The sequence below is a fragment of the Dryas octopetala genome, chromosome 8 (genome assembly GCF_963921425.1).
Source record: "Dryas octopetala chromosome 8, drDryOcto1.1, whole genome shotgun sequence".
In the NCBI taxonomy this organism is placed as follows: Eukaryota; Viridiplantae; Streptophyta; class Magnoliopsida; order Rosales; family Rosaceae; genus Dryas; species Dryas octopetala.
In genome coordinates this window covers 18,980,260-19,052,348 of record NC_141373.1, presented here as the reverse complement: position 1 = coordinate 19,052,348, position 72,089 = coordinate 18,980,260, and the positions used below count along the sequence as shown (strand labels likewise).

The 72,089-nt window shown below is 36.1% G+C and overlaps 5 protein-coding genes across 7 annotated transcripts; 4 read left to right on the top strand and 1 right to left on the bottom strand.

Annotated features, from left to right (window-relative positions):
* Positions 1-27,290: 27,290 nt before the first annotated feature.
* Positions 27,291-30,350, top strand: LOC147277799 (uncharacterized; the record flags this gene model as incomplete). Its single annotated transcript, XM_086255721.1, has 4 exons — positions 27,291-27,424; positions 28,598-28,917; positions 29,296-29,378; positions 29,885-30,350. Coding segments are annotated over 3 exons (537 nt in total), but the record flags the coding sequence as incomplete, so codon positions are not given.
* A 7,668-nt stretch (positions 30,351-38,018) lies between these two features.
* Positions 38,019-40,139, bottom strand: LOC147277798 (Concanavalin A-like lectin protein kinase family protein). The gene has a single exon (XM_086255267.1). It carries the CDS (start codon positions 40,128-40,130, stop codon positions 38,019-38,021), a length of 2,112 nt encoding a protein of 703 aa, XP_086111393.1. The 5' UTR covers positions 40,131-40,139.
* A 7,227-nt stretch (positions 40,140-47,366) lies between these two features.
* On the top strand, positions 47,367-48,926 carry LOC147277797 (uncharacterized). Its single transcript, XM_086255720.1, has 3 exons — positions 47,367-47,735; positions 47,903-48,131; positions 48,619-48,926. The coding sequence occupies exons 1-3, from the start codon at positions 47,367-47,369 to the stop codon at positions 48,924-48,926; spliced, it is 906 nt and encodes a 301-aa protein (XP_086111846.1).
* A 6,842-nt stretch (positions 48,927-55,768) lies between these two features.
* Positions 55,769-57,123, top strand: LOC147277796 (uncharacterized). Its single transcript, XM_086255719.1, has 2 exons — positions 55,769-55,781; positions 56,603-57,123. The coding sequence occupies exons 1-2, from the start codon at positions 55,769-55,771 to the stop codon at positions 57,121-57,123; spliced, it is 534 nt and encodes a 177-aa protein (XP_086111845.1).
* Positions 57,124-67,251: 10,128 nt separating this feature from the next.
* Positions 67,252-70,706, top strand: LOC147277795 (PHD finger-containing protein 1-like). Of its 3 annotated transcripts, none has more exons than XM_086255000.1 (6): positions 67,252-67,506; positions 68,641-68,726; positions 69,235-69,693; positions 69,798-70,019; positions 70,121-70,245; positions 70,322-70,706. In XM_086255000.1, the coding sequence occupies exons 1-6, from the start codon at positions 67,504-67,506 to the stop codon at positions 70,513-70,515; spliced, it is 1,089 nt and encodes a 362-aa protein (XP_086111126.1). In that variant the 5' UTR covers positions 67,252-67,503; the 3' UTR covers positions 70,516-70,706. The 3 variants fall into 3 exon arrangements, with proteins under 3 accessions (XP_086111126.1, XP_086111125.1, XP_086111127.1); XM_086254999.1 differs by having other exon boundaries at positions 70,316-70,706; XM_086255001.1 differs by having other exon boundaries at positions 70,330-70,502.
* Positions 70,707-72,089: the final 1,383 nt, after the last annotated feature.

Below are 72,089 nucleotides of genomic sequence, written 5' to 3'. Positions count from 1 at the left end.
ACTGATCCATGTAAATGGATGTGTAAGTGTCTATGGATTAAAAAAAAAAATGTTTGGCCTAATTAGAAATCAACTTAGCTCATCCAATGTGTGACTAGCTAATGGTTAAATACTTTCCTTAAGTTTTTGGCCAAAAAAAAAAAAAAAAAATACTTTCCTTAATTTACGTGAGATCGGTCTTTTATGTGGTCATACGACTCATACACGCGCACAAATAGTATGTCTGTACTCTCTTGGGTGAATGGAAGTCTTTATGTGGTGTCCTAGCCTTGTTAAAGATAACCCTCACTTGGTGACTCTACAACAATATCAATCAATTAAATAAATATCTTAAAAAGAAATTAAACTATTAGGTGAAGAGAATAATGAATATTTATAGTCTCTAATAGGACTATGTATTTTACCAAGAAATTAACTCACAATGTTATCTTATTAAATAGTTCGACATGTACATATTATACCAGAAACTTTTGATCAAAAAGATATACTACATCCGAATGTTTAGGTTAGATTAATAATTTAACATATAGAATATATCAAGTTTTTACGAGGAAACCAAAATATTAACTTGTCAGATAATCTCACATGTATGTTGTCATATTATATATTATTATGAATTTTTGATAGAGAAATTTTTTATTTAATTAATGTTTAGTTAAGATCAACATATGTACATTTCAACAACATAAATATAACATAAAATAGTTAGCCAGAAGAATATATTACCCACACAATTTAAACATATATTGTTGAAATTTCATATATTTTCTTTTCATATATAGCTTTTCATAGGTATCATTCTAGCTACAGTTGTTGAGAGTAATGTGAAGTAATGTCACACATTGAAAAACTAGAGCTTAGCATATGCGCTTATAAGTCTTGGGCCTCTCTACTTATTGCCATTTGGTTTTGGGTTGGATGCTCTAATTCTATCATGGTATCAAAGTCAGATTATTCGCGTGTAAGGCTCAACGGCCACACGTGCTCCCACGTCACCCAATACAATTTATTCATGTGTAAGGCTCAAAATCTCGCCACACATGAGGGAGCGTGTTAAGAGTAATGTAGAGCAATGTCCCACATCGGAAAACTAGAGCTTAACATATGCGCTTATAAGTCTTGGTCCTCTTCACTCATTGTCAATTAATTTTGGGTTGGATGCTCTAATTCTATCAATAGTAACTATCAAGAAGCTGATTAATACAAAGGCATCAATAACTTACGTCATTTGGCATCATATGCATGCAAAATATATGTTCACATATAAGAGCATACATAATAACTTCATGGCCCGCTTTAATTTTCCATATTTGAAACTCTACCCAATACTATGTCTAATTTGAGTTGTCCTTTTCCGATGGAGGGCTGTACATAACAACCACATTCATTTCTTAGCTCATAAAATGTGGATTGTCATTTGCGGGACGATTTACAATCTCTTACAATCGTTGATGCATGTATGAGTTGATGATGAAATACTACGAACATCAAAATAAGAGTCCTTTTATAAAACGTTATATTCTATACAACCATATTTAGTACGTAGTGGTTATTATTCTATACCTTACTCTTTAACGTTTAGATCTAAACGTTAAAAAAGTGGTTGAATGTCTACATATAAGGTTATATTGTAGAATTTTCCTCAAATTAAATCTTAGAATTTTGAGTTTTTCAACTAATGTAACAATGTTTTACTTAAATCAATTTTTATTTTTTTTTTATGGTCTCTCAGGCAGAACTTCATTACTTATTCACATATATCATTCATTAATTAGTGGAAAAATTACATATTTTTAAGATTTGGGTGTAATTAATAGTAAACCCTCAAGTGCAACTATAGATTAATTCACAAAATCTTAGAAGATCAAAGTCAATTCAGATGACGTCCAGGTGATTCTTTCTTCCATTTCCTTTTAATTCTTGATTTATTTTTTCCACCGAAACCAATGAGGTCGAAGACTCGAATGTCATTATTGCATGTAGGATTTGATCAATTAAAATTTGTGTTTGGGGGGCAATAACTATCAATCTCATCATGAGTTGAAATAATATGATTCAATTTGATCCACAGTATTGAATCCTGCATCCAAATCACGTGGGGGTTTGGCGTCGCTGTCACGAAAGATGCATGCGAAGTAGAGGATCCATAGCTTCCACGTCTCAACCTCCTTTGTTTTTCAGATACCACAAATCAATTAAGATCATGTTCAATATGCATTAAGTAGCTAGTGGGTGAAATAGCACATGCGAAATATAATATTGCATGCATGCATGCGTGACTCATATAGTCATATTCATATATATATATATATATATATGCTACCATTTCAGTAATCTTGATGATTCAATATCTTCTACAATAATTAGTAAAAAATATCTTCTACAAGAATAAGATAATGAATCATGAGGTGTTTTGTGGGGCCCTTTTTCTATAACAAGGACGCACCACACCTCCTGAAGTGAGTGGTCATGTGTTTCAATGACACTACTGCGCTTGATGGTTGCCTAAACAATAAGCTTGTGGTGCATGCAAGGTCTTTTTCAAGAGCTTAGTGGTGTAATTGTGCGACTTAACATACACAAGTGAAAAAACCAAGACCACTGCACCTACTTGGTGGTTTGCCTATATAACCAATATATCACTTTAATGAATATCACCTTGAGTTATATAAGTAGAAAGATACTAAACATAAGTAATGCTAGCAAGAGGGATCAAAATTGATAAACCATATTATTTGTGCTCAAAACTAAGCTAGTAGAAAACAACTGAGAGTTGTTTGGAACGATTCGGAGAAAATTCAGATTGATTTGACAGAAAAATGAGAAATGGATATACAGAATTTCACATGGATGCTTGAGCTTCACCATTGGACGATCGAGTGTTATGCACTCACTAGGTTGGAAGCTCGAGCCACTACAACATTATCTAGCAAAGGCAACCAATTTTTTTGGTAGAAATAGATGCAATTGCCACTGTTGTTAGTTTGTATTGCCCATTGCCACCCTGCAGTCACCATAGAGCATGTTGGAGGTTGGTGTTGGGGTAGCAAGGGAGCTAAGGCCACCCATTTGTAAGAATAGTGGAAGTTTCTACCAAAACCTGCCATGACAGTCTGACAAGGCAGCTGCTCACTAATGCTGCAGTTAGTTGGTTTTTTCCCTTCACCATTAAATGTAAGGTTGCTGTATTGGTGTTAGAACATAAGCAATAAACAATGTCTCCATGAATTTTGGTGACTAACTAATTAGAATTCAAAATTCATTTTCCCACCAAACATATCCTGCAGTGGGATTGAATCTTACATTAAAACTCATTCCATGCAGCAAAAGCTGGAAGGGGGCTAGCTATTGTGCTAGGGATAGACCTTCTTTGAATCACAAAGAAGAAGAGTAAAAACGTACTCAGAAGTTGGAACCAATTTTCTTCAATATTCATTAATTCTAACAAATACAACCAAACATCCTTTTACAGGAAGAATACAAGACAACAATTCAAATAAACAAAACAATACTAAACATATGGGGTTTGTGGGATAAAGAACAAAAAAGAAATGAAGAGGATGAGGTTGTTGATTAAAAGAGTGAAGGATGTAAAGGAAGAAAGAAGAAAAGTGCAAATGAAAATGGAGGTTTCGAACTTTCAAACTACTGGAGGTCCGGTCCTCAATCTTCTTCTCAGCTTCTGGAGGTCCGGTCATCTCCCATGAGGTTCGGTCCTCAAGTCTTCTTCTTGGTCTTCTTGTCCTACATCACAACCAAGCAAAACCACAAAGTATAAACTCACAAGGGAAAAAGGAACATAAGTTAAAAAGGAATTTTGTTTGGTCAAAGTTGAACATAAGCAAAACCATATTTTGGAGTTATAAACATGCCATAATCGAAGTTATAATTAATAGAAGTGAAAACATATCTTTTGATCATTACCATAAATCTGCAGCAATAAAGGAGAAACTAATTGAACCCAAAAACCTAAAAAATCCAGAAAATAAACTAATTATACAAGAGTTTTGAACCCAATTTAACTAAAAGTCTAGAACACAAATAACCCAAAATCCAGAAATTAACTAGAAGGCTAGAACACAAATAAACCCAAATTCAAAATCAATTCAATAATTGATCAAATCGGAGCCAACAAACAGCAAGAGCAAGTTGAGAGGATCGATTTCTATACTTGAGTCGACTCAAATCGACTGTTGGATTCGCCAGAAAAGCAGCCGGAGCAGCCGCGACTTCTCTGGCTTCGATTGGCCAGTTAGGGTGGTCCGATGAAGAATCCGAACAAACCACCATGCTCGCCTTGGCAAGAAGGAGAGGACCCAAGTGGTCTGACCATCTAATTCCGCCGGAAACTGAGATCGCCGGCGAGTGCTAGGATCAGATTTGGGTTGGGTTTTCTTTTCTGGGGTTTTTCTGGGCTAACGGGTCATTGGGGAAGACAAAAGGGGAGGTGTCGCTTCTTTGGGTGGTGGCCTCGCCGGCATCCTTCGCTAGACGCGCCGACGCCGGCTGCAGGGGAGAGAAGACAGGGAGAGAGAACAGAGAGAAAGAGAGAGTGAGGGTGACGGTTGGGAGAGAAAAATGAGGGAAAAGGTCTGAAGATGAAGCTTTTATACTCATTAAACCCTAGGTCACAAAATTACAAAACTGCCCTTCACTTCAAACGTCCATAACTCTCAATCCATAACTCTGATGAATGTACGGTTCGAGTCTATGGACTCGTGAGTTCGAGACCTTTCCAACGAGTCCAAGTTCGAAACCAAAAGCCCAATATAACAAAAAGTCAATTTTGGGTCAAACTTAATTTAAAACAAAAATTAAAATTAATCCAAAACCTTTTTATTTTTCAAATAAATTCCCCAATATTTTGGAATAACCTCCAAATAAAATATTGTAAAAATACGGGGTCTCACATTTTACTATTTTGTTTAATGGGGTTTTGATTGGGGTTTGGTTGGGGTTTGGGTGATTAGGGTTTGGTTTGGCAAATTGGGGTTTGGGGAAAAAAAAAAAAAAACTAGTTTATATTAATTATACATACATAAATAATGATAGGTGTTAAGATATTAACATAAATAATAGGGTTTAGATTGGGGTTTGGGAAAAAAAAAAAACATTAGGATTAGGATTAGGGTATTAACAATTTAAGCTTATAAGTTATAACTTTATATAACTACTATAACTTTATATAACTACTAACTAGTTGAATGGATAAAAAAAACTACTAACTAGTTTATAACTTTATATAAATTTATATATAATTATATATACATAAACAATGATAGGTATATAACATTATAGAGTAATTAATAATAGACTTATATTTAGAAGCTCACATCTCGATCGTATTTCCAACGATCTGGACCGTTCATTTTACAAAATTGCCCTTTGACTAGCTTAAAATATCCGAAACTTGATGGTCGTAGCTCCATTTCACGTCTTCTTTGTGTCTACGCTCTCGTAGTCCCGAGCCCTATCCAACTAAACCAAAAACTCATTTAAAATCTAAACATTTAATTTTTTCAAATTAAAACCTTAAACCAATTTAATTATAAAAGCATTTCTTTTTAAAACAAACAATTTTATAAATTCATAGAAAAATAATTTTAATGAAATATTTTATAAATTCATCCCTAAACCCAAAATGTCAATTGTCACTTTTTCAACTTTAGTTTCAAAGAAAAGAGGTCTTGTGCACAACCACTATTATAAATTTAGTTTGGGTTAGGGGTGGGAAAAGAAAAATTATCCCACTAATTTTCCAATTTGGTTACTATGTTTATGGAGCTACCAAAAAATCAACTATTTTACAAATTAGTGGGTTCTAAGGCAACTATTATCTCCACCATAAACATAGTAATCACTAACAATAAGTATTAGTGACCACTTCATTTGTCAATAGGCACCCTCTCATCTATGGGTGCAAAAAATAGAGGCATTTGGCCATATTTGTTGTAGTGAGCTTCAAAATGGACCCTCGAGCCACATAGGCAATTTTAACTTTTTTCGTTTTTCCTTTTGACGTGTTTTGAAGCCCAAAATTGTTATATTTGGGATCTTTGTTACAATAGCACTAGGGTAACTTTTGTTAGTGGTATATGCCCTGTAGCCAATTGTAATTTATATCTAATATATATTTGGGTAACACTATTTTGCATGTGATCATTTTGATACTTAAATAATGAGCAAAACGTGATTTATATCTGTGACTACTATGATTAAATTTATGTCTATGTACGAAAAAGTCCATGGATTTAAATCAAGAGAAGGTGTTAGTTTCTAGGATTTGTTATATTGGCTATTTTCCTTGTCAAAACAATTGTATTTATTTTTATTTAATCACTCACAAGCTCTAGGCTAGATTAAGAACAAGTTCAGCTGTATTGAAGAAGTCAAGAATGAACAAAGACTCAAGGTATACTGCACTTCATTCATTTCATGAAATTAACAGTTTTTTGTCTATTTGACTAGTCATTCACTGATCATAAAGAACAATATTTTTCACGTACAGTGGTTGATACTTAAGTCACTGTCACTACAGTGGGTCCATTTCGGGTTTTACTTTTTAAGCCCATTTCATTAAAAGCCCATGTTCTGTTTTTTACTAAACATGCATGTGCATTGCACATGGCTTGGTTCCCCTACTGTAGCAATCAGATCTGATTGCATCTTTGCCATTCACGCCACACACCTTCACACATCAGCACTATTCATCATCTTCCCCATTTCTGATTTTTGCAAAATAAAGAAAAATTCCTTTTTACAGCTCCTCATTCCTATCCTTAGTAATACTAGGATACCCCTCTAGGACAAAGAGAATATGCCCCTCATTCGTCTCTTGTGGACAGCCATTGATTGGCTTCCACATGGCTTGGGCAAACATGAAAGTTGCGTGGGTGTGTACGGGTATATGATGTATTCTGTTCAGATCTTTTGGTGTGGGCGTATGAGCATTTTAAGGGTGTATTTTTCGGGTTTTATGCCTGGGTATTTTTGAGGTTATGTGCTCATCTTTAACATTTTCAGAATATGGTCTTTTAATTCTTGAAAAATCAAAAAGATTTTCTGAACTTGTTTTGTTTCATCTAAAATTATAAATGGGTTCGAGTGCTTAAATCTTTTCATATATTCTTCAAACACATTCATTTTAGATTTTAGTTGAAGGATTCAATATCAACCTTTTCATGCCTATAGCTTGAGAAAGTTGATCTTTGTTTTTTGAATCCTACATTGGCATATCATGTTCATGCATTGATGAATCTACTGGGCTTGGTGCGAATTGGTGCCATGGGTTGATGAGCTTGGAGTGGAGCTGCCTTCTTCATGAATGACCGATTGCCTTGCTTATGGAAGTTGCACAAAGGGGTAAGAAAGCTGCCACTTAGTCTAGGACTTAGTGATTGAGCTTGTGTGCTGTGTGCTCCCTTTGTATTGAACTTCTGATTTAGTGGATTGCTTGGTCAGCTGGATAGACCCCCAGTTTTTACCCTTTGTGGTTTTTCTGGGTGAACATCTTGTGTGCATTTGTCTTCCTTGTTTGTGTTGTTATGATTACTGACTCACTCAACTTTTAAACACAAATCGGTACTGTAGCTATATGCTTGAAATTGATATATGCCTTATATAACTGTCTAGCTAATCACACACCACTGTAGTTGTGGATAACACTGGGATGCCTACTGTGATGGGTCCTCTGAGTGTATAGGATGTCACTTGATCCTTGGTGTGTTTGATTTGTGTTGTTTACAGAAGTGATTTTTTGTTTTTAGAAGTCAATCTGGAGTTTCATACTTTCGTTACTGAACCGTCTGAGTTGTGTTTGTTTGACCAGTCCCTGAGTGATCACATAAACCAAAAATTGGGGTCCGATCACTGAAAGTGAAATTAATCAAGTTTATTAAGTGAACAGATCACCTAAATTAAACTTTCAATTGGTATCAGAGCGCTACTCTAAAAGCAAATAGAGAGATCCTAGGGTGTTGTTTGTTTTCTAGGTGTGTCTAGATGGAAAGAGATTGCGTTGCAGGATCTGGCAACTCTCCTCCATTCTTTGATGGCAGCAACTACGCTGCTTGGAGAGAAAAATTTGAAATTTTTCTTGATGCCTATGACGAGTTGGCATATGAGTATCTCACTGTTGAGTGGATTCCTCCCACACGAACTGTTGATGGGATTGAAACTCCTAAGCCTAGGTCCGAATGGTCTTTTGCCGAAGTCACGGCCTCTAGCTCCAACAAGAAGGCTAGAAATGCTATTGTCACTGCACTGTCTTCCTCACAATTTGCACACATACAACATTGTGTCACGGCTAGGCAAGCTTGGAACAAACTTAGGGTTGTTCATGAGGGGGACAAACAAGTTAGGTCACTTAAGCTTCAAATGGTACATGCCAAATTTGAAGAAATTAGGATGAAAGAGTCCGAGTCATTTTTCGAGTTCTATGAAAGGTTGGAAGCCCTCACAAATGAAGCCATGTCCCTAGGTAAACCTTATGAGGAGTCTACCATTGTCCAAAAGATTCTTAGATCTCTACCTAAGAGATTTCAATCTAAGAAGCATGCAATACAAGAAGTCCAAAATTTGGATGAACTCAAAATTGGTAAATTGGTAGGAAAACTTAAAACCTTTGAGATGGAACTTGAGATGGATGAAAGGGACAGCAAGAAGTCAAAGGATATTACTTTGCAAAGTGTCAAAGAGATGAGTGAAAACTTGAGTGAAAAATCATCCATGTCCGATGATGAGGTTGCCCTTTTTGTCAAAAGATTTAGACGAATTCTTAGAAATAAAGGGAGAGAAGCTAGAACTAGTGGTAACAACTTTAAGGAGTTCAAATTCAAACCTCAAGGAGAGAATTCATTTGAGAGAAAACAAGAGAGGAAGTCTAACTTTAAAGAAGGAAGAACAACCAAGAGAGATGTGAAATGTTACACTTGTGGTGGAATAGGTCACATAGCAATTGAATGTGCAAATAATAGAAAGAATAATTCTTCAAGTAAGAATAAAGCCATGAAAATCACTTGGAGTGATAGTGAGAGTGATGACTCAAATGATTGTGAGTCTTCTTCCGATGTTGAGGGTGATGAAGTTGCATTTGTTGCATCAATCAAGGAGATTGAACAAGTTGATGGTGGGTCTGACTCAGAATCTGCTCCTGATGATGAGTCTTATACTGCACTTTGTGATAAGTATGACTTACTTTTCATCGAAACTCTTAGCATAAAGGAAGAAAATCAGAAACTAAAGAATGCTAAATTGAAATTGTGTGAGAAGATTGAGTCATTAGAGAGTGAATTAGAAAGTGTGGCTATCTTGAAACAAAATTTTGAGAGTCAAGTCAAAGTGCTCAAGGAGAGCAACATCTACTTTAAATCTTTGAATGAGAAACTTGAAAAAGAAGTACATGAAGCAAATGAGAGCATTGTTGAGCTCACCATTGGGGCTGAAAAGGTTGATAGGATGCTTAGGATTGGAAAGCATCATGGTGACAAAACCGGTTTGGGTTTTAGTGAAAATAGTCCTAGTGTATCCAACGCAAAGACCATTTTTGTCAAGTCAGAATCTGATCATAGTGTCAAAAAGGGTCTAGGTTTCATTGACATTGGTCAAAATGCATCTCATTCTAAGTCAAGTCAAGCTACATCAAGTGTCACACAAATTGATTGTTCTACTTCACTTAGAAAAACAAAGTTTGTCCCGGTTTGTCATCATTGTCATGTCAAGGGTCACATTAGACCAAATTGCAACAAACTTAGAGGAAAGAAATCAAGTGAACCAAAGAGAAATATTTCTCTACAAGAGCAAGTGAACAATCTACTCAAAGAGGTAACAAAAATTGCCTTACTTATCACCCCACTTCCCAAAAATAAGCCAAGTCCACATCAAAGATGGGTTGTGAAGAGCTCCACTAAATGTCTAGTAACCTTGAATGCTTTTTCAGCCACTAAGAGGAACATTTGGTACCTAGATAGTGGGTGTTCCAAACATATGACGGGAGATAAGGAGGTCTTTACCTCTCTTGCTCCTTATGATGGTGGTAGTGTGACTTTTGGAGGAGGAGAGAAGTCCTATGTGAGTGGAAAGGGGGTTGTACACATACCCGGTATACCCGAATTGAAAAATGTAAGATTTGTTGATGGGCTGAATTCTAATTTGCTTAGTATTAGCCAACTTTGTGATGAATGGGGTGGTGAAGTGTGTATGTCCAAGAGTGGATGTAGAATTGTTGACTCCCAAGGAAGGGAGATCTTGAATGCCCCTAGGTCTAGGGATGATTGCTATGTGTTTGATGGCAATGTTGGAAAAATTGAGAATACTTGCAATAGAGCTATTGATGACACTAGCTCTCTTTGGCATCAAAGACTTGGTCACATTAATGTTCATGACCTTTACAAGTTGTCTAAGCATGAGGTTGTTAGAGGTCTACCAAAGATAGGAAAGCCTGAAACCTTTATTTGTGGTCCATGTCAAATGGGGAAACAAACCAAAGAACCACACAAAAGAGTCAAAGACATAGGCACCTCTAGGACACTTGAACTAATTCACTTGGATTTAGTTGGTCATGTCCAAACCTTGTCAATAGGTGGAAAGAAATACATTCTAGTCATGGTAGATGATTTTTCTAGGTACACTTGGGTGTCATTTCTTAAGGACAAGTCGGAGACCTTTAATCATTTTGTCAAGATTGTGAAACTGCTGAAAAGTGAAGGTATGTCAAGTCTGTCAACCCTGTCCAGAATTAGATCAGACCATGGAACTGAGTTTGAAAACTCTTAATTCGATGAGTTTTGTTGTCAAATGGGTATTAAACATGAATTCTCAGCTCCAATAACACCCCAACAAAATGGAATCGTTGAGAGAAAGAATAGGGTTTTGATTGAGATGGCTAGAGTGATGTTGAATAGCAAAAATCTTGCTAAACATTTCTGGGCTGAGGCGGTAAACACAGCATGTTACATCAAAAATAGAGTCTACCTTAGGCCGGGAACCAAAAAGACTCCCTATGAACTGTGGAAGGGTAGGAAACCTAAGGTTACACACTTTAGAGTGTTTGGGAGTGCATGTTACATCCTTAGGGATAGAGAACATTTGGGGAAATTTGATTCTAAGAGTGATGAGGGTCTGTTTTTAGGCTATTCATCCAACAGTAGAGCTTTTAGAGTCTTCAATTTGCGAACAAATTCTATGTTGGAATCCATAAATGTGAAAATAGATGATCATGATGCATCTATTGAAATGGCTGCACATAAGGATGGATTGTTCCCACAATCTGATCCTAAAGAGGATAATTTGGTTAAAGAAGAGTCCAAGTCAGGCAGTGATGAACCTACTGATGACTCAAAAATTGTTGAGTTTGATAAGTCAGAGAGCGAACAAAATGACAAAACCTTGAGTGACAGATCTGAAAAACCAAGATGGGTGAGGTGTAACCATGGTGAAGATGTAATTCTAGGTTCTTTAGACCAGCCAGTTAGGACTAGAAAACAAATGGCAAATGAACTTGCTCATGTGTGCTATGTGTCCATTGTTGAACCTAAAAATGTCAAAGAAGCACTCAATCATGAGGAATGGGTGAGTGCAATGCATGAGGAATTGAACCAATTTGAGAGAAACCAAGTGTGGACTCTTGTAGAGAGACCAGCCAACACAAATGTCATTGGAACCAAATGGATCTTCAAAAATAAATCTGATGAATTTGGGAATGTAGTTAGAAACAAGGCTAGGCTTGTTGCTCAAGGGTACTCTCAATTAGAGGGTATTGATTTTGATGAGACTTTTGCACCCGTTGCTAGACTTGAGTCCGTTAGGTTGCTTTGTGCCATTGCATGTCATCTTAGGTTCAAATTGTATCAAATGGATGTTAAAACAGCGTTTTTAAATGGTTACTTGAATGAGGAAGTTTTTGTAGAACAACCAAAAGGTTTTGAGGATCCTCACATGAGAAATGGTGTTTATAAATTGAGGAAAGCCTTGTATGGGCTGAAGCAAGCTCCAAGAGCTTGGTATGAGAGACTCTCTCATCACTTGTTGTCCAATGGGTATCAAAGAGGGTCGGTTGACAAGACCCTATTTGTAAAAAGGTTGAAAAATGATGTCTTGATTGCTCAAGTTTATGTGGACGATATTGTCTTTGGTTCAACTTCAGATTTTCATGTTAAGAGATTCATTGATGTAATGTCTAGTGAATTTGAAATGAGTCTAGTTGGTGAAATGAATTTCTTTTTAGGGCTGCAAGTTAAGCAAGTAGATAGTGGGATATTTATCTCCCAATCTAAGTATGCTAGAAACTTGGTCAAAAAGTTTGGGCTTGAGTCTTCCAAAGTGGCTACTACTCCAATGAGTAAAAGCTCCAAACTTCATAGGGATCCAAGTGGTAAGCAAGTGGACCAAACCTTGTATAAAAGCATGATAGGCAGTCTCCTCTACCTCACAGCTAGTAGACCGGACATATCGTTTGCGGTAGGAGTGTGTGCTAGGTTCCAAAGTGATCCCAAAGAATCTCATTTGTTTGCAACAAAAAGAATCATCAAATATGTAAGTGGGACTCTTGACTATGGGTTGTGGTATACCCATGATACCAACACTAAATTGGTTGGATTTAGTGACTCCGATTGGGCTGGGTGTAGTGATGATTTGAAGAGCACCTCGGGTGGTGCTTTCTATGTTGGGAATAACTTAGTGTCTTGGCATAGCAAGAAGCAGAATTCTGTCTCTTTGTCGACTGCTGAAGCTGAATACATAGCAGCAGGGAGTTGTTGTACACAACTCATTTGGATGAGACAAATGTTAGCCGATTATGGAATTGATGAGAAAACTTTTCTCATCTATTGTGATAACATGAGTGCTATAGATATCTCCAAGAACCCGGTGCAACATACTAGAACCAAGCATATTGACATAAGACATCATTTCATTCGAGATCTTGTGGAGAGTGGAACTCTTACTTTGACTTTTGTTCCTTCCGAACAACAACTTGCAGACATCTTTACAAAAGCTCTAGAGAATCCAAAGCACATTAGTCTTCGGAAGTCAATTGGCATTTGTACACATGCATAATTCCTTGTAGTTAAATGTGCTTCATTGTTTAAGTTTCTTTTATTTGGTTAAGTAGTTTTTCTTTTAAAGAAAATAACCACCTTGAAAGGTCTTAACATTATTTGTCACACTTTCTTTGATATTCAAAAAAGGTTCTTGCATAACATGAGTCATGTCAATAAGCATAATCCCTCCTTGTCAAATGTTAGCCTTGAGATTTTTTTTAACACTTTGTCATAATCAATCAAACTTGTTAAATGCTTTTCAAAGACAATTTGTTTGAGGATGCAATTTAGCCCTTCAATATAATTCCTCATTTGTGACCCATCTTCAGCTAAACTTTTCTCATTTGAACAAATGTGCACCATTCAAAATAACAAAAAAAAAGAGGAAGTGTGACCAAAGAAGTCACGGCCCTAGGGAGACATAAGGTGTTTTTATGGTGTTCTAGGGTAAAGAGTCGCAAAATTGGACCAAATCATTGCACTTAACTTGGGATGTGCCTAAACAAAACAAATGAAAATAATTTTCTCATAGCCATTGTCATGAGTTGCAAAACTTTGCTTTCAAGATTTGTTCTCAAATTAGAAATTCTCTTGAGTGGTTAAATTCTAATCTCTTGTTGTGGATGAAACGTATTTAACCTCTTTGGTTGTCATTGACATTGTTTTACCATCTTGAACAAGTCTTGCATGCTAGCATTGACCTCCCTATATCCCAAATATGCTTATTTTCTTGCACAAAATTTGCAATCTTCATTTTCCATATCTATGAGAGTGTTGACATTGGTGGTTAATTCTTTTCAATTGTGTTTGTTGTTTTTGTCACATTTGTTTTGTCAAAAATAAAAATCCCTGAAGCACATCTAACTCATAGATTTTCTTTGTGTGTCATTGCTTCCAACTCTTCTAGGATTCCTCTATCTTTTCGTCAAATTCCATGACTGCTTTATGTCCCAGTTCTGTTCAGTACGAACTTTGTCCATTTTGACTGGTCTGCAGTCGTCACATACAGTCATTTTAACACGACCATTCAGCTCTTTGGGTTACTGTTCATTGAAGGGCATTTCAATCTTTTTTGCATGCCTATTTTCTTCTCTAGCTGCCCCTCATATTATATGTCTATATTCTGCAAGCCCGGTACAGAGACGCTGCTACTGCTGCTGCCGGTTATCAGTCCTAGGGAGAGTTCGAATTTAGGGGGAGTTAGAACTTAGGGGGAGTTAGTCTTTAGGGGGAGTTCAAATTTTAGGGAAGTTATGACATTTACTTCAGTTCCTTTTTTATCATTTTGCCATTGATTTTTCTTGCACATTTTCCAACTCTATGCTCTCTTGCACTTCACTCTTCTTTTTTATGTATGTCCTTTTGTCTTTCCATGACAAAAAGGGGGAGAATGTATTTGTTTAATCTACCTTGCTTGCTGTGTTTAAACTGCATACTATCATATTTTGTGTTGTGCAAGTACTTCTTCTTGCAGGTACATTATAACATAGTGTTGGGCTGAGTGTTGAGAGTCTTGTGAGGTGAATGGGTTGATGTTTTGTCAAGGAAAGCCAAAGGAGGAGATTTTTAGTTTCTAGGATTTGTTATATTGGCTATTTTCCTTGTCAAAACAATTGTATTTATTTTTATTTAATCACTCACAAGCTCTAGGCTAGGTTAAGAACAAGTTCAGCTGTATTGAAGAAGTCAAGAATGAACAAAGACTCAAGGTATACTGCACTTCATTCATTTCATGAAATTAACAGTTTTTTGTCTATTTGACTAGTCATTCACTGATCATAAAGAACAATGTTTTTCACGTACAGTGGTTGATACTTAAGTCACTGTCACTACAGTGGGTCCATTTCGGGTTTTACTTTTTAAGCCTATTTCATTAAAAGCCCATGTTCGGTTTTTTACTAAACATGCATGTGCATTGCACATGGCTTGGTTCCCCTACTGTAGCAATCAGATCTGATTGCATCTTTGCCATTCACGCCACACACCTTCACACATCAGCACTTTTCATCATCTTCCCCATTTCTGATTTTTGCAAAATAAAGCAAAATTCCTTTTTACAGCTCCTCATTCCTATCCTTAGTAATACTAGGATACCCCTCTAGGACAAAGAGAATATGCCCCTCATTCGTCTCTTGTGGACAGCCATTGATTGGCTTCCACATGGCTTGGGCAAACATGAAAGTTGCGTGGGTGTGTACGGGTATATGGTGTATTCTGTTCAGATCTTTTGGTGTGGGCGTATGAGCATTTTGAGGGTGTATTTTTCGGGTTTTATGCCTGGGTATTTTTGAGGTTATGTGCTCATCTTTAACATTTTCAGAATATGGTCTTTTAATTCTTGAAAAATCAAAAAGATTTTCTGAACTTGTTTTGTTTCATCTAAAATTCTAAATGGGTTTGAGTGCTTAAATCTTTTCATATATTCTTCAAACACATTCATTTTAGATTTTAGTTGACGGATTCAATATCAACCTTTTCATACCTATAGCTTGAGAAAGTTGATCTTTGTTTTTTGAATCCTACATTGGCATATCATGTTCATGCATTGATGAATCTACTAGGCTTGGTGCGAATTGGTGCCATGGGTTGATGAGCTTGGAGTGGAGCTGCCTTCTTCATGAATGACCGATTGCCTTGCTTATGGAAGTTGCACAAAGGGGTAAGAAAGCTGCCACTTAGTCTAGGACTTAATGATTGAGCTTGTGTGCTGTGTGCTCCCTTTGTATTGAACTTCTGATTTAGTGGATTGCTTGGTCAGCTGGATAGACTCCCAGTTTTTACCCTTTGTGGTTTTTCTGGGTGAACATCTTGTGTGCATTTGTCTTCCTTGTTTGTGTTGTTATGATTACTGACTCACTCAACTTTTAAACACAAATCGGTACTGTAGCTATATGCTTGAAATTGATATATGCCTTATATAACTGTCTAGCTAATCACACACCACTGTAGTTGTGGATAACACTGGGATGCCTACTGTGATGGGTCCTCTGAGTGTATAGGATGTCACTTGATCCTTGGTGTGTTTGATTTGTGTTGTTTACAGAAGTGATTTTTGGTTTTTAGAAGTCAATCTGGAGTTTCATACTTTCGTTACTGAACCGTCTGAGTTGTGTTTGTTTGACTAGTCCCTAAGTGATCACATAAACCAAAAATTGGGGTCCGATCACTGAAAGTGAAATTAATCAAGTTTATTAAGTGAACAGATCACCTAAATTAAACTTTCAGAAGGTTAAACTAAACAAATTAGAATTTCGAGACTTACTTCTCTTAAGATCCTAAATGCTAGACGTTGGTTTCTAAATTTGCATTGATAAATCCGTAAAAAGTCTAGCACGTACACTATGTAACCAGTTCTATAATTAAGGATAATGAGCATGATGTGCTTTGTGTTTATGGATAAATCCATACGGATTCAACGGCCAATCATAGACCAACACGTGACTGATCAGGTCTTATTTCAACTCTAACTTTTCAACGGTCAACTTGGTCAAACTCAAGCCGGCCTCCATGTCACTCTGCCAGCTCAGCAACACAGATTAATCAAATCGGATTGACTCATCCTTGTGGGTTACCCGAATCCGATCCGATCCGAACCGATCATGGTTTTCTAAGGATTTGAGTGTTCATTTTTTCTTAGATAACTCAGATCGGCTCGGCATTTGTTGATCATCTCCTCAAAAGTCCAGTCACAACTGGTTACTGCTAGAGACAATCGTTGCACTATTCATTGGATTTGTCCCGACCGGTTAACCCATGTTTAATCCGATCATATATGGATTTCATACTTACGTATGTTAAGTGTATGTGATCAGCTCGGCTCAGGCTCCACTGCCATCCTAGAAGATCACAGTTGGGATGAACCGCCATACCCGAATATCCCTGACATGATTCTCTGACAGATAGGACATCTCAGCTCATAGCCATGACTATTAGGGCATACCAGTTGATCTTCCATACTTGCATTCAATACACCATTGAATGCAAAGGAGGTGGGTAGCTGTGCCTGCTACTATTCATGACTGAATGTGTGGCCTCCTCTCAACCATCCCTCTTCATGCAGGTAACTTAACACTAACAACTTCCTTTGCCTATATATATATTCAGCCATATGCACAAAGGAAGGGGTACACATTTTACATACAAAAGAGCACTCAAAAAGAATACATAACCAGCTGAGAATATCTCAGAAGATCTTACCTTGTTCTTCATATTTTCCCAAGTTCATCATTTGTTCTTCCTTGTTCTTACACAAACATCTTCAAATACACTTCACTGACTTCATCATCGGAGCGTATTTAGCTGGTACCATACCAATCCTTCTCCTTTGATCTTGTGTTCGTGCAGGAAGATCTCACAAGCTTCAACCAGCAATTCAACAAATCTTCATCAACATCCAACTCATCATCCAACAAGGCTTCCAATCAGCCAGATCATCCACTCTTAAGTTGTTCCATCTCTCTTACGGATTTTTGCATCAACACCTTGAAACATTGGTGTAGTGGCATTAAGGAAGGAGTGTTAATGCTCATCCACATGAGTTCACCTAACATATATGACCAATATTAGATTCCTTTAATGAAGTACGAATGTATGACAAGGAGATCTATGTTACAGTAGTAAGATCGATTAAACCTCATGTTGGAAAAATGGGTTTAATATATTGTTGTATTTATACGAAAATTCATAAATAAATTATGCTATTAAACATATAATTTAATGCATACCACATAGCAAATGAAATGCTAAATAACTATAAAATGGAGTTTAGAAAACTTAACCATAGTATTAGATTGAGGCTAGTATTTGATACTATGTCTTTAAGACAAGATATCACTACAAAAAAAAATATGTTAGGCGACTTAAGTTTTAGGCGACGAAACTAAATTCGTCATGTAAAGTTAATTTAGGCGACAAATTAGCATATATGTCGCCTAAACCTATACATATTTAAGCGACAAACTTTTTCGTCGCCTAAGATGACTTTAGGCGACAAACAATTATCTTCTTCGCCTAAAGTAGCTTTGAGCGACGATTTTGTTTCGTCGCCTAACCTAACCCTTCAAACTAATTCATGTGCCATACTTTAGGCCACGCATATACAGATTCGTCGCCTAACTGGAGTTTGAGTGACAAATCTAATTTGTCGCCTAAGTGGACTTTCGGTGACGATCTATCAGATTTCGTCGCCTAAAGAGTTTTGATTTGGCCAATTTTTTGCATGGATGATCTTCGAGTAAAAACTTAAAAAATGAATAGCTTCGATCGTTGAAATCACATTGTGGTATTCAAGATTGTTGAAACAATAAGGTTTCTACGAAATAGTTAATACAATTATACTCTTCAAGTTTATTTATATGTAGAAGCTCATATTTCTATCGTTTTTTTAACGATCCGAACCGTTCAGTTTTTAGTCCCCCACTGAAGATCATACATAAAAAAATTATCTTAATCGGAGATGTAGAAGTTAGGTTTAAGGTTTAGGATGTATGAACGATCGTGACTTTCATAATGATAATCAAACGGCTAGATGAATTCTGATTAGGCTGATTTTTGGCAAGGATGATGTTTGAGTATGAACATAGAACATGAATGGCTCCGATCGTTAAAATCAAGTTATGGTCTTCACAATTATCGAAACAACAAGGTTTGAACAAAAGAGTAAATAGAATTTTAATCTTCAAGTGTCGAAACCATTCATTTACATGTAAAAGCTCACTTCTCAATAGTGTTTTCAATGATTCGAACCATTCATTTTCTAGTTCCCTACTTAGAGATCATCCATACAAAAAATGACCATAATCGGAGATATAGAAGTAAGCTATCAGAGCTCAAAGCAATAGAAGGTATATATTTTAAGGACTTTAATTAGGCGACGAAAACAGCAATTTCCTCGCCTAAAGAGTCTTTAGGTGACGAAGCCCTCATTCCATCGGCCAAAGAGGCTTTAGGCAACAAAATTGTCCATCGCCTAAAGTGTAAAATATTGGCGGGTCTTCATAGTGCCCTTTCACACTTTAGGCGACCAAGAAATTTCATCACCTAAAACCTCTTTGGCCGACGGAATGAGGGCTTCGTCGCCTAAAGTTATCGGAATTTATCCTTTTTTCTTCTTTTTTTCTGGTTCCGCAACACACTCCTCACTCTCTCTCCAGCACACCTATCTCCTCTCGATCTTCTAGCTCTCGATCTCCGGCCACCCCTTCTCCGAGCAGCCCCACTCCCTTTCTCTCTCATCGGAACCTACCCCACCCCGATCTCCCCCCTCTATTTTCTCTCACCGGTCTAAACCCCGGCCTTCTCTGCTCTTTCTCTCACGAAACCCACCCCACCTCGGCCGGCCTCCTCCCGATCTCTTCCTCCCTTTCGAGAAACCCACCTCGGCAACCCCAAAACCCAGTAATCCCACACAGAAATCCCACCCCAAATCCCACCCAAACAACCCACCAAGATTTCCCACCCGATCAAACCCATATTATTAATTTATTGGTAAATTTTTTTTTTTTTTTTGTGGTTTTTTTTTGTTTTTATTTTTTATTTGTGCAAATTTATGTTTTGCTTTTTTTTTTTTTCTCATTTATGGGTTTTGCAATTTTTGAGTAATTTTATGATTTTTTGCATTTTGATCATGTTTTTAAATAGGAATTGAGGAATTGCGTAGTTTGGATTTGCAAAATTTCGGAGTTTTTTGAAGAATTCAGGAGTTTTGAGGTAAATTTTTTAATGTTTCCTAATTGTTAAAATATATTAGTTTGTATGCTTGTTAGTAGTTAGTAATTAGTTTGTATGCTTGTTAGTAATTAGTAAATTTATTATAACGATTGTATGTAATTGTATAAGTTATTAGTTAGTTTGTATGTTTTTAATTGTAAAATTTATTAATTAGTTTGTATGTTAAATTTAGTTTAGTTGTAAAAATTGGTTGTATATTTTTGAAATTTATTTTACTTATGAAATTTATTGTACTTGGGGTAGAAATATATATATTTATTGGGATGGTGAGGAATTGAGGAATTGCGAAGTTATCTAGATAAATGGATATTTATCTAGATATCTATATTGAACTAGTTGTGTGAAGTTATCAGTGGATAACTTTGTCCAATGCGATCAACTTGAATACACCTTAGACCTGTTTGAGAGTCTGTTGGAGTGTGCGTGAACGCAATGCGTGACTGTTCTCCAATATTGATTCTTGAATTGTCCAATTTATCCATGAACAGTTTGGAAGTGCACAATTATGTGTTGTGGTTAGCTAGCGGTTCACGTGACGTGGTTTCGATCAAGGGAATTTTGGTGGCATCTCATAATGTTTTTCGAGTGCATATTAGATATTGATTTTTAATATCTACGTCATGCACTTAAAGAACCATAGGGAGATGCTGCTAAAATTTTTTCTGATCGAATCCAAGTCACGCGAACCACTAACCACAACACATAATTGTGCATTTTCAAATGGGATAGGGCCCTTACCAAAGGCATAAGGAGACAAAGAAGACCGACACATCTTTTGTCTAATTGTCGTATAATATGGAAACAAGCATTATGGATCGGCAGTGGATACATAATTCGAATCATGTTAGTGACAAATATTTAGATGAGATCAAGTTGTTTATTGAAGTTGCAAAGAAATATGTCAATGCTCGGGGTCTTGTAAGGTGCCGTGCCAGAAATGTAACAACGGTTACTTGAAGACATTATACGAAGTACAATGTCATTTGTTAGACAATGGGATGTCAGACAATTATACGATATGGTATCATCATGGTGATACCAATGGTGCATGGCTGCTTTGACTTCCTCGGATGCCCGGAAAAGGAAGCAACCTACGAAATCTGTTGATGATGATAATGATCAGGTGATGGGTATAATAAACGATGCTTATCCATATGCATCGCTTGATCATAAAGTCAATGATGATGATACAGTGACCGATAATATGAATTCAGATGATGAGTTGCCCAAAGTTCAAAGAGAAGATTTTGATAAGTATGAGAGATTGTTGAATCCAGCCCAGCAAGAATTGTACCCTGGTTGTGAAGAGTTTTTGGTGCTAACTGCCGTTGTGGAGTTCATGCATTGGAAAGTCCTGAATCAATATTCGAATCGAAGTTTTGATCAGTTGATGGGCATTTTTGAAACAAATGCTTCCAAAGAACAATCATATACCTGAAACCCATTATCAGGCGAATATAAGTGTTGAAAGATCTTAGGTTGGGGTATGAAAAAATTCATGTCTGCAAGAATAATTGTGTATTGTTTTACAAAAAAAAAAAATGAAGGGTGGATAAATGCCCTGCGTGCAATGAGTCAAGATATCAGAAGAAGTCTAGACATGGAAAGAAAAAAATTCCAAGAAAAGTGTTGCAAGTTAAAAAGAGAAAGAAAAAAAAAATTGGGTTTTATATGAAGGGTATTATGAGTATTTCAAGTTAAAAAGGGTTAGAAAAATAAGTTTTGAAGCTAGAGGGTCAAAAAAGTTTAAGGGATATTAAAAGGAGTTATTGATTAAAATTTATCAATAAAGAAAGAGGGGGGGTCATGGAAGGGAAAAAAATATTTTTTCATAATTTTCTTTCTTTAGTATTATTTTTTTTTATAAATATTTTAATTAAGAAAAAAAATTTGGTCATTATGTCCATTTTTGTCATTTTATATAGTCACAGCACTTATACATCAAAATTTACCAAACACTCTGATGCTACTCTTAACACTCACAGCACTTTTAAAAACACAGTTTATCAAACACACAGCTGCTTTACTTCACAACAGTTTTTTTTCACCACACAGCAAAAATCAGCTTTTTCTCACCACATAACAATCTCAATTGGCCCTCAATCCAGCATTCCATTTTGAGACAATAAAGGTATGATCCACGCAAAGAGGAAAATTTCATTTTTTGGGGAGGGGGAGATTTTATCACAATACCAAAACATTTTTTATTAAGATTTCAGAAATTTCGGCGAAAATATCGGCTTGAGGGTGGGATTCGGCAGCATGGGTAAGATGAAGAAACGAAATCGCCGAGGAAAGAGGAACAACGAGAGAGAGAGAGAGAGAGAGAGAGAGAGAGAGAGAGAGAGAGATGAGGTTGGGCAGAGAGAGAGAGAGAAGAGATTTGGGAGAGAGAAGAGGAAGAGCCCAAATCGGGGAAGGAGGAAGGAGGAAAGGAGAGGGAGAGGGAGGATAGAGAAAGATGTGTCTACGTGCTTGGGCTGGGAGCTTGGGAGAGAGAAATGAGATGGAAGAGGAAGAAAAAGTCACAGGAGGAAGGAAGGAAAGAAAAAAAAAAGGTTTAATTTCGTTTAGGGTTTGATTTGGCTCTTTTGGGGTTTCGTTTAGTTGTTTTTAAACCCTAAACCCTAATACATTTCTATATAAAAAATAATTAAAAATACCCTAAAGGGCCTAAACCCTAATATCTTATATCATATCCTAAAAAATATAGAGTATAAATTATAAAGTATATAGAGTTTAATGTATAAATTATAGAGTATAAAGAATATACTAATTTCATTTATTTATTATACTAATTTTATTTAACAATATTTACCTTCAACGCGCATTATATTTATCTTATATCATATGAAACCTACTATATAATTTGGTTTCTTCAATGTTTTTTATCAATATAGTAGATAATACGCTAAATAAACATATGATCAAGTTTCATTCAAAATTTTTGTATTTTGATAGCAATTTCCGTCATTTTTGTCTAATTTTATCGAAATTGAAATTTTAATCGAAATTTCCGGAAAAATTTTCGTCGAAATTTTACTCCTTTTTTTTTTTGGCCAAGAAGATATTTCATTAAAGAAACGAAACAGCCCAAAGGGCAAACAAAGCAATACAACAGAAAAAGGAACATTACATCAGACAAAAGAGAAAAACAAAACAAGATAACAAAAGCTTCAAACAAGAAAAAACAACACTCAGGACCTTAACAACATTAAGCTCTAAACACCTCTAATCTGCAGGAAGCCCATCCGTAGAGAGAATACCCAGGAGAGGCAGCCCACCCCGCCGAGCACATCCCCTGTCTCGCTAGCCGAGCAACAGCATTTGCTGCGCCATTGGCTTCACGCCTGACCAAATTCCACCTCAAAGAATCAATGCCAGATGCAAGATTTCTAATTTCTTGAAGAAGAGGGCCAATTTCCCAAGGGGCCATCTTTGAGACACCCTTTACAGAGTCAATCACCACTTTCGAATCAGATTCCACAACAATCTTCATAAAGCCTTCATCTATAGCACATTTCAAGCCTTCCCTGATCGCTAAAGCTTCAACAATTAAAGGAGAAGAAGCAAACAGTGATTTTGCAGTACCACCCAAAAGCCGACCATCAGAGCCTCGAAGTACAACTCCAATCCCAGCTTTGTGATCCTTTTTGTCCCAGGAGCCGTCAGTGTTAACTTTAACTTCAAGGGGCAAGGGAGGAGCCCAATAGCAGGGGGAAGAAGAAGGGCGATGAGAGAGGAAACTGCAGAGGCCTGGAATTTTGAGGTGTTGAAGATACTCCCCACAAGAAAACCGAGCCGAGTGACAAGCCAATACAGGGTCAGGCCAAGAATCTTGAAACACTGATTTACATCTGAACTTCCAAAGAGTCCAGCAGATGAAGCAGATAAGCGAGAGTAATTTTGATGACTTAGGATCCTCCTTATCCACCACACGCAGTAACCATTCATCAAAGGAGGTTATGGTTCCTCGATCAATTTTATAACCCAAGCACTCAAACCACACTCCCTCCACCCATGGACATAACAATAAAATATGCTCTGTAGTTTCAACGTGTGATGTACAAATCTTACACATAGGATGAACTGCTACTTTCCTCTTGAACAGATTATCTCCCAATGCAATAGCATTGGAGATTGCCTTCCACATGAATTGTTTGATCTTAGGCAGGGTACGAGCTTCCCAAACTAACTTCCAAACTCTAGAGTTAATTTGATGAGAATTGTTGCTAGGAACCAAGTTTGGAACTAGTCTGCTAGCATGCTTCACCTGATAACCTGTCTTTACAGTATAAGTACCATTTTTAACTATAGGCCAGATAAGTGTATCTGGGGTAGCTTGATTAGTAATAGGAACCTCAGGTATGAGCTTCGAGATAGAGTCAGGTATATAGAAAGAAGCTTTAAGTAAGTCCCAGGTCCTAGAATCCCATTGAATAAGCTCTGAAACCTTAGAAGGGATATCAGAAGCCCCAAAAATCTTTCCAGGTAAAATAGGAGACTTAACACCAGGAATCCAGAAGTCGTTCCAGATATTAACTCTTGTGCCACTTTGAACTTGCCAAAAAGCATTAGCAAACAAGAAATCTCTTCCTTCCAACAAGCTAGACCAAGCCCAAGAAGATCGCCCTCCCTTTTTTGCATGCCAAAATTCACAATCAGGGAAGTATAACCCTTTAAGAGTCTTGGCCCATAACGATTCAGGATGTTGAACCAACCTCCAAGCTTGCCTTGCAAGAAGTGCAATATTATAATCTTCCAAATTTCTAAAGCCAAGACCACCAACTTTCTTAGGTCTGCTTAACTTATCCCAATTTATCCAATGGATCTTATTTTCATCTTCCTTCTGCCCCCACCAAAATGCAGATAAGGTAGAGTTGATTTCTGAGCAAGTAGTCTTAGGAAATTTAAAGATGGACATTGGATAAGTGGGGACTGAGCAAGCAACAGATTTTATAAGAACCTCCTTACCTGCCTGAGACAAGAAAGAGCTTTTCCAGCCCTTCACTTTCTTGTATATAGCGTCCCTAACATAAGCCACTGCTTCTCTTTTAGATTTCCCCCACACAGTGGGAAGACCAAGATACTTACCAGGGCTGATAGCTACTTCCATTTCCAAAAGAGACACTACTACAATAATGTAAATAGACAACACTTAATAGATAACGGTTTTGTTAAAACTGTTGTGTAGTTTCAAAGCATAACGGTTTTTTAAAAAACTGTTGTCTTAATACATGAAATCTCATGATTTTTGGGCCGTTGACTGTTTATGTTTTGTCTAAACAACGTTTTTAATTTTTAAGCATTGTGTAAGCGAGAGATTTATAAAAAATCGGTGTACAGTGATTTCATTAAAAAAATTACTGTAGCTTAGGCCGGTTGTGTAATGTCCCATTCCTTATATTTTCACATTACCTCTGTCACTCAGTCAAAATCCCTCTCCTTCTCAAACCTCTCGATCTGCTCTCTCTCTCTCCCTCTACTACTATCAAACTCTCTCTGTCCTGTCGCACCCCCTCCTCCTAGTCCAGCCAAACTCTCTATGTCTCTGTCTCTGTCTCTGTCTCATTTCTCTTCTTCATTTTAGCCACCATGATTACAATTAAACAGATTTCATTCCCACTTCCAGAAAACCCCAAAAAAATTAGGGATTTTGATACCCACTTCAAGATTAAGGTAAGATTCGCAATCGGATACACGAAAAGCTCACGGAGTGGAAGGTCAATCCTCTGGCAGGTTTCAATGTTCTAGTCTTGGCCCCGACGGTAAGTTTTGAGCTTCGCTTGTTGGTAATTCCATCTGGGTTTGTGTGTTTTTGCGCGAATCAAGCTGGAGCAGCAGTGTTGTTTCCTCTACTACAGTTGTTCTTCCACCGTGTTGAAGTTTCATTGAGTTTTACTTATCTTTCTGTCTATTTCCTGATTAGGTTCTTCTTCAAAGTTAGGGTTTTCTTCTCCTTTTTTTGTTTAAATTTCGGTTTAGATGTTTTAATTTTGGGGGTTTTGTATTTTTGTTTGCTGGGTTTTTTTTTTTCTTTGGTGTGATGGTTATCTTGTGAATTTTTTTAATTTTTTTTGGGCTAAGTTGTGATTTAGTTTTCTGGGTTTTTTCCCCTCTAATTTCTGTTTGTGTATCTGTTTCCTCTGTCCCAAATGCTCACGGATTATTTTTGCATTTTTTTTTTTCAGGAGAGAGTAATTGATACTTCAGCAAAGCCTTCTCACTTTGCTGCCCGGTCCAATGTTGCTCCCTATGCTCCCCCAATGATAACTATGGACAATGATGATGGCATCTCATACAAAGTCTTCAAGTTTACTGTTGATGTCCATTTTAACGTCTAGATGACGAGATGCTGATTAGAACAGGGTGGACTTTGTAATGGCTGCAGATTTTCACAATGGCGAGATGCTGCCAGCTCACTGGCTGTCCTTGTGGTTCTCTTCAATAAGAGGCCCTTCTAAATTCCCTGGAGTTACAATTTGGTTTACTCCTATAGTTGTGGGAGAGTGTCTTTCCTATTCCAACCTGCAGCTTAAAACATTCCTATTTGTCCAATGAGGAACCAGTCACACTTGTTTCTTCTAACTTTCCTGTTTTACTACTTTAGGCTGCTTTCAAATGATTTCATCTGTTTAGATGGTTTCAAGAAGTTGGAGTTTATGTAGAGTCTGTCTGTTTATGTAGGCTTGAGTTAATGGAATGCCTGATTGTTTGCAATAGATGCTTGACTTTCTTTTGAAGGAAGAGGCTGAGAAACAGGGTATTTAGTAACTGGGCTCTGAGTGTGGTGGTATTTTATTCTTATGGGATGGATTGCTTGTTGAAATTGATTGTTTAACTACATACTTTAGTGTAAATAATCTTGGTTGTAGAGGTAACTTTGTCTATGTTAGTGGTGCATAAAAGTTGTATGGATATTAACTTTTGCATTTTCAATTGTTTTTAGCTCAGTACATGTGTTAACTCCTAACTACTTGTGCAACTCATTGGGAATTTTTTCTAAACTTTCAGTGTGCATGGTATATTTACTTTCATGTTTTGAACTTTTGGCTGTGCATGTTTCTTTTGGGTGAGAAAGGGTGATTGTGCATGTTTCTTTATGTGACTATGGCTCTGGTTCTTCTTGATGAGATAATGTAGGACATTTAACCATTTTTCTTCCCCCAGTTTGTTTTGACTGGGATAATTGTTTTTTTTGTTTTTTATAAATAATTTGACACAGAAAAGGTCTGCTTTTATGGATATCTTATCTGTATTTGAAGTATTTAATAGCATGCCTCCCCCCCCCCTTTTTTTTGGTGGGAGAAAGGGGGTGCCTTGTTTTGCTTTCTCTTTCTCTGAGTTCCACCAGGTTTTCTAGTGTTTTGTTTATGTTTTGGCTTCCATTGATGGATTACAATGTTATCCTCCAAATAATATTCTACTTTTTTATGACCTTTTCTTTTTAATTTGCATGATTAATAAGTGATAGCCATGAGAAGTTTACAATTTAAGTTGTGAAATTGCAATGCCATTATTTTCTTCTTGGAACTTAATGTATTATTATTATTATTTTTTGCCAGCCGAGACAATTTGTGCAAGAACTGCAAACGACCGGGCCATTATGCTAGAGAATGCCCTAATGTTGCAATTTGTCACAATTGTGGTCTTCCTGGGTATGGAAACTCATTCTGCCATTCATTATAATCTTTTTATTATTTTTTTATTAGCCATTCATTATATTCTGGTGTTTATTTCTTTTCTGGGGGTCCAGACTTCCTAGATAGTTGAAATCCATGAAAATCAAATTTTGACTAGTTAATAGCCCAAACATCCATTTCCTGAATATGTGAATTTGAGCGTATGGCATTTAACACTGCCTCTTCTGTCTCTACCAGGACAGATGCCTCTGCTTCTGCTACCAAGTGTTCTATTTCTATCATAATTTTACCAATAATTCCTAAACTTCTGTTTATACCCCCATTTTTCTGTCTAGAAATTATTGTCACTTCCAAAATCAAGATCCACTCAAGTTCTTTACCAACTCCTCCCTCCTTTTCTATCTTCAACAGTTAAACAACTATTGCCACCATTCAGTAGTGTCAGTAAATTTTAACACCACAGGCTTGCCCCCATTAATGCCACTATTGTCATAACCTTTTTGACATTACCACAGCTACTACTTTATGCCTCACAACCACCCTAGTTACTGTCTTTCTTGGTTAACTTATTCTTCTCTGTTTCCACCTCAGTGTCACCTCTGCCTCTACTACTGGTGTATCCATGTTTTCCCTTGTACCACATTAGACAATAACAAGTAGCAGCCAGCAATAACACTTTTAAATCCCTCCTCCTTTAATTGTAATTCAAGAGTATGACCAAAATAAATTCAAAAGAAAAAACCGAAAATTCAAGAAAAATATGTATGGTCCCCACCAATAACAAGGCATCAATACGTGACAATGTGTCAATTTTTTGGTATTTTGTGAGGCCAGTCTCCATATTGTTAGGAGTGAGGATTGCTTTAATATTTAAGCATTATCTCTCTCTCTTGAGATTGGTGATGGAAAGAAGTTAAAATTTTAGAGACTTGCACGATTTAGACCTATTTAGACAATTTAGAATGTTATATTTTCCATTTTAAGCAAAGTAGCAGTACCTTGTGGTGAAAATGGTGGGTAAATTATTTGTGTCATTGCTTCAATAAGGTTGCATGGTTTCTTATCTCATGATGACCTGCCTCATCCAGATGTTTCTTTCTTTCATTCTTTCCTTTAAAAAAGAAAAAAGAAAGATGCTTATATGTTTCATGACATAGTTGTAATTGTGCCATTCAAATATTTCACCAGGCACATTGCTTCGGAGTGTACCACAAAGTCACTATGTTGGAACTGCCGGGAACCTGGTCACATGGCCAGTAACTGCCCAAACGAAGGCATCTGCCACACTTGTGGTAAGGCTGGACATCGCGCTAGAGACTGTACAGCTCCCACAATGCCACCTGGGGACTTGAGGTTGTGCAACAACTGCTACAAGCAGGGTCATATTGCAGCTGACTGCACAAATGAGAAGGCATGTAACAACTGTAGGAAGACGGGTCACCTAGCACGTGATTGCCCGAATGACCCCTTTTCATTTCACCCCTCAAATTTTAAATATTTGCGAGAAGGTAAAACTTAGGCTTAGATATTTGGACAATATTTGATGTAGTTGTCTGGGGGTGGATTCTACATGCCCTCCATCCATATGTTTCTAATGAGGAAATGGAGGATTTTTTAAGATATTGACCTTCTTGGTATGTGTATATATAACCTAAAGGTTTGTCATGATAGTATTAGTTGAATAGAAGTTGCAATGACATGTTCATGTTAAGATAAGTACATATATTAATTTTATGTATTGCCACTGTGTGCTGCTGATCTTATGCATTCGGACTGGAAGTGGCTTGCTTTGCAATTAAAATGCTCTGGAGTTCTAAATTCTAGAGCTTCCTTTTCGAGAGGAATTGTTGTAATGGTTTTTTAAAATTTGCTTGTTCTGTCTGCAGCAATTGGTGGTATTACAGGAGAGCTTCTGGAGCAAAACGCGCAAGCCTTGAATCAAATTTCTGCAAATCTTGCAGCTTTCTAGGTATAGAGCTATCATTATATTATTTGTTTCGCATCATTGTGGCTATTAATTTAATATGAAAGCCAGGTGGTGTTAGGAAACTCAAAACCAAAGTTCTGCTCTTGTACATGCTGTGTATGCATTGGTAATGAATATTGACATCCATTTCTTGATGATTTATGTCGATAATAAACAGAACACCGAGTAGTTGTATATGTTTATCACTATTAAGTTACTCAAAGCATTTTAGTTTTTTTAAAACTAGATTGAATCCCTTGATATACAACATTTTTATTAATAAACATCCGGGGCCTTGTAATTAGGAGAGAATCTCTAGGTGTGTTTTTTCATAGTTGGCTGAACTAATTGGAAGCAGCAAGAACCCTTTAAACAAAAATGCTGAACTCCTTTTTTTTATTGATTCATTCAATTACTTAAAAAAAAAGGTTATTTAAACAAAAATGTTGAATTTCTTATTGGTGTATTCCCTTATGTTAATCCCTTTGTTACTCCATGGTTAATTTCAGTGGGAAAGGAGAAAGGACAACACCTACTCACAGGACCAGATTGATGAAGTACGCGCTGAATGGGCAGGTTTTCTGGTGCGCTATATGTAGATCCAATACGTACTCCTCACTTCCCTAAATCTGCTGGCTGGGTTTAACAAGCATTTTTTGGTAAATATTTTGTGTAGCTAACTGGCTAGGCTGTGTAGACATGCAATTTTATGATGGGAGCAGTTCATTGACTAGCTAATCTTGCAAAGTCAGATATTTTGGTATTTATATGGCTGACTTTGCACGATTACTTAGGTTAGACCATGTCATCCCTAGCTTTATAGTTTTTGTAATCAACAAGTACTTTTTGTAGTTATCAAGTTACTTATAATTTTTTGGGCTGTACATTAATTGGCAAGGAATGTGTGAATGGGTTTGTTATCATGATCGACTTTGTAAACTCCAATTCCAATTTAATGAATTCATGGATCTTTTTGAGTTACCAATATTTGTGGATTACTTTGGATGCAACAAGCAGGGATTTAGTGGGATTTAATTCCAATTGGATATGCAAGCAGGGAATTAATGGGGATTCAATTGGATGTAAGCAGGGATATTAAAATGTGAATCAAACAAACAATAGTTTTAAATTTTAAAAAATTATGTTAATTAATCATAGACAACGGTTTTAGTTAAATAACCATTGTATAAAACACCTACTAACAACAGTTAAAACGATTAACCAAAAAATTGATGTGTATCATCTATCTATACAACATTTTTGAAAAAAAATTACTTATCAAACACATAACTTAACATCACATATAGTTAAAAAAAGTTGTGGAAAAAATGATTACCCAACGGTTTTAAGATATAAAATGATATGTATAAGTAATTAAAATAACATGTTTTAGTAAAAACTGTTGTTGAGTTTCTTATGTACAATCATCATGCCGGTTTTATACTTAATTATGCAACGGTGTTTCTTAAAACGGATGTTTAATAATACTTTGGACAACATTTATATCATATAAGTATTGTCTAATCTTTACTAATACAATTGTTTTGTATCTGTAAACGTTGTGTATTGGGTTTCAACACAACTGTTTAAGATGAATATTGGGCATTTTGGTGGATACTAGACAACAGTTTTAAATTATAACTGTTGTATTAATCCATTTAGACAACCGGTTTTTACCGTTGTCTAAATATACTATAGTCGTCACTCGCCTAGACGACGGAATTTTGGGTGAATAGACAACGGTTTTTCACCGTTGTCTATTTACATTATTGTAGTAGTGAGAACAAATACTCTCAATTTCAGACTCCAAAGTATTAGGACTAAAATAGAGGGAAGACTTTTGGTAATTAATTCGTTGCCCAGTAGCTACACAGTAATCATCAAGAATAGACTTTAACACCTGGCAATTCCTTGTTGTATCCTCCAAGAAAAATAACGAGTCATCAGCAAAGAATAAATGAGAGAGCAAAGGTCCTTCCCTACTAAGCTGAATACCATGTAAATTTCCAGAATCACAAGCCTTCTTTATCATATTAGACAACACATCTCCAATGAACAGGAAAAGATATGGAGACAAGGGATCTCCCTGTCTTATCCCTCTAGTAGGCTGAAAAAGAGGACCCGACTTGCCATTAATATTAATTGACAAGGACACTGACCTCACACATTCCATAATAAGAAAGACCCACTTAGGATCAAAACCCATTTTTAGCATGACCACCTCCAAGAAATCCCATTCTACTCTGTCATAGGCCTTATTCATGTCCAATTTAAGGCCTAGCTTCCCAAACTTACCCTTCCTTCTAAGCCTTATGTGGTGAAATGCTTCATGAGCCACAAGAATATTATCTTGAATTTGCCTATTAGAGACAAAAGCACCTTGAAAAGGGGAAATAATCTCTGGCAGCAAAACTCTGAGACTATTTGCAAGGATTTTAGAAAGAACTTTGTAGGAGAAATTACAACAGCCAATGGGACGAAATTGGGAGAACTCCTCAGGAGCTTTAACCTTAGGAATCACTACCAACCTTGTTTGATTCATCTCATTAAGAATATTCCCATCTGCCATAAACCTCTCCGCTGAACGAAACACAATATCCTTAACAATATCCCAAAATTTTTGATAGAATACTCCAGAAAAGCCATCAGGACCTGAAGCCTTCAACGCTCCCAGGTCAAAAACTGCTTGTTTTACCTCGTCAAGAGAAATGGGAGCTAATAGTAACTCATTCATTGTTGAAGTAATAACAGGGTCTACACAAGATATAGCAGCAGACCAGTCTCTTGGACCATCACTCGTGAAAAGGGACTTAAAATACCCAAGAAAGCCCTCACGAATATCCTCCTCGTCATCTAGCCATTTGCCACTAGCATCCTTAATACTCAACACTTTATTATACTGTCTTCTTTGAACTGAAGAAAGGTGAAAAAACTTAGTGTTTTTATCACCCTGTTGAAGCCACTGAATTCTTGATCTTTGCATCCAATACACCTCCTCATTATCCCAACACTGTTTAATTTGGGCTGTGAGGGACACAATTTTGGATTTGTCCATACTCACAACATTCTTCCCCTGTTCAACTTCTAAATCTTTCATAAGCTGATTGACTTGAGATATATTATTCTGAAAATGCTGTTTACTCCACTTATAAGATTAAAAGCACAACTCTTGAGATTTTTCCTCCATTGATTAGCCCACAGACCCCCAATGCTGGCATGCCAAGAATCTGACACCACCTTATGACAATCATCGCTGGAAAGCCACATAGCTTCAAATCTGAAAGCCTTAGGAGTTTTTATTTCCTCAAAATCTGAATCCAAGAGAATAGGAGTGTGATCAGACCCCAAGTAAGGTAAATGAAACACCTGGGAGCTAGGATTAGAGCATAGCCAGCCAGGACTAGCTAGAACTCTATCCAATCTTTCCTTAACCCAACTCCCATTTCTATTATTTACCCAAGTAAAACTAAGGCCACTATAACCCAAATCCATAAGGTTGGTCTCCCTTAAAAAGGATTGAAGATATCTCAATTCCCTAGTTGAAAGGAAATTCCCTCCTTTTTTCTCATGAGCCCAAGCCATAGTATTAAGATCACCAATACACAACCAGTCACCATGGTTAGAATCAGCCAAAGTAATAAGATGATTCCAAAAATCTGGTTTATCCACATCAACTGGAGGACCATAGATGCAAGAAACATTCCAAACCGTTTGTTTTCCCACAATCCTCACTTTCATATGAATAAGATTCTTAGAAAATTCTAAGATGTCAAGATCAATGTCATCCAACCACCAGAGAGCTAAGCCACCAGATAACCCAACAGGGTCCACATAAAAGCTGTGATGAAAATTCATAGAGCATTTTAGTTTTTCCAGTTTATCTGAGTTTCCCCTAGTTTCCATGAGGAAAACTAGAGAGGGACAATACTTCCTCCTGATTTTCTTCAGGTTTTGGACTGTCAGGTCTGTCCCAATACCCTGACAGTTCCAACTAAGGATCCGCATTGGGGACTTGTGGCTGATTCTGGCCAGCCACCACAACCATCTAGTAGAGAAAATTCACCAACCTTTAGCAAAGACACCGGAACATTAACAAGATCACCACAATTCTCCTGATCAGGCAGATTTTTAACCTCCCTCTTGAAACTTTTCCTAGGTCGACCCCTCTTTTTTACTAGGACCCCAACCTTTTGTTTAGCACTCACCGCTGAAGGGGCAGGAAGAAAGAGTAAATCAGTTTCCAATCTTGATTTCTTGTACGGAGGTTCAGGGAGATGAGCCTCCCCTATTCTTTTCAAATCCAGTGTTTTAAAAACACGAGCAAGACTAATCACTGGTTCTGCAATATCACCCATGTCAGAATCAAATTTTGGAGGAGGTTCCAAAATCACATTAGATTCCCTAACATCAGGAGGTAACTCAACAGTGTGTGGAACAAGCAAAGACCCTTTTTGTGAAGTTACACACGACACCTCCAAATGATTTTCTTGGACATCACATTCTTGAGAAATAGAGGCATCAATATGAGAGAGCTTTGACTGGAAAGAAGCAAAACTAAGAGTTTGAGTAGTCTGAACCATAGTACTCTTAGTTTGCACACAAGTCATATTACTAACCCCCTCAGCAGTGTCAACCATCTTAGAAATATGTGGGACAGACTGCTGTGAATTCTTACTAGATTTCGATTTGAGCTGCTGAATCTCCACACTTAAATCAATGAAATTATCACCCCTAGCCGATTCCACAGTGGACTTCATAGGGCCCAAAGTACTCCACAAATCAGAGTTAGCCCTGCTAGGATTCTTCTTCCGAAAATTCAGTTTAGGTGCAGCAAACGTCCTCAACTTATCATCAAACTTCAAATGACCATATTCATCCCTCCCAATTTCCTCTTTACAATCTGAAAGACAATGCCCTAATCTTCCACAATTGTAGCAGAAGTCAGAAAGACGTTCATACTTAATAGGGACCCAAGTTAGCCCACCATCCACATCAGGGATATGCAACCCAGCTAAGAGAGGTTGTGAGATGTCCACAACAACCTTAAAACGCAAAACGCCTCTAGGAATTAGCTTGGGATCTTCCACTTCAAGTACCTGGCCAATTCTAGCTCCCAATTTCAGAGCTACCTCCTTGGTCATCAAACCTCTAGGTAGTTCAGTCAACTGGACCCAGAAAGGCACCTCCGAGAAACTAATATCACTGATAGCACATAGATCTGGCCATGGAGAAATACTAACACAAAAACCCTTAACTGACCAGGGCCCATTATCAAGGATTTTCCGGGCTACAAGTTCATTTTCACAGGTAATTGAGAATAAACGATCACGCAAACCTACCATAGTAACTTCACCATAATTTTTCCAAGCATTCAACAAAATACCAATAATAGTACCTCTGTTTGGCATTTTGTCAGCAATTATAGCAGCAGCTAGGTTGACTGACTCTGAATCATCGTGAATTCCAGGATCTGAATGAGGCTTAATCCCAGAAGCAAATAAGGACTCCATCTATGCTGAAATCAAACCCAAGGATCTTAATCCAAACAACTCCAAACACCAAATAAACTCAGAGAACTGAAAGGAACGACCGAGACGAAACAGAAGAAAAGATCATCGATGAAAATAAACGCTGGAAGAAAAACTAATAAACAACATGGATTTTGCATAAGAATCAGAATCCATGGGTGAAGAGGAAGAGATCAAAGAAAGAGTATGAGACGAGCTCACGAGCCAAACACCACAAAGGCGCGAAAGAATCTCATTTCTAGAGAGAGAGGCTCTGCCTAGAGAGAGACGACCTTATATCAATAAGATTCTCTTTCGAAATTTTACTCCTTAGATACACATGCTTGCAGTACTCATCTAAGTTTCCGAAAATGTAAGTACAATTGCATTTACAGAAACTATCAATATCATATTGATAATATACTGACATAGCGCATTCATTAACAATATCATATTGTATGTTTCCAGCATTTTGCCAAAGTTGTGGCGAGATGATTATTGAATGGGAAAGGTTGGTCTCCAAACAGGGTTCATGTGAGTTAGATGTGTGGCCTTGTCTTCGAAATTTGGCGACTGATGTGATTTTTTAAACAGCATTTGAAAGTAATTATTAAAAAGAAAAGAAAATATTTCAATTCCAGAAAACAACGAGAACAACTTACTATAGAAGCTCTACAAAGTTTTTACATTTCTGGATGGAGGTAAATTAAAATATAATTCTTTTGGTGTTCATTTGTCAAATTTATTCTTTTGGTAATTAAATTAGGCTCTCATCAACCATATGAAAGATTATTATTCAAAAAAAAAAAAATGAAACCGGAAAGCTAGCTTTCTTTGGCACATTTGTACAGAGACGGCAAGATTACTAGAGAACTTCAGTTGTAAAAGCATATACTAGTATAGATCAACGTCTTAATTTGTACTTATAGTTAGACTCAAAACATGTTCAAGCTCATGTCAAGTAGTAATTGAAGAAAAACAAATTCACTCTATATATGCATGCCAAATGATTTTGAGTACTTAATATTTATATTAAGGCTCAAATATTTATATCCACCAACTATAGGGACATTTCAAGTTGGTCCACGAACTATAAAATATTTCAAATTTCCCCATTAACTATAGGGTTCATTTCAAGTTGGTTCACGAATTATAAAACCGGGTTGACAAAAAAACTGAACAACCGAACCGGATTATTTATATATTTATTTATTTATTAAATAAAAGTTATATATTTTGAATGAAAAAGGTATAAGGTGTTTTTGGAAAATGATGGGTTCAAACCCATGACCACTTGAGGAGAGTGAAAGTGTGAATTCCCACTACACCATTTAGTCACTTATGATATTTAAGTATATACAATATATTTATAAGCATACTGATACTTGAAATATAATAATTTATAAAATTATAATTGGTATTCTACACCATAACCTTATACACTAAACCATAAAGTCTGAAACCTTATACCTTAAAAATTAACCCTATACTCTAATAATTTTAGTACATAAATTATAAATTATAGTTTTGGACTTTTAGTAATATGTTTACAATATAGAAACTATAAATTATATAAAATATAAACTAGTAAAATTTTTAGACTTTTTGAAATTATAATATTTAAATAGAGACCTAAAATAATATCTTAAAAAAAAGGAATGATATATAAACTATGTTTAATTTTATAAATTATTATATTTCAAGTATCAGTATGCCTATAAATATATTGCATGTACTTGAATTTCATAAGTGGTTAAGTGGTGTAGTAAGAATTCATACTTTGACTCTCCTCACAAGGTCATAGGTTCAAACCCCCAACATGTGCAAAAAACAACTTACATCTTTTTTATTCAATATATATAACTTTTATATAATATAAAATATATAATAAAATATATAAATATATATAAATAATCCGGTTCAGTTCGGTTTTTTTGTCAACCAGATTTTGTCAACCATTCTGTATGTTTTTTGTTAGTTCATGGACCAACTTGAAATGAACCCTATAGTTAATGGAAAAATTTGAAATATTTTATAGTTCGTGGACTAACTTGAAATGAACCCTATAGTTAATGGGAAAATTTGAAATGTTTTATAGTTCGTGGATCGACTTAAAATGGACCATATAGTTGATGTATATAAATGTACTTGAGCCTTATATTAATTAGTAGGCTTTTTTACCCAAATACCACCCGGACTACTGGGGGCATGCTCTCATACCACTCAAATTTTTTTTTCTTGTCAATTTATCACCTGCAATTATCAATATGTGCCAATTTGCCACCTGACATCCATTTTTCTGTTAAATCATCAAAAAATTTCCCAAACTTCCCATTTTGTCCATGAATACAATAAAAAAATATTAATATTTTAAAAACTATTTTTAAAATATAATTATAAAAAAACTTAAAAACTAATAGAAAAAGGAAATACCGTTAAAGTCTTTTTTTTTTAGGGGTTTACTTAGAATTTTATTTTCAATATTTCAAATGCTTTTATCATATGAATTGATGGAAATACCCTTAAAATAAATAGAAAATTTAACCAAAGTGACGGTAAGTTGTAGATTGGCCAATATGTGAAAGTTCAGGTGGTAAATTAACAAAAAAAAAAAGTTTGAGTGGTATTTGAGTAAAAAAGCCTAATCAGTAATTTCATAAACAATACATATTCAATGAGTATGCCAGGGAAATTAAACTATTAAATTGGACTTCCCAAGCTTGAACCTCAAGATGTTATGTAAAACACAATGTGAGCATTTCATTAATGATTCTTTTTGCAAATTGGCCAACCTAAGGACCATCTTATGACTAATTATGCTTGAGAAAATGCCAATCATGATATCTGAAAACAGACAAGGAAGGTGACTTAGGACCATCAAATTCAAGAAATCATGTAAAACACACTGTAAGCATTTCATTTCTGTATGACATCGTAATGATCATTCTAATAAATTGGCCAACCTAAAGACTATCTTAGGACCAAATAGGAGTCTATGACTACAAAATCTGCAAACTACTTTAACTGAAGGATTCTTCAGGATCTCCAGTTAACAATAAGCTCCTAGCTTGTCTGTTACAAACTGCATTGAAAATCTGACTCTTATATTTGAGGTTACTTGGTCTATTCTGAGCTACTAATCCCTGCCAAATTGGCTCCTGGGGGTCATATATTGTGCATCATCAAGTTCAAGACTGTGTCGAACACCACAGAAATTTAGGCTTTCTTCGAAATCATCAGGGAAAGAAGGCCGAAGGCTCACCCTTGGTTTTCTTGCTGGCAACACAGGAAGTGGCACTTCGCCTTTAAGTATCCTTGCAGCTTCCTTCACTGTTGGCCTTGTGACATGGTTTGGGTGCACACAAGCAAGTCCAGTCATCAGCATCCTTTCCATCTCTACCTCATCAAACTTCCCCATCAACCTTGAATCAGCAGCTTCAATCAGTTTCCCCCTCTCCCACAGGCCCCAAACCGAATCAACAACCACTGTTCCATCATCCTCCACCGGCTTTCTACCAGTTGCCACCTCCAACACCACCACACCAAAGCTGTAAACATCAGTTTTTACAGTTGGAACACCTGAATAAACATATTCAGGAGCAAGATATCCCATTGTTCCAGCTGGTATAGTTGCATCTCTTGTCATGGAACTATGATCATATGTTTCTGCTAGACCGAAATCCCCAAGTTTGGCATTAAAGTCTGCATCAAGCATTATGTTGCAAGTTTTAACATCTCTGTGAATTATTTGCCTCTCACACTCCTCGTGAAGATATGCAAGAGCAGATGCAACTCCAAGAACTATCTTCAGTCTTTGCTTCCAAGATAGGACAATGGCTGAATTGTAGCTACTGTGGAGGATTTTGTTGAGGCTTCCATTGGGCATGAACTCATACACCAAGACTAACTCATTACCCTCGCAGCACCATCCATGAAGCTGAACCAGATTCTTGTGCCGTAAACAACCCACCATAGTTGCAAACTCAGTAGTAAATGGATTACGCAAACAATCAATCCCATTACCCCTCTCAAACCTTTTAACAGCCACTTCTCCACCAGATGGCAGAGACCCTTTATAAACCTTAGCTGATGCCCCTTCCCCAACAACTCTGTTTCTATTAAACCCCATTGTAGCTGCTCTTATCTTTGCAAGTGGCAAACTTGTTGGAACTCTATTTGCCTCAACTCTACAAGTTCGGCCTTCTTTGCTTCTTATGGCCATGGCCTTTCTCTTCTTTACAAACATAAAACAAAACACACAAAGAATAGCAAATATGGAGAAGACGAATGCAGCTAAACCTACCAGTCCAAGAGCAATATCCACTATCCTTGTTTTTCTTTCATTAGAATGATTGACAGGGCTGCTGTTGATGCCTGAATCTTCTGCTGAAGAGCACATGAAACAGTCCCCTCCTTCAACAGTATCCATAGGAAACGGTGATGGGAGAGACCCAAAAGTCTTGAATGTCCACCTATCAACAGTGTGAACTGAAGAGCCCTGCCCATTAGAGGCAGAGAAACCAACATGCATAAACTCCTTGAATTCCTTGGAGAGGTCAATCCAAGCAACAAGAAGAGGACTTGGAGGCCTAGTTTGCGAGTATCCGACCCAAACCCGAATCATTTTGACAGCATCTCTGTACTCAATCCAAGCAGTTATCTCCCTCCCACTTGCCAAATCAATTCCTCTTGACACAACATCAACAGAGGCTACAGATACAACTGTGTTAACATCAATACCAATGTGGTTGCCATTAATGTCCCCAACCACAGGATCAAAACTGGTATCGAATTCCACAGCAAAGAACGGTTCTTGTGCTGTTACGGTTGGCTCTGGAAGACCCATATACCCTTTAGAGGAACTGAATGAATCGACACTAGGAGTGATCACAAAGGCAATACCATCGCCAGAAGAACACAATTGGGAACTAGGGGTGATTGTCAAAGAGAAGCGGCACAAGAAAGACGCAGTGGCATTTCTTGTGGGATCAAGAAATCGAATTGGGTACGCATAAAACGCTCTTCCAACCCCAGAAGTTGAAGAAGAAGAAGAAGAAGAAGAAGAAGAAGAAGAGGGGCAGGTGGTGAGTTCTTGAGTGAGACCAATGGCGTTGTTTCTGATGTAAGCGTCACCTAAGAGGGTGACATTGTTCTTCTCAGGCAAGAATGGAGCAGAGAGTGAAGGGAAATTGAGGTTAAAGAAGAAACAGAAAAGGACCCAGAAGAGAAATGGAGAAGATGAATGCATTGGAATCGCAAACCAAACTGGAACATAACAGTTTTCTCGGGAAAAAAGATTATGCAGAAATTTTCTAGGAAAAAAAAAACAGGGAAACAGTGATGAAATACCTAGATTTTCTTCCCCTTTTTGTAGCTGAATTTCTGTGTATGCTTGACCCAATCTTGATACTTAAAGTTGAACAAGTTGCGTGTAAGAGAGAGAGAGGGAGAGGGAATTGGGTTTCAGGTTAGACCGTTAGACTGTGTTATGGTTAAGTCTAGGCACTGTGGGGGGTGTGGGAGTGGACTGGTTGGGTTGGGTGGCAATGGCTTGGCTTGTGGCGGAAGACATGGTCTATTTTCATGCGCTGGGTGAACAGTTGAACTTGAACCGCGTTTATGTTTGGTTAGGACTTAGGAGTAGGACTGCGGCAGAGATTGAGCCCAAATCTTATGTGCTGCACAGACTGCACCAAATGGTCTGCACAAGTTGTTTTCTATTTTTCTTCTATTTTTTTCTTTTTGTTTATTTTGTTAAATAATTTGCACACAAGTTGTTAATTGAAGGTTTTTTTTTTTTTTTTTTTTTTTTTTCTCCTTTTCAAAGTTGTTAACTGAAGTTAATGATCCATACTTTTAATTTTACATTGCATATTAACTCTCCTCAATTTTTTAATTTTTTTTCCCTCAGGTTCACTATTAACTTTGTTTATATTAAATAAGTTCACATTATAAAGAGGGACAAATTGTGCAAGATTGATCGCTCGTGATTTTTGACTTTTGGTTATTTTGATCTTTTACTCGACAAGATGATGTGCTGTAGAGTGTAGATTTGCTCTTAACCCTTAACCCGAAGCGATGATAGGTGTCAATTGATCATAGATTGATTGACATATCTTTGACAATCAATTCGTTGCCTACTAAATTTGAGAACCAAATTCATTATACTGTTATTAGAATTTTAGAATTAATTAATGTAGGATACATGACAAACATTTTATTTAACTACTACTATACCTATTGTTCAAATTTAACAATAAGGAGACTTTTGTAAGTATTAGTCACATAGCAGATAGTCATACCATTCATGTCCAATCCTTTCACGTGTCATTTTGCCTTGTTATCTCTGGGTGGAAAATTTATTGGCTGCTTTTGACTTCAACCATACAATATTTAATAATTTAATAATAAAGAATGTTGAATTAATGGATTGAAGCATTAATATTAGCTTGTTGAGTACATTTTGAGTTGAGCTTCAGTTTGCACACAGAGAGATCGAAAGTCGGTGGAGAGAAAAAAACAGTAGAAGCAAGAAGAAGAAAAAACCAAACCAACAACCAAGTCCCACTCTCTCTCTCTCTCTCTCTCTGTGTGAAATAATGCTCTGCCTGTAAATGTGTCAGAGACTAGGGCCGTCCTTTTGGTTTCATAGCAACTTTCGTTTTCAATTTTATAGTTTGTTTGATTTTGATTGTAGATCCATATTTGCCTTTATTTTGAGCTCAGATCTGTAGTTGATTGCGTTAAAATCGATTTTTAGTTTGCAATTTCAATTTTAGTTCGTAGTTGTAGTTTGCAGTTTCAGTGTCAGTTTACAGTTTCAGTTCGCAGTTTCAGTTTCAGATCTATAATTGATTGCATTGAAATCGATTTTTCAGTTCGCAGTTTCAATTTTAGTTCATAGTTGTAATTTGAAGTTTCAGTTTCCGATCTGTAGTTGATTGCATTGAAATCGATTTTTCAGTTCGCAGTTTCAAGTTTAGTTCGTAGTTGTAGTTTGCAGTTTCAGTTTCAGTTTCAGTTTTAGTTGAAATCTCAATTGCAATTTCAGTTTCAATTATAATTTCATTTATGAAAATTCTTAAATTTGATGTACCAGTTTGAATTTGGAGTTTCATAATTCTTAAATTCTTCGTCACTGTAACAGTTTCATAAAGGCTTTTTTTATTTTGAGTGTGTATTTTTTTTTCTTTTTCATTTTTTTTGGATTGCATATCTAATAATTTTCTGAAATATGTAGTCCTCCTTTTAATGTTTTTAGATTTGAGCGCGCACTCTAAGAAATTTGTTTGCATGTGTCATTAGCTTGCATGTAGTGTTCATTACTTTCCATTTTCATGGTTGACTAGCTAGATTCAATTTTAAAGTAGAAATTTGGGTTAATATATATTACCTAGAAGTTAATTTTTGTGGGCTTGTGCATTTTTGTGTCACGTGTTTTCTGTTGGGCTTTATAAGGGGTGGGCTGCAAGTAAGTAGAAGTTGGGGTTTGAGTAATTATTTTTGTTTGGGTGCTTTTAGTTAATTTAAAAGATTGTCCTTGTAATTAACGGACTCTAGAATTTATTCGAACTATTTCACAGTTACAATCTTCGTAATTGTCAATCAATTAAATATTCTCGTTAGGGTCTCCATCATCCTCCCATCTCCTTTTGTATTAAAATTTTGGGTTAATTTCAGTTTAATACCTCACATTTGCTTCAAATTTCAATTTAATACCTCATGTATAAAATATTGCAATGTCATACCTTATGTTTACAATTGGTTGCAATGTCATACCTCTGTCAAATTAAATGTTAATTAATCCATTGTGTTGACGTGAATCTGACATGTTACCATGTCATGCCATATGGCCTAACACATATTGCCATGTGGATAAGAAAATAATAAGAAATCTAAAACTAAAATTAAAATAGAAATAAAAGAACTCCAAAAATAAATTCAATAAAAATAAATAAAGAAGACCAAAAAAAGAAAAAAAAAATAGCATCGATGGATTTTGCAATTTGCAGCAAGCTCCAAACCCCTTCTCCCTCTCTCCCCACCTAGCAGCCTCCCCATCATCGCCGACAGATCTAGACGTCGGCCTCCGTGCCTTCCCCATCACCACCATAGATAAGGAAGGTATTCTCCGGACTAGCAGAGGCTCATTTTCGCCTGGAAGCAGCTCGAGGATGGTCGTACTCTCGCCGACTACAACATCCAGAAAGAATTAACTCTGCATTTGGTTGTGAGGCTTCGTGGTAGGATTATTGAGCCATCTCTTATGGCATTGGCTAGGAAGTACAAACAAAACAATTTCAATCAATTTTTTGAGAAAAAGAAAAATTAAAGAAGAAATTGAGGAATTAAGGGTTGATAGGGCTTACAAGAGAAGACGATAGTGGCAGCGGTGCCGAAGAAATTGAAGAAAGGAGCAGTTTCGTCCCCGCTAAAGGTGGAAGAAGCCATCTCTAATAGTGGGTGTGTTTGATTATGGAGATTGGTTGTTCGAATTTGGAGTTTAGATTGTTTTTTGATTGGCACCCAAGGAATAAAATTTCGGGTTTCGAGGAAATTTCGACGGAAATTTCGAAGATTTTTAAATTACGACAGAAATTAGACGAAAACGACGGAAATTACTATCAAAATACGGAAATTTTGAATGAAACTTTACTATATGTTTATTTAACATATTATCTACTACATTGATAAAAAACATTGAAGAAACTAAATTATATAGTAAATTTCATGTGATATAATATGAATATAATGCACGCTGGAGGCAAATACTATTAAATAAAATTAGTATAATGAGTAAATGAAATTAGTATATTTTTTATTCTCTATAATTTATACACTAAATCCTATATACTCTATATACTAAATCCTATATACTCTATAATATATACACTAAATTTTGTATACTTTATAATGTGTATTCTATATTTTTTAGGATATGGTATAAGATATTAGGGTTTAGGCTCTTTAAGATATTTTTAATTATTTTTATATAGAAATGTATTAGGATTTAGGATTTAAAAACAACTAAACGAAACCAAAATTTTTTTTTTTTCTAATTGCACAAAGACCCTAAACGAAATCAGTATATATATAATTTATTTTGAAAATTCTCTACGACTAATTAACTTTGGCCATTAATTTGCGTCAGCAATTATATACATGTGCATAAGAACAATGAATGAAACATGATGTACAGCATGCATGAACGTACAATAGTTTCTCTTGGATTTTTCCAACTATTTGATAACTCAAAAGGTCCTTAACCAATCCTAAACTTTTTTTTTTCTTTTCTTTTCTTTTTTCTTTCTTTTCTTTTCTTTTTCTTTTCTTTTCTTTTTTCTTTCTTTCTTTTCTTTTTCTTTTCTTTCCTTCCTTCCTTTCCTTCTTTTCTTCTTTCTTCCCGTGACTTCATCTTTTCCCCTTCTCTTTCTTCTTTCCCACTGCTCAGCCAGTCAGCCACCAAACCCACTTCTCTTTCTTTTTTCCCACTGCCCAGCCACCAGACCCACGCCCAAACACCTTCTCTCTCCTCCCTCCTTCTCTTCCTCCTTTTTCCTTCTTTCCTTCTTCCCTGGTCTCTCTCTCTTTCTCTTCTCCCTCCCCGATCTCTTCTCTCTCTTCGATCTGCTGCCTTCGGCGACGAGGCTAGCTCGCCTCTTCCTCCCCTCCCTCCCTCTGGTCTCCGCTTCCCCGAGCCTCTTCCTCCCTCTGGTTAGCTGGATCTGGATATTTGAGCGAAATTTCATCGAAATTTAGACGAAATTTAAGCGAAATTTCTCTCAAATTCAAAAAAATTTGCTGTTAGGGTACTTAAAATTTCGCTCGAAATTTTCGGCGAAATTTTGAATATTTCGCCGAAATTTTTTGAAATTTGGTCGAATGAGTATTAAAATTTCAGAACCCCTAAAAGTCGAAATTTAAACCCTTGTTGGCACCTCACCATCACCACCGTCACTGGTGTCTAGCTCGGTCGGCAGTTATGGGATGCACGTGGCTGCTGGGTGGGTCATGGGTGTGGGTTGGGGAGGGAGGGATGAGGGGTTGGGCTTGTTGCAAGCCTGCAACATCATCATTGATGTGCTTGTCTTTTTCTTTTTCTTTTTTTGATCTTTTTTATTTATTTTGAATTTGTTTTTGGAGTTTTTTATTTCTATTTTATTTTTAGTTTTAGGTTTTTTATTATTTTCTTGTCCACATGGCAATATGTGCCAGGTCATGTGGCATGGCATGGCAACATGTCAAATCCACACCAACACTTAACAGATTAATTAACACCCAATTTGACGAAGGTATGATATTGCAACAAATTATAAACATGTGATATGACATTGCAATATTTTATACATGAGGTACTAAATTGAAATTTAAAGTAAACTTAAGGAACTGAACTGAAATTAACCCTAAAACTTTATACTCATCTAAAAAGAAGTCTTACCTCACAAAACAAAATTTTTAAAGGGTTGGAGCTCAACCGATAACAGAGCACTATAACTCCATAAGCTCCATAGTGATATATTTATTTTTTGAAAAGACCCATTAAAGCTATGGACATGTTCTAATGGGTTGGAGACCAAGAATAATCCTAGAACAATGGTTTTTCGTCTTCAAGCTTGATAAATTGATATATCAATTTATCTAGGGAAAAGTTTAGCTAAAGGACTCCAACTATACCTAATGTCTCTATTCAGGACATCAATTTCACTTTGTGTTAACTGAAGACTGAAACTTTCATTTTGTGTCAATTAAGGATCCTGTTTTTTTTTTTTTTTTTCAGTTTTTATCTCAACTTTGGCCCAATGTTGGACCCATCAAACCTCCACCAAATTCAGAAAACTTATGTTGGGTTTAAAGCTATGCATCTCCTCTTTACAACCATATAAATATCACTCAAATCGAACATCTATAGCTCCAAATGATTGGCCCCAAAGTAGGGTACTCGAAACTCTCCAATTGGACCTCTAGAAAAATATCTGAAAAATTGGACAATTTCGGGTAACCTAGTTTGGGGCCGATTATTTGGAGTTGTAGAGGTCCAATTTGGGTGATCTTTATATGGTTGTAAAGAGGATATGCATATCTTGAAATCGAGTATAATTTTTCTAAATTTGGTGGAGGTTTAATAGATCCAACGTCAGGCCTAAGTTGAGATAAAAATTTTTTTTTTTTTAAAAAGGTCCTTAATTGACACAAAATGAAAGTCGCAGTCCTCAGTTGACACAAAGTGAAATTTATGTCCTGAATAGAGACATAGGTACGGTTGGAGTCCTTTAATTAAAATTTTCTCATTTATCAATATAGGTGTGGAAATGATTGTTTGATATAAAAGGTAATAATACTAATTATTATTATTATTATTATTATTATTGTGGGAGAAAATGTTTCACGACCCAAATTTAGAGTCCAATTAATTAAATAAACCTAATTGGGATGAACCAACATAGAGTAAGCCTGGACTTAGGGTATGGTTCAACCCGTTAAAGAAAGCCCAATTAATTAGTTTACCAGGTGAAGGAATGAAATATGAAGGTGGACGTGGGAGGCAAGTAACTTCATGTGAGTGTCGGGATGTAGGACGCGTGGAAGAAAGTTACTTGGATGTCAAATCGTGAACTTGATTGTCAAGTAATTGCAAGTATAAATATAGAAGCTCAGTTATTTGGCAAGGTACAATATCTATTCATTTTGAGCATACAACAACTAAGAAAAAAACTTACTTGAGCGTCAGAGTATCTTTTGTAGGTACCCCCCCACTCACTGCTCAAATAAACCAAAGCCAAGATCTGACGAGTGCAAATCCTCTCAATGATCCGAAGTTCGATTCCTAAGTCCACATCATCTATAGACCAAAGCATTGTTTTTCGAAGATTTTTAGGTCCAAGTTGGCGCCGTTTATGGGAAGTCTTAGAACAAAAAGTCGTTTTTCAACATAATGACGAGAATTGGACCTGGTGAGAGCGGCCCGAGATCTCCTTTTGCACAACAGAAAAACTCTGGAGGCTCTTAGGGAATAGGGATGCCCCTCCTTACATAAGGAAAATGTTGGAAGAACTTCGAGAAACAAAACGAATAGCAGAAGGTGCCTTGAAGAAAGTCGGAGAATACGAAAGACAACAAGAGGAAGGCAATAAGTGCAAAAAGAAGAAAGAAAGGATGGAGGATCCTCGACTGAAGCAATCTCAAACAAAGTGGAAATTACCAAGGGTTGTGGAGGTGACGGTTTAGGCCCATTTGGGCATGGACACCAAAAAAGACCCAAGGAACTAAAGAGAGCTAAGAGACGTAATCCATAAGATAGTGAAAGGGCTCAAAACAAAGACCCCTTCCGAACTGGCCTTAGAAGCAACCAAGGAAATATGCCGATCCCCATTTAAGGAAGAGATCCTAAGGGCGAAAAGACCAGCCAAATTTGCTCAACCAAAGTTCAAGATGTTTGAAAAAACCACCAATCCGATCAAACATATTTATCTTTTTTCAGAAATAGATGATCCTAGATGCAGACCATGAAGCCTTAATGTGTAAATTTTTCCCCTATAGCCTGTCAAGATCGGCCTTAACGTGGTTCAGGCAACTCAAGCCTAGGTTCATCAAGGAGTTCACAGAGGTTTGTGAGGCCGTTATTTCACAGTACATTTGCAACTCAAAGATGAAGAAAGACATCAGCATTTTGTTCATCACTAAGCAAAATGCCAAGGAAAAGCTGAAGGATTACCTGGGTCGATTCATCTTCGAGATGTTGACTTTCAACGAGTGTGACTCTAAAACAACTTCCTTGGCTTTTAGAGAAGGATTGATACCCAAATCCAAGATGCACCATTCCCTGTTAAAGAGGCCACCTTACAACATGAGGGAAGTACTGAACTGAGCGATGGCTGCATTCGACTTGAGGAAGGGGAGACTCTGCTTGCTCGCCGATCTACAACAATGATCATAATACCGATGGGGCAAAATGAAAAGAATAAACAAAACATCCCCAGGAACTATTAGCCAGTAAAAGCGAACATCCAGCATAATCTGCAGGCCCAAGTTCGGCCCAGTAAGAACTTCACCAACACTCCCCTCACCACTAGTCTGACCAATATTCTCTGGGAAAACAAGGACGTAGGTATCTTTCGCGCACCTGCTCCATTGCGTGAACCTTCAGAGAGGAGGGACCGCACAAAGAACTGTGAGCTCCACAATGACTTTGATCACTACACGGACGACTGCATAAATTTGCAAGGACAAGTGGAAGCTATGTTGAGGAAAGGCATGTTGGACCAGTACAAAGTCGTTGAATGAGAATGCAACCACGGGCTCGGAAACGGACATGATCGACAAATTGTGGGTCACATTTAGAACGAAATTCACGTTCCAAGTGAATTAATTGATGTCAACGTGATCCATTTTCTGACGAAACCGGATCTATTAAGAAGAATGACCAAGTGGGCCATAGAGCTCGGACCATTCGACATCATTTATCAGCCTCAAACCGCAAGGAAGGGGCAGGTAGTTGCGGACTTCATCGCAGGGTGCCATAAGGAAGGAGAAGAGATTGTCGCTGAACCAGTGCTTTGGGACTTTTATGTGGATGGATCCTCGAACCAGTATAGGGCTGAGGTCGTATAATCTTCATCACGCCATAAAGGCTGAAGATCGAAAGCACAATTCGGTTGGATTTCTCTGCCACAAACAATATTGCAGAGCATGAAGCTCTCGTACTGGGGTTGAAGATTGCAAAGTCGTTAAATGTGCAGGCTTTAAAGATCTACAACGACTCTCAATTGATAGTCAAGCAAATAAACGAGGACTATGTGACAAGGGACAAGAAGATGGAGGCTTATCAAACCAAGAAGCTAATTCTGGAGTTCAAATGGGTACATGTCAACCAAATTCCCAAAGACAGGAACACGTTAGCCGATTAATTGGCAAACGCTGCCTCTGCTATGATCACAAGCTTGGTCAAAGATGTAAAGATAGAGCAATTGGCAGTGCCAAGTATGGAGTAGACGGAGTTCGAGAAGGAAACCATGCAGATTTGGACCAAGTCGATCGAGTTAGATGAGCAAACTAAACTAAATTGGATGGCCCCGATCATCCAGTACTTGACACAAGGCACTCAACTAGGTGATCCGAACGAGGCGAGGAAGCTTCGCACCAAGGCTACTAGGTACGTAATTAAAGATGGCATATTGTTTAGGCAATCCTTTTCTCATCCATATCTTAGGTGCCTCTGCCCAACTGAAGCTAAATGTCACGCCCCCAAATCCAGTGTCGATATTATACTGAAATATGGCACGTGAATTTGCAGCCCGAGTTTAGAAAATAATTTTCTCCATTTTCGTAAGAATAAAATTATTTTAATAGGAATTTTATAATACAACTTTTATTCATAACTACAAGTTCGTTTACACATAAACTTTGGAAAATAAAAATTATACTTGTAGAAAAAAAAAATACTTAGAATTCCTTTATTAAAGAAAACAAAATTCTTACCAAAATTCTCCATGAGTCTACTCGTTGCCTGAAAATATAAATGTGTAGCGTCATGAGTTACACTAACCCAGTAAATACTAATAACTTAAACATATTAATATTGCCTTAAACAATGTTTATGATCATGAATATAAAACAAAAATAATAAGTATGTCAATTTCTTTTATAAAAGAACACTTCATTGATGTAGTTATTATCATAAATACAAATAATAAGTAATAAGTTTTGTATTCTCGATCGAATACAAATTCAGCACACTAAGGTCTATAATACAAAAGTATGTATACGTAGAGGTCCATAATACCAACTAAGCATAATAGTGCACTATCTGTAGGGACTTGAGCCCTTGACCTTGTTGTGATTGATATGAAGATCAATTACTCGCAAGTGCACGAACCGATTGTAGTATAGCTTATGCAAGAACGAGGTCATACCCACAGAGATTTGATTAAAGACACTTATTACTACTACTCAAGGGTTTAAATTTCGATTTTAGGGGGGTTCAAAATCGAAACGCATAATCATCAATTTTTCGTGATAATTTCGTCGAAATTCTCGAAATTTTGCCGAAATCCTCGAAATTTCGACGAAATTTTCGACGATCTCAAATCGAGGGAGTAAGAGAAGGCGGCGATAGGGGCGGCGGCATGGGAGAGATGAGGGAGGAAGAGATGAGCAGCTGGAGCTTGGAAGCAGTTGCTTTTCGGTGGGTTTCGGCGGCAGTGAGCGGCGGCAGGGGGAGATGAGGGAGAAAAAGAGAAGGGAGAAAGAGATGAGGGTGAGGGTGGGTTGGTGATGGAGATGCAGAGAGAGAGAGATAGAGGAATAAAAGTGAGAGAGAGAGAGAGAGAGAGAGAGAGAGAGAGAGAAGCTGCACAGGCGGAAGGAAGAAAGAAGAAGAAATGAGAAGAAAGGGGAGGAAGGAAAGAAAAGGAGAAAAGGAGAGTCACGGCCTCATGGGGAAAGAAAAGGAAGAAAAGGGAAAAAAAAAATAAAAGGTTTTCTTTGATTGGGGTTTAGGACTTTTGGGCAATTGAAAAGAAAAAAAAATGGTTTGGGATTTCGTTTGGCCGTTTTGAGGTTTTGTTTAATTGTTTTTAAACCCTAAACTAATAAACTATAATACATTTTTATATAAAAAATAATTAAAAATACCCTAAAGGACCTAAACTCTAATATCATATGTGATATCTTAAACAATATAGAGTATAGATTATAAAGTATATAGGGTGTAGTATATAGATTATAGAGTATAAAAAGTATTAGGGTATATAGAGTTTAGTATTAGGATTTAGTGTATAGATTATAGAATATAAAGAATATACTAATTTTATTTATTCATTATACTAATTTGATTTAATAGTATTTGTCTTCAGCGCGCATTATATTTATCTTATATCACATGAAACTTACTATATAATTTGATTTTTTCAATGTTTTTTATCAATGTAGTAGATAATATGTTAAATAAATATATGGTAAAGTTTCATTCAAAATTTTCGTATTTTGATAGCAATTTCTGTCGTTTCCGTCTAATTTCTGTCGAAATTTAAAAATCTTAGAAATTTCCGTCGAAATTTCCTCGAAACCCGAAATTTTATTCCTTACTACTACTTAATGTCACAATAAATAATAATTATAAACATGAAATAAAAAGGTTGTTTTTGGTTTTTTGTTTTGACAAGAGTGTAAGAAAACAAGAGAATAAAATAAACAAGAAAATAAAGTAAAGAGAAAATAAGGTGAACAATAATAAAAACATTAGGGTTTCAACTTCACCATTACAATTCAATTTCATGTCTCAAGATAACAGGCATCCAAATTAATTAATTCAATTTCTAGAGTTCGTTCTTGAAATATGATTATTCATATGATGTTTGATTTTAATCAAGTATTCAGGAATTGCAATTTGAATATGATGTTTTGTTTAAATTACAATTTTGAACCCATTAAGTACACGAAGAACAATAAAGAACCAAGTAGAGTTTAAATATGATGTTTATCTTCAACGACTACTCATTCATCCACTAATCGGTTTAAGAATTAATAATGATCATATTGACTTTAAACTAGGCAATCAATATACATATTCAAATATTGGCTAGATATTAAAATAAGGATAGAGATTTAGTTATACACAAGTGAATAAAACTAGCAAATAGAATCAACCAACAAGGATTATATTAACTTAAAGACATGAAATCTTATTGAAAGATTATATTGAAACCCAAGTTTAGAGTTTATTTATACATAATAACAAGAAAGTAAAAATACAACACACATACCAAAATGAAAATATATAAAACAAATATTTAAAAGAAAAGAGAGGGAGGGAGCTCTCAAGAGAGAGACTCTTGAGAGCTCAGATGCTGTGAATTCGTCCAGAATGAAGAGTGCGAAGCTTGGTATTTATAGACGCTGAGGATGAACAAAGGAATCAGAGGAAGCATCAGCTGAATGGATGGATGAATAAACAATGCAGAGTGTTTGGTGAAGTGCGAGAGTGTTGGTGAGTAGAAGTGATGAGATGTAGCAGTGGGATGAATAAACAATGCAGAGTGGAAAGAGTTTGGTGAAGTGCAGCAATTAGGTTGATGATTATTTTATAATTTCAACTAATCAAGAGCGAGATGGAAGACTGCTGCTGTCAGAAGAGGAAGGACTGCCGAGGGATCGCCTGCGCCACCGCTACTGCCGCCGAGCCCTTGCCAGTGGGCCGAGAGCTCGCCGGTGCTGCCGAGTGCTCGCGGGCCTCCACTGCTTGCTGTCTGTTTTGGTTAGTCAGGTCCACGTAATTTCCACTGGGACTATACTGCATGCATTGATTAGTTGTTTTAATGCAATTCCACTGTAGCCACTTCAATAATGCAACCTAACTTCTTGGATTAACACAGTGCTTGCATTGCTCATGGATTGCATCAATGCCACTAGATCAAAGTGCTCCCTTGGCGAGAATGTGTGGGGTTGTTGCCATTTTATTTTAATTACTTACACATAATAATAAAAACTCAAAGTTTAAAAACACACTTTAATTAATAAAACTCAAAACAACAAAATAAACAACTAAAACAACATAAAAGAGAAAGAAAACTAATATTAACCAAAAACTTACTAAAAAGTTAAAATAAGGAAATAAAGCACTGAAAATACTAAATTTGCTATAAGACTAGAATTAAAATGTATAATTTAGAGGTAAAATATAGGTATAAAATGTGTCCAACAGACCTTCCATAGGTAGTTTATTTAAGCATGGGAACAGTACTATGCCCTGCTTTATAATTTATTAAAGTCTTTATTTTTTAATAAATCACATAACATAATTACTTAAGCAGAAGGTAAACACGAATACTCAAGTATATAAATACATAAACATTAATATATGCCTACATAGATTAAAGCATAAAATAAATATATACGTACAAGAATAATATATTTATAAGTATAAGGATGATATATATATAACTTACAATAATTAAAACATGAAATTTAGTTGAAAAAAATTAAAATGGAACAGGTATTGAAATATTTCATTTTTAGAATTAGTCTTTCAAGGGCAATATGGTCATATAGTCAAAATTTCTGAAAATTGTCCCATGCACGTCCATTTTCGTCACCTTTGAATGCTTAATTTTTCTCAACTTTTCCCTTTAATATCTAACTCATTTCACAACCTATTTGGGCAATTAAATACAATAATTTGAAGGAATTTTCACAAGGAATCCAATGGACTAGGTCTTATTAATAGATTCAACTTAGGTGGTCCGGAATCGAGTTAAGAACAGGCCTGGGCATATACCATCTCAAAAAAGGCAGCAAGCTTTCGTGATTAATATTTTTCAATGTTTTATAGATGAATCTCAAACTTTCCAGATCAAGAGTTCATTTTATAAGCTTTAGATTGATAAAAAGAATGTAAAAAACGGTTAAGAAATGAGTGCGTTATGAACTTTCAAAGTTAAGAACTTTCTTGGAATTTTCTGGCAAGGTTCACCAGAAAAGTTTTGAGTAAATTGATTTCGAAATCGTTTTTGATGTTTAAAAACTCATTATAAAGGTATATATAAACTAGATAATCACATTAGAGTAAGATATAAGCATTAAAACAGATTAAATAGTGAAAAACAATGAAAACCCGATTTTCTAGTAGAATTGAAGACCCAGGGAATTAAAGACCATATGGAACAATGGGTTCAGAGGAAACCTAATGTGATCAAGGTGATTGAAAGATAGCACTATAGAATCTTTAGGTAATCCTGCGCTGGTTCGAATATTAGCCTCGAAGGGCAAGCGACTAAAAACTACATCGTCTTGGGCTTGACATTTTAGCCTCGCTATTGCAAGATCTTGATTGGAAGGATTCCATAAATTTGAATTATCTTTAGCCGTTGAAATAAGTGTTAGAGAGATATAATTTTAGAGAAAAAGGCTTTGGAGGAAGAAGATGCACGAGCTAAAGTCGGTGGGTGGGAAGACTCTAGATGAGCTTGGGATGTGTTCCTGGGACAAGAAGTCAATTGCTCCTGAATCCAATTGTCAGTTCTAGCCATTGTGTCATTCCTGTCAACATAGTACTCACTTATTGCCAATTTGAATCTTATGCGTCGATTCTCTCGGGGAAGCTTTCTTTCATAGCAAACCCTCCCTTTCTTCTGATCCAATTTTCTGTGTTCTAGGTAGAGTGGTCGAGAATGTCTTAGATAGGTCTAACGGCCATCCATGGGCCATATTCAACCTCATCACCCTTCTTCGTTTGGGCCTTGAGATGCTCGCACTTCTTTTGGTAGTGCCTAAGCCGTCCACAGTTGAAACAGAAATCCAACAACCGTTCTACGTATATCTCTACCCACGTCGTCGGCCCTTATGATCCAGAATCCCAATGGAAGAGGGTTATTAGTATCAATCTTCGCCTTGACTAGGATAAAACATCACGAGCCTCCTACCACATGCAAGGGATCTTCCACTTCTACAGCGTTCCCAATCTGCTCATCGATTTGCCTGGCATTTTCCTCATAAATTAGATTAAGTGGCAGTCTGTGGGCCTGGAACCAGTAGGCCACGATGTGCATATGAATCTCCTTTACTGCTATCTGTGGCGACCATCTTTTCACGTTGAAGCAGTAGCCTAACACATTCCAATGGCCCAAGTCGATGATCCGCTGAGCCATTTCCTCATCTTGGGCAATGATGGAGAACAAGTTTTCTTTGACATGTGGCACTTTTGCTTCACCTAGATCAGCCCACGCCACCTTGAGTATATTCTTTAGAGAGCTCCGGTATGGAGGTTTTCAGCTATCACTGCTCCCACTAATTGTGCACCACCTTCCGGATAAGAGAGGCCCAATGATTCCTCCAGTTGTAAGACCAACTCATTCGCTAAACCCTAGCTCATAGTGTTAGTATTCCTCTAAGTATGATCATTTGAATATTACTGGTAGATTTGGGTTGACTCTTATGTTTAGGTACGAGGTATAAAAGTGAAGGTAAGTAAGAAGATATTATTTGTGATAAGGCTGTATGAGGATGGAATGTGGGTAGTTGGATGGGCTGGTGCAGCAATAATGGTGACGGGTATTGTTTAATTGAGGTTGCTTATGGGGCGTAATAGAAGAGAAGTTTTTGGTAAACCATATGCAAAAGGTAGGTAGAGATCATAAAGATGGATGAGATGGGGGTGTGAGTAGAGGTTGGATTGCCATGAATACTTTCCTCCGGACAGTAATGGCTAGGACAGAGCCTAGAGAGGCTACCAAGGGAAGCCAAATCACAGAGGCAGTTTCTTTCAGATTGTGTAGGAGCATTCTTTCGCGACGTGATAATTGAGAACTCAATCGTGAAAGATGGGATATATATTGATAATTGAGAACTCGATCTCATCAACTGAGAAGGAGAATGAAAATGAAGAGAGAATATAGTGATGATGGTGGGGTGGGTCCCACACTGAAGTCTTCTTGAGTTTTTCAACTAATTTGAATTATTTATCGACACAATTATAGACCATTTATCGACAAAGGCAAAAGAAGACAACTTAATCATGTAAGACCTTATTTGAGTTAGCAACCTATTTAATCACTTATACAACTAAGAATTCAAGTGGGAAACTAACTTGTACAGCCTGGTACTTAAGGTGAAGTAGGAATCCTAATTAACAAGGAATACCTATTGCATAAGGTTATGGAATCCAGAGGTGATAAGGCTGACTTCAGGTAATTCTTTATGGGCAAGAAACCTAGGAGTTGTCACCTATAAATATACAGCCAGGGTCCCCTCTCTTATGTACAATTACAAGCATAAAAGATCCTACCTCATATAGGCAGTGCATATAGAGATACAGAGAGAGAGGAAGACTCACGGCTGGTTTTGGCTTTGCATCAAACACTTTGACTGCATCTTGATTCTCACGAGCTATCTGCAATGGCATCACAAGGTAAGTGCCTTTATACCTGCATATTAAGAATTACAACATGTGGTATCAGAGCAAGGTTCTATGCATCTAAAGGCCTATTTTGTGAAGTCAATATATATGCATGCTTGCGTGATTGCTCTGTTAAAGAATTCTGTTTGCAGAAGTGCAGTTTGATTAATTTTTTATCTTAGAATTTATATATGTATGTTAAAGAAAGCCACGAGTTTATTTCTTGCTTTTGTGTTTCTTTAGTTAGATATATATTGTTGTTAACCATCAATATATGATTGTTTATTTACAAGATTGATTGACAGCAATTTGTACATATATATATAATATATAATCTGATTGATGACTTACAAGTTGCCATGTAAAGCATAAACTATATAGTTGTTTATATATATGTTTTTCCTTCCTGTATAAGTATATTCCGCAATAAAGAATACCCATAAAGTTGTCATGTCTTGATTAAAGGCAATTGTTTTATGCTTGGTCCACAGATAAGCATGAATCAATTGTTATTAATCAATTCAAAGCAATAAATGACAAGATTGCATCATGAGAGATTATCATTGACTTTTCTGCTCACAAGTGTGAACTCAATTGAGAAATATCTCATGATGGAACAAGATGATGTATAAACTGGTATGCATATATATCAGAATCTTTTCAGTCCACAGATGAAAGTTTTTTGATAAAGGTTGGTCATACCAATTTATATTGTTAGTCTTGTAAAAGGGAAACAAACATGTATGATAATTCAGTCCACAGATGGTTGTCATTCATGAATAAAGTTTTGGGGTTAAAATATTTTCTTATATATTGTGAACTCTATATTTCAGTTGTGAATCCTTCTATCAACTCCATTGAGCCCTTGACTGGTGGCAATTTTAAGAAATGGAAGAGAGACTTAGAGATAGCTTTAGGTCTCCTAGACCATGACTTAGCCCTAAGGGAAGACAAACCTCCAGAACTCACTGAGGAAAGCACTGTTGAACAAAGGTTTAAATTCGAGAAATGGGAGAAGGCTAATAGGATGTGTTTGCTGATAATGAAGAAGTCCATGTCAGAGACAATTTGTGGAGGTATTCCTGAATCCGAGAGTGCAAGGGAGTATCTGGAAGCTATAAGTCAAAAATTTAAGAAACCCCAGAAGGCAGAAACTGGGGATTTAATGTGCAAGCTTACCAACATGAGGCATGATGGAGTGGAAGACATCAGAGTGTATCTTTTAGGCATGAATGAACTTGCAACAAAGCTGAAAGCCCTAGACATTCCCATAGCTGATCCATTCCTAGTTCACCTAGCCATGAACTCACTTTCTGCACCTTTTGAGCAGCTAAAGATAATCTATAATGCTTAAAGGGAGAACTGGGATATGGATGAACTCATTGGTATTTGTGTTCAAGAACAGACTAGGATGAAGAAGGAGAAGGAGTCCAACCATGTGCATCTCACTACCAATGTTCCCAAACACAATTCAGCCAAACCAAATCATGCTGCTGCCAACCATAAGGCTAATCCTCATCCTAAGAGGTCTAACATCTTAAAACCAAACAAAACTATTGATTTTAAATGTTATTTCTGTGATAAGGCAGGACACCTCAAAAGGAATTGCACTAGGTATAAAAAAGTGGGTAGAGAAAAAGGCAACTAAAGGTAAATTAAATTCTGTTCTAGTTTGTTTTGAGTCAAGTTCTATAACTGTCCCTTCAAATTCCTAGTGGATTGACACTGGTTCTTCAATCCATGTTTCTACTTCTATGCAGGACTTCGTAAGCCAGAAGACACCAAGTAAAGAGCAAGCTTATGTCTTCGTAGGGAATGGCAAGAAGGTTCCAGTCCATGCAGTAGGAAGTGTTAGGCTTCAATTAGGTTTAGGTTTTCAATTAGAATTGGAAAATGTTGCTTTTGTACCTTCCATGAGAAGGAATTTGATTTCAGTTTCTCAACTAGTTAGGAAAAATTCCCATTTTGAATTTTCTGGTGTAGGATTTGATTTATTTCTAAATAAAGTTTTAGTTGGCAATGGTTTTCTAGTTGATAATCTTTTTCAGTTAAATTGTGCTTCTAATAATTTCACTTTTAATGTTGATTTAACTGGACATAAACGCATTCAACATCATGAAATCTCTTCCAGATTGTGGCACAAGAGATTAGGCCACATATCTAAGGAGAGAATGCAACTTCTAGTCAAAGAGGAGATTCTTCCTTACTTAGACTTTACAGATTATGGAGATTGTATTGAATGCATTAAAGGAAAATTGACAAACACTAGAAAACTAGGATCCACACGCAGTCAAGGACTTTTACAGATTATTCACACTGATATTTGTGGTCCTTTTCCAACTGAAACTCTAGAAGGTCATAGGTATTTCATCACTTTTATTGATGACTACTCAAGATTCTGCTATCTCTACCTAATACCAACTAAATCTAGTGCATTTGAGGTGTTTAAAGTATACAAAACAGAAGTTGAAAATCAGTTAAACTTAAAGATTAAGGTGTTAAGATCTGATAGGGGAGGAGAATACTATGGCAGGTATGATGAGCAAGGAAGACATCCTTCTCCATTGGCTCGTTATTTGCAAGATTGTGGTATTGTTGCACAATACACAAATCCTGGAACACCTCAACAAAATGGTGTTGCTGAGAGAAGAAATAGAACACTAAAGGACATGGTTAGAAGCATGATCTGCAACACTAACTTGCCTAAATTCCTATGGGGAGATGCTATCAAAACAGCCAATTACATATTAAATAGAGTGCCTAGCAAAGCAGTTTCTAAAACACCTTTCGAGTTGTGGAATGCAAGGAAACCTAGCCTAAACCACCTACATGTTTGGGGCTGCAAAGCTGAAGCTAAAATATATAATCCAGACTTAGCCAAGTTAGATCCTAAGACTGTAAGTTGTAGGTTTATTGGCTATGCAGATAGGACTAAAGGTTTTCGTTTTTACTGCCCTCATCACACCAATAGGATTGTAGAAACAGGGAAAGAAAAATTTATAGAGTTTGATTGTGGTGGTTTTCAAGTAAATACAGATTTTGTTTTTGAAGAGGAAGGGGATATAGGTTCAGTTTTAGACAATACTGCTGCCAACACTTCTGATCCTATTCTGACTTATCCTTTTTCTAGTTTGCCATTACCTAATAACAATGACAGACTTCAGATAGACAATCATAATATGGAAGTTGTAAATTAAGAGCCAAACATTGATGTCTTGCAGCCACAACAAGGAGGGGTTAGAAGATCCAATAGGGAGAGAAGACCTACTACACATCCGGACTTTGTGTACTTAAATGAAACTAATTTTGATGAGTTTGTTTTTGAGGATCCTATCAATTATAAACAAGCAATGACTGCTGAACATTCTGATTAGTGGCTAGAGGCTATGCAAAGTGAGTTGCAATCTATGAGACACAACAAAGTATGGGAGTTAGTAGAGCCGAGACAAGGATTGAAGCCTATAGGGTGTAAGTGGGTGTTTAAAACTAAGAGAAACTCTAAGGGAAATGTAGAAAGACATAAGGCAAGGTTGGTGGCTAAAGGGTTTACACAGCAAGAAGGGATTGATTTTAATGAAACCTTTTCTCCAGTTTCATCTAAGGATGCTTTTAGGGTCATCATGGCTTTAGTGGCCCATTTTGATTTATTCTTGCATCAGATGGATGTCAAGACAGCATTCCTTAATGGCGAGTTGACTGAGGAGATATATATGCAGCAGCCAGAAGGTTTCATAGTAGAAGGGAGTGAGCATTTGGTGTGTAGGTTAAAGAAATCTATATATGGACTAAAGCAGGCTTCTCGACAGTGGTATTTGAAGTTTGATGGTATTATTACTTCTCATGGTTTTGTTGAGAACAAGCTGGATGAATGTATATATTTGAAATTCAGTGGGAGTAAGTTCATTTTTCTTGTTCTTTATGTGGACGACATACTGCTGGCTAGTAGTGATGAGAGTCTTTTGCATGAAACTAAGGATTTTCTGTCCAAAAATTTTGATATGAAAGATTTAGGTGAAGCAGCCTATGTCTTAGGGATTGAAATTCACAGAGATAGTGCTAGAGGGTTACTAGGCTTGTCACAAAAGGCTTATATAGAAAAGGTATTGAAGAAGTTTAATTTGGCAAACAGTCATGGTGTTGAGGTTCCTATTTCAAAGGGAGATAAGTTAAGCAAGAAAGACAGTCCAAAGAATGAAGCTGAGAGAGCAGAAATGAAGGAGAAACCATATGCTTCAGTAGTGGGAAGCATTATGTATGCACAAGTGTGTACACGACCTGATTTGGCTTTTCCAATCAGTGTTTTAGGAAGATACCAATCTGATCCAGGACTTGCACATTGGAAGGCTGCTAAAAAGGTGTTGAGATACTTACAAAGAACTAAAGAGCACATGTTAGTTTTTAAAAGGGGGGATGTTTTAGAACTGGTTGGTTATCTAGATTCTGATTTCGCAGGTTGCAAAGATACTTCAAAGTCAACCTCTAGTTTTGTTTTCATGTTAGGAGGGGGCGCTGTAGCTTGGAAGAGTGTAAAACAGTCCACTGTGGCTACTTCCACAATGAATGCAGAGTTTGTAGCATGTTATGAAGCTACTGTCCATGCCATTTGGTTGAGAAATTTTATTCTAGACCTAAGAGTAATCAGCAGCATAGCAAGACCAATTCAGTTATATTGTGATAACAATGCAGCAGTTTTCTTTTGCAAAAACAATAAGAGGTCTTCGGGTATCAAGCACATTGACACTAAATATCTGCTAGTAAGGGAGAAGGTTAGAGAAGGGCTCACAAAGATTGATTACATAAGCACTACAGAGATGTTGGCTGATCCATTGAATAAGGCAGTACCAAATTCAGTTTTCCTACAGCATATCAAGAACATTGGTGTTCTGTTAAGTTTTGAAGATGCTTTGAGTTAGTGGGAGTTGTCTAGTCATGATTTTGCTTTAAGAGTTTGTTTTATTTTCGAAATTTTTGATATATTTTTGGTTTGGATCAGTTAACAATTTTAAGTCTTTCATTTTGAGTATTACAATATATATGACAGATGTTTTTATTTAAAGAGCTTACCATTAAGCACTAAGGAAGATTACATTGTAATCATTAAAGAGGACCAAGATATGACCAGTGAGATTCTTCACAATTCAGCTCACATGTCATACAATTTAATTCATAACTTGTTGGTACTTTGTGTAATTGTTATTGCTTATGGTGGTTATAGGTGGATGATACCATCATATTGGAAATCATGTCTATAGCCCTATGAGTATATAATGATCAACACTGAGTTTGAAATAGGTATAGTTACAGGTTGTTTCACTAACTGTGCACATAAGGAAATCGATTTTTAGTTGCAAAGAAAGGTGTAAATAGGTGTGGCACTCAAGTGGGAGAATGTAAGACCTTATTTGAGTTAGCAACCTATTTAATCACTTATACAACTAAGAATTCAAGTGGGAAACTAACTTGTACAGCCTGGTACTTAAGGTGAAGTAGGAATCCTAATTAACAAGGAATACCTATTGCATAAGGTTATGGAATCCAGAGGTGATAAGGCTGACTTCAGGTAATTCTTTATGGGCAAGAAACCTAGGAGTTGTCACCTATAAATATACAGCCAGGGTCCCCTCTCTTATGTACAATTACAAGCATAAAAGATCCTACCCCATATAGGCAGTGCATATAAAGATACAGAGAGAGAGGAAGACTCACGGCTGGTTTTGGCTTTGCATCAAACACTTTGACTGCATCTTGATTCTCACGAGCTATCTACAATGGCATCACAAGGTAAGTGCCTTTATACCTGCATATTAAGAATTACAACAAATCATAGATTGTTTATCATCAACCATTTTACTACAATATTATATGTACTCATTGGTTATTATGTTGCTTGAAATATATTCACGTGAATCAAGGAACAAACATCCTTTTGGTGTGCGTCAAGCATGCCAGTACACAGTCGAAGGCTAACCATGTAAAAATGAATTTCGCACATAGATCTAACTTTGAATCAAATGATTATGGTTGAGGAAGGAATGAATTTCGGCCTTAGGTCCACATTGTTTTGGTTGTAAGGACTTTTGGTGGTGCTCTTCGTTCAGTGTGATGGTGATACAATGTGTAAATGTAAAAGTGCAAGTAATGGGTGTGAAATTGAAGTCTAACAAGTAGCAATAAACTATAAAGGTGACTTTGAAACAAAGACAATCTTCTAAATTAACAATGACAATGCGAGTACAAATGGTAAAATGTATAACTTAAAATAACAAAATTAAAATGCATAAAAGTAAATTACGAATAAAATAAAGTACAATAAAATTAAATTGGATAAAGTAAGGGAGCCGATATTGACACTCTACAAAAGTCTTTATGCTAACCATCCTATTATTTATTGAGATAAAATGTCAAGAATATCCACATCTTTATCTTTAGATCTTTCATCTATCCAACCTGTGATTTTTCTCTACCATCTTCATTGCCGACCAATTCCACTTAAGATGATTATCAAAATTCTTTTATTTTTACTCTATTAATAGAATCTGTAAATATTACAATCTTTAATCTATGACAACATTAGTGATGAATGGATTAAAGCCAAGGAAGCAAGTTTTTCCCCTGCACTTCGAGAGCTAAGAGATGAATACAATTGGGATGGGTTGAAATTGGGTTCTTTGATGTGGAGGATTCTTGGAGGTTGAGAATATGTCATCTTCACCAAAAAATCTGGGTTTGGCTCATCTCTTTCAAAGGGGGTAACTGTAGAGTATGCTTGCAGGTTGCAAAGCCTTATGCGATATGTCTATCATGTGTTCAGGTTCGGGTTTGTCTTTGTCGTCCTTTATATAGTGTGTTTTATTTTTATTTTTTTACCAATCTTTATGTAGTGTGAATTGTGTGGTTTGATTATGAAAGCCTTGAGATTGTCAGAGGTACTATTATTAATGGAGACAATTGAGTTGATGATTATCTCAGGTGAAATTTGTGGTTGATGGGAGATGGGTGAAGCAAAACACCATCATTTGGGTTGAAACTCAAAATCTTTGATTAAGCAAAGCCACCAAACAGTGCTTATTAATCTTAAACAACACAACACAGTGTCTAGTGCGCATTGTTGTTAAAGTTATGGTTTGTGTGGTTGTGCATTTGAGAAGAGTTTTTATTTTTAAAAAATTACATATAAGCTAAATATATATAAGTCCTATAAAACTAGATCCCACAACCTTAAGTGGTTCTCATTAATTTGTTTGTGCCAAGCGAGAGTGGAGGAGCCTTAAATGAAAGGATTCACTCAGATATGTTAACATCATTGACTTTTAGCTTATTCACTATCTCCAAACCGTGAGATACTTCTTTTATTATATTTAAAAATTAGGCTCAAGTACATTTACAGAGTTAATTACACTTACACCCCTTGAGGTTTATCGTCTTTTCACATAACCCCCTGTGGTTTCAAAAATTACACATACACCTCTTGAGGTTTCAAAACTATTGCATATAACCCCCTACAAGAAAAATAAATAAATAAACAAAAAATAAAATATTTATATTGAAGTTAGACCTTACACCTTAAGTAATCTTATTAGGCCATTTCACCCCTTAGCATGCTTTTTTGCATAATTTTTCATAATTTTTCATCTCATATAGGGGGTTATATGCAATAGTTTTGAAACCTCAAGGGGTGTATGTGTAATTATTGAAACCCCAGGGGGTGTATGTGAAAAAACGATAAACCTCAGGGGGTGTAAGTGTAATTAACTCACATTTACATCTATTAACTATAGGGTCTATTTCAAGTTGGTCCACGAATTATAAAACATTTCAAATTTCTCTATTAACTAACAAAAAACATACATAATGGTACACAAAACCGGGTTGACGAATAAAACCGAACCGGACCGGACTATTTATATATTTTATTATATAGTATATATTATATAAAAAAGATGTAAGGTGTTTTTTGTACATGCTAAGGTTTGAACCCATGACCACTTGAGGAGAGTCAAAGTGTGAATTTCTAGTATACCACTTAATCAATTGTGATATTTAAGTATATGTAATATATTTATAGACATATTGATATTTGAAATATAATAATTTATAAAATTAAATATATTTTATATATGATTTTGTTTTTAAAGATATTATTTTAGATCTCTATTTAAATATTATTATTGCAAAAAGTCTTAAAATATTACTAGTTTATAATTGGGAAAATGTTAGTAAAAAGACTATAACTATATTCCTATTTTCAGTTGAGGATCCCGTTTTCACTTTACTTTAATCAAGGACTATTATTTTTCAAGTGCTTTAATCAAAGATAATCCGTCAATTCTGTCAAAACTTTGGTTAAAATTGATCACGGGACCAATTTATAAGGGCAAAAAAGTCTTTTCTCATAAAAAAATAAATCTAAATAAATTTAAACAAATTTAAAAAAAAAAAAAAAAAATTCCCTCCATCTCCCACCCTCGCCACCCCCTGCACCATATCGACCCAACATTCCCCCTACCCAGCCCAGCCCCTCCCCTCCCCTCCTCTCTCCTCTCATCTCCTCTCATCTCCTCTCTCTCTCTCTCTCTCTCTCTCTCTCATATCTATCTCTGCCTCTTTTATCTTTCTCCTTTTCTCTGCCCCCCAGCCAGCTCCCCTTACCCCCTCCCCGTCATAGTCACCCATCCTCGCCCCTCCTCCCCCTATACCATCGCCATCCCTCCCCCCTCCCCCACCCGTCCCAGCCCTGGCCCCATCCAGCTCTACCACCCCTGGCCCCGTCGCAAAACCCAGTCACACCCATCCCCAGCCCCGTCTAGATCAGAGAGAGCGAGAACGCGAGAGAGAAAGTGAGAAAGAGAGAGAGAGGCGGCAGATGGAGAGAATAGCCGTTGCTGCCGCTGCCGGGGAAGTGAGGAGTTGTCGGCCGTTGGGTGAGGAGGCACGACGAGAGTGAGGGAGGGGTGGGGCAGGGATGAGTTTGATTTTGTTTTACTTTTATTTGTTTTTTCATTGTTTTTTATTTATTAGTTTTAGTTTTAGTTTTATTTGTTTACTTAGTTTAGTTTTATTTTTTGTGATTATTTAGTTTTACTTTTTTAATTATTTTTTAGAATAATAGACAGTTTTACCCTTAAAATTGGCCATGTGCTAAGCACATGATCAATTTTTAACGGAAAATTTGACGGAGTTGACGAAATATTCTTGATTGAAAAACTTGAAAAATAATAGTCCTTGATTGAAGCAAAGTGAAAACGGAATCCTCAACTAAAAATAAGAGTATAGTTATAGTCCTTTTGCTAACATTTTTCCTTTATAATATATAGTTTCTATATTGTAAAAATATTACTAAAGTCTAAAACTATAATTTATAATTTATATACTAAAATTATTATAGCATAGGGTTACTTTTTAAGGTATAAGGTTTCAGACTTTATGGTTTAGGGTATAAGGTTATGATGTAGAATACCAATTATAATTTTATAAATTATTATATTTCAAGTATCAGTATGCCTATAAATATATTGTATGTACTTATATATTATAAGTGGCTAAGTGGTGTAGTGGAATTCACACTTTCACGCTCCTCAGGTTATGGGTTTGAACCCCAGTATGTGTAAAAAAAAAAAAAAAAAAACCTAACACCTTTTTTATTCAATGTATATAACTTTTATATAATAGATAATAGGGAAAATTACAGTTTAGTCCTTCTAATATTTTTTATTTAGAAAAAAACATTATGACTTTTTTTTTTCCCAAATAAAGTACTTATTTTTTCAATAAAGCCCTTTGACCATTGCCTTGTCAAAGAAATATATCGTTATTTTTTTATTTTTTGAGGGTATAGGGTATAGAATGAGGTTTGTGGAGGCTACATATTAGGTTTTAACTCTGAGATTTTGAGCTCTGCCAAAAATCTCAAAGTTAAAACCTAATATAAAGTCGACAAATCAGGGCTTGAGAAGAAATAAAAATGCACTGCTGAACATTCGAAATTGACCGTCAAGGGCTCGACACCTGGTATGTGTGAAAAAATTGAAACTAATGGACCAATTTTATCTAATATGGAATTGTTACAATATTATTAGACTTTAGTTAGAATTTTAAAAGTCATAAGACTTTATTTAGTAAATTGTTAAATTAAATGATCTAAATGGAAGTTTCCCTATATAATATATAATAAAAATAAAAATATATATAAATAGTCCGGTCTGTTTTTTTCGTCAACCCGATTTTGTTAATTATTATGTATGTTTTTTGTTAGTTAATGAGGAAATTTGAAATGTTTTATAGTTCGTAGACTAATTTGAAATGAACCCTATAGTTAATGGGAAAATTTAAAATATTTTACAATTTGTAAACTAACTTGAAATGGACCCTATAATTAATGGACGTAAATATACTTCAGCCATATATAATATGTATGCCTAGCTTTCATTAACAAGTTGTATTGTTTCATATTTGATCATTACCCATGGTCATAAAAAGGACTTTTAAGCATTGAATAAGACCCTTGCCATAACCAAAGCATACCTTTATGTTCACTCACACTCCCCGAGATGATCTCCTCACAAGCTGCGTTAGATAGAGAGAGAATTTTAGAAAGGAAGGGGATGATAGAGAGGCCAGGAGAGTGGATGAAGGAAAGCTGCGTGAGTTCTATTTTTGTACGGGTTAGTAATTTAAAAAAGATTATTAAATAATAAAATATGTGCATTGAATTAATCGGATGCTTACACAATACACAGTCTTTCACAATTCCTTTAGTTCTCGTAGGAGCCACTTTAACTTTTCTTAATAGGTGCCTTCCTGCATTATTGCGCCTGTTATAGTAGTATTATTGTCTGCAAAGGTGTTGAGTGGCAGTGCCTTTCTGCATTATTGCTCCGTATTTATGAACTCGTGACTTTCTCGTAAACCCAGGCAAACCAGCACTCAAGAGACTTATGATATGTTTATTAATTTGTAATCGATTTAGGAGAAATTAAATTAATGAAAAATTAAATTAAGAATGAATTAAATTGAAGAGTAATTAGATCGATGAATAATTAGATTTCTATTAGAACTGTTTACTAAACTATTTAGAATTAGAGTATAAGTGATATTATATAAGTATTTAATTACTAAAATATATTTATTTTAAATAAATTATTTTATATATTAGTTAATAATGTGAGAATATAATAGAAAAAAATAAGGAATTAAATTCTTTCAAAATAAAGAATTGCATTATCACCTCTTATTTAAGAATTCAATTTTTCTAAAATAAATAGTTGAATTTTTAATTTCATATGAGCTTCATTTATGTTTTTATTCTTATATGGTTAATAAATAAATAAGTAATCCGTAATCAAAATTAAATTTCTTATTTTAATTTCTATTACAGATTAATAAAGATGTCATTAAATAACAAATATTTTCATTGTTCAGTCCCCACCACGTCTGTTTTAGACTTTCCCTCCTATTATTTTTCCCCCAAAATATAAATATTTTAATTTTTTCTCTCATTTCGTTTTAGGAAGCTCTTTAGGGGTTTATCTTGTGAGTTGTGACCGACAGAATCCCAGATTTGCTGCAAACTTAATTCCTTACCTGACCTTTCAAAGATGGCCTCTTCGAAACCCTAATTCCATTGGTTCCTCTGTGTGATCTTACTCTCACATTATCGCTCTTAATTGGCCGCATTGCAGTTCCTTTCTCAGAAAATTGAGGGGTTTCATGTTGCGCTCTTGAGCTACTTCACACTATGGTATGCTTCTTTTTCCTACTTCGCATTTTAAATTTTGTGCAATTTTTCCAATTCCATATATTCTGTTTTGTTTTGTCCATATTTTTTTTGTGAAAATTTTCGATTTGTTTGGGCTTTTGGGCGAGATTTCTCTGGTTTACTAAATAAACTTGAATGGTCTTTCCTTGAGGTTTAGTATAAACTGCCTTGGTGATTTTTAGGCATATGAAGTGTTTGAGGAAGTGTGATTGTGGGTTTTCAGTTAAGAAAACGAGTTATTATTATTTTTTTTTAAATTAAAGTTTTTGAGAGAGAAGTGGCGGGTGATCTGGGTTTGTGCCATAAAGCAAAGAAACCCTTTTAGCTTGTGCACTTTCTTGTTTGATCTCCTCTAGTTTTGTAGCTGCAAGAATTGTGTTTTTATTGTGAAAGCAATAGATTTGACATATGCTGCGTTTTAGTGATAGAGGGCATTCATCTGTGGCATTTTATAATTTTAGTTTTATCTAGTTTGACTGTGTAACTAGAAAATGGTGTATAAGTCTACTTCGTATGTGAAATAAATAGTTCTTTTCGGCAACTTATACGACAGTATAGAAATTAGTGACTACATATTTTCTTCAGGAAGGTGATGGACCTCGAGTGGCAGAGCAAGAATATTATCTTCGAGGGATTATTAACTCATATGAGGGTTAGATTGTGACGAAAAAAAAAAATTAAAGATTTTAAGTCCCAGGAAGCCATATCCTCGTACAATTCCTCCTAGTTTTGCCACTGTTCTGCACCATTAAAATTTGTGCTAAAAATTAGTGTGACCATAATTAGTAAAAGTTGTCATGGGTTTAAGTAATCCAATAACAGTTGAGTATGGCTCTCCTTGTATTGTATCGTGTCTGGATTTGTTTAAGTGTGGATTGATCATATGATTAAAGGTTAAATGGGGTGAGTTTTATGGATCATTTCCATGTCACTTTAAACTCCAAGGTTATTCTTTTTGGTTGCTTATATGCATCCAATTAATGTGTAAGTTTTTATATATTAGGTTTGGGCTGTGGGGCCTTGAATTTTTGTGTGATTGTCTTTTGTTATTTTGGTACTGAATTATCTATAAATAGAGCCGAAAACGCTAACATCAACTATGGGCTATTGTTGCAGGTGACTGTTTGTCAAAAGTGTGGTGACAGAGGCTACGAAGAACTTTTGATCTACTGTGACAAGTGCCAGGATTATGCTCTGCATCGGTATACCTTGTTTCCATTTTGATTGTGTGTGTGTGGTTTTAACCATGAAAAAGAAGTCATAATACTGTCATTTATGTATTACAATATCCTAAAATAAATTGGCTATATTTCCTAGTTCTTGAAGTTTGGAATTTCAGCAATAAGAAGATAAGGTTTGGAATTTGTCCTTAAGAGTTGTTGCAAAGCAAAGATGCATGACTGAAATGATACTGAAAGTTGAATTCGTGTTACTTGAAGTCATATTTCAAATGCTATGAAATCTTAGCTGCCTGAATCCTCTAACTTTTTCTCCCAACTTTTCTCTTTTCCCAACCTATGTGTCACATGATATGCACACCACATCCTTGCACTAAAAGAACAACCATGTGGTAGAACCCAATGTGAGAATGCCATGTATGTTGGGAAAAAAAAGTTGGGTTAAATAGCATTGTTCTTTTAAAAAAAAAAACAATTTTGTATGGATTATCAATCAACTGATGACTCTTCTCTTTTATTTTCTGTTTTCCAGTTATTGCCTTGATGATGTACCAACAGAAACTTTTTATCATGAAGATCATACTTGGTTTTGTGAGGATTGTGAGCTAAAGATTGTAAAGCCTTCAACTCTTGATAAACCAGAAGAAGTGCGAACCACTCATTCTAGGATAACATCGAAGAAAAAACGTTATAACAAGAAGTTGAAGATGAAGAGGAGATTGAAAAAGAAGAGTAATAGAAAGGATTTCACTAGATCTGTGGCTAAGACAAAAGTGCAGCTATGTGAAGGTAGCCCTTCTGAACACGAGGCTGAGGGCAGTAACAATTGTTATAGTGGTCAGAAGCTTGTTAATCAGTGCAGACAGATTGTTAAAGACCAGGACGTTGCCGAATCTGTTAAAACCTCTCAAATTGGTACTAGTGACCCTTTAAAAATCACAGAATACAATTGTTATGTTGCTGCACAGCCTATCATTGATCCAATCTGGAGGTAAAAATGTCTATCCTTTCTGCCGCTTTGGAATTTATGGTAAACTTGTACAAGCACATCTAGTGCAGGGTATAAATTTGTGAGTTGGTTTGCCTTACTGGCAGGGGAAGTCTAAGCATATTCAACAAAGACTTCAGTATTGTTAGTGGAATTGTAGCCCATCTTTCTAGCTTAGCCTGTCGTAAAGTGCATGACGAAGCAGAATTGTTACCATTACTGCTGTTTCCAGAATTGGTTGGTAGAATTGCTGTGTGGCCAAAAGGTTTTGAGAAGTGCGGACCTAGTGATCAGAGTATTGCACTTTATTTTTTTCCTGACAACGAAAGGTGATTAGATTTAAAAATATTACTTGTTCCCATCTACTTTTTTCGTATGGATCTCTTAAGAAACACTTTTGTTTCCTTTATTTTTTTTTTATTTGGTACAGAGATGAGAAGGATTTTGACAGCCTGGTGGCTTGCATGATCCAGGATGATCAGGCTATGAGAGCTGTGCTGGAAAATGCCGAGCTTTTGGTTTTCACTTCAATTATACTACCAGAGCAATATCGCAGTGAGTCCTGAAATCTTTATTTGTTTAAATTGCATCCTTTCATTGATTGAAAACTGTATATCTGGACAAGTTGCAGGATTTCAGAACAAGATATATCTGTGGGGAGTTTTTAGGGCAAAGCAATTTCCACAATTAACAAATGATAGTGCCTCTGGAGGGGAGAAAGACCTTGCAAAGCCCTTAACCTGTTATAGGCAGAGTCCAGTTAGCCCGTTGAGCAACGATGTTGGTAGTGGTTCTGAATCATTTTATTCGCTATGCACTCATTGATGTGATTCTTTAGTCAAAACCTGTACAGTATGTTTAGTTTTCTGGTGACAAATACAGTAGTTTAACCTGAAGATGCTGATAAAATCAGTGAAGCAGGGATGTATCATGTAAGTATGTAACTGAGTAGGGATTTGACTCTGTACAGTCAAGAAATTATGCAGTAGTGGGATTGCTAGTGTACCCTTTATCTTTCTGGCAGTTATACTTCAGATTAATGATAATTAATTTTTAAAAGATGAAATGGTGTGTTTTCTTGGAATGGAATTTGATATCGTAGAGAATCCTCTCACACACTCTTTTTTTTTTTTTTTTTTTTTTTTTTTTTTTTTTTTTTTTTCTTTTGTTACCCCTTTTCCACAAGATTTGAATCTCAACTGTTTTTAACTTATTAAAATAATCTAAGGTTAATTTTTAATTAAGAGAAATATTAAAACTTTAATTAAAACTTCAGTACAAGAGAATTGAGACTTTCAGTCAAAGAGAAATCAATTGTTAGATTCTGTTGAAATCATCCAATGTTTGAATGGACGAGATTTTAGGAGAATGAGAGAAAAGTAGAGGATCTAGCTCCATTTGATGTATATTGAAGGAATTTAGGTATTTATTTCAAAATTAATTGACAATAGGAGTAGCTAAAACTCTTATAAGCCATTAGGCAAAGTTATGTTTTTTTATTGTGTGACAACATTTCATATTCTCACACGTTTTCGCACATGTGGTGTTATTCAAGCTAAACACGTTCTCACATGTTTCCGCACGTTTTGGTGCAATTTGGTAGAAATTAGACTGAGTATGCACCGAAATGACGTTTCTGTAAGTTCTTAACACCTAATTTGGTTCATTGAAAAAAAAAAAAACCTTTTATATATGCACAACAAGCTATTTAATTGGACAAATTGTACATGTTGACATATTGATGTTTTCACAATAAGGAGAGCCTATTCTCGGAGAGGCTAGTATACATAAAGCCAGAAGGGGGATTGATCACACATGAAGAACAAAGTGCTAGGAACAATTTTTGCATTTACATTAGGCTCAAAACTCACATATATGGCATAATTGGTTCAAACAACTCTTACTATGCTTCTCTCATTCCAATGCATTAAATTGACAAGACTTGTGTAAATGGATTCAAGCAAGGTCTCAAAACTCACTATTATCAAGAGAGAAACTTTCATATTGATAAGTCCATAAATATACACATTTATGTACTCTTTTTACTTAGGTTTTGTAGAAGAATTAGATTTAAAAGGGGCTTATTACTTCACTTTTCTGATTTTCAGCTTTTCTGCGCTCTTAGAAGGTTTTTAAGGGAAAATCAACTTTTCGGAAGAATTTTAGCGCAAGGCCAATTGGAGAGGAAAGCTAACACCTTGAAGTTCAATCTGTGATTTTTCTAGAATTTATTACCGAGCCAATTGGTACAGTTTTACAAGTAAAGTTAGCCCACGTGCAGACATGACAATTTCGTACATGTTACGTGAATATGAAGAAACGGAAGCCTTCCCGAATTTTCCAAGTTACGTGCTATATATGGTTGGAAAGATAAGACATTTATCTTTCTAAAATATATT

Coding starts and splice junctions, on each gene's coding strand:
- LOC147277798 (XM_086255267.1), bottom strand. CDS start 40,130: ATGCATTCATCTTCTCCATTTCTCTTCTGGGTCCTTTTCTGTTTCTTC.
- LOC147277795 (XM_086254999.1), top strand. Junction 68,727..69,234: donor CAGGATTATGCTCTGCATCG/GTATACCTTGTT, acceptor TCTGTTTTCCAG/TTATTGCCTTGATGATGTAC. Junction 69,694..69,797: donor ATCATTGATCCAATCTGGAG/GTAAAAATGTCT, acceptor CCTTACTGGCAG/GGGAAGTCTAAGCATATTCA.
- LOC147277797 (XM_086255720.1), top strand. CDS start 47,367: ATGATCCTAGATGCAGACCATGAAGCCTTAATGTGTAAATTTTTCCCC. Junction 47,736..47,902: donor CACCTTACAACATGAGGGAA/GTACTGAACTGA, acceptor CATAATCTGCAG/GCCCAAGTTCGGCCCAGTAA. Junction 48,132..48,618: donor GGAAGCTATGTTGAGGAAAG/GCATGTTGGACC, acceptor TTAAATGTGCAG/GCTTTAAAGATCTACAACGA.